The sequence below is a fragment of the Sinocyclocheilus rhinocerous genome, unplaced genomic scaffold (genome assembly GCF_001515625.1).
Source record: "Sinocyclocheilus rhinocerous isolate Xijiao unplaced genomic scaffold, SAMN03320098_v1.1 scaffold1115, whole genome shotgun sequence".
Taxonomy (NCBI): Eukaryota; Metazoa; Chordata; class Actinopteri; order Cypriniformes; family Cyprinidae; genus Sinocyclocheilus; species Sinocyclocheilus rhinocerous.
Genome location: NW_015658514.1, coordinates 72,157 through 133,899, shown reverse-complemented (window position 1 = coordinate 133,899; position 61,743 = coordinate 72,157). Strand labels below are relative to the sequence as shown.

General features: G+C 37.8%; 2 protein-coding genes and 1 long non-coding RNA gene across 5 annotated transcripts; 2 read left to right on the top strand and 1 right to left on the bottom strand.

Annotated features, from left to right (window-relative positions):
• The first annotated feature begins 17,380 nt into the window (after nucleotides 1-17,380).
• On the top strand, nucleotides 17,381-52,423 carry LOC107722393 (uncharacterized). Its single transcript, XR_001637806.1, has 3 exons — nucleotides 17,381-17,736; nucleotides 51,779-51,998; nucleotides 52,119-52,423. It is a non-coding gene; the product is annotated as an uncharacterized LOC107722393 (long non-coding RNA).
• LOC107722392 (CCAAT/enhancer-binding protein gamma-like) lies at nucleotides 18,064-24,052 on the bottom strand. 3 transcript variants are annotated; one of them, XR_001637805.1, is made up of 4 exons: nucleotides 23,796-24,052; nucleotides 22,551-22,781; nucleotides 21,178-22,284; nucleotides 18,064-18,075 (listed from the first exon to the last, which is right to left on the bottom strand). XR_001637805.1 is itself a non-coding variant. In XM_016530744.1 (3 exons), exons 2-3 carry the CDS (start codon nucleotides 22,656-22,658, stop codon nucleotides 21,907-21,909), a joined length of 486 nt encoding a protein of 161 aa, XP_016386230.1. In that variant the 5' UTR covers nucleotides 22,659-22,781; nucleotides 23,796-24,052; the 3' UTR covers nucleotides 20,437-21,906. The 3 variants fall into 3 exon arrangements, 2 of the variants coding, with proteins under 2 accessions (XP_016386230.1, XP_016386231.1); XM_016530744.1 differs by lacking the exon at nucleotides 18,064-18,075 and having other exon boundaries at nucleotides 20,437-22,284; XM_016530745.1 differs by lacking the exons at nucleotides 18,064-18,075; nucleotides 23,796-24,052 and adding an exon at nucleotides 22,889-23,548 and having other exon boundaries at nucleotides 20,437-22,284.
• Nucleotides 27,621-29,533, top strand: cebpa (CCAAT enhancer binding protein alpha). Its single transcript, XM_016530743.1, has one exon. The coding sequence runs from the start codon at nucleotides 27,840-27,842 to the stop codon at nucleotides 28,704-28,706; it is 867 nt and encodes a 288-aa protein (XP_016386229.1). The 5' UTR covers nucleotides 27,621-27,839; the 3' UTR covers nucleotides 28,707-29,533.
• Nucleotides 52,424-61,743: the final 9,320 nt, after the last annotated feature.

Sequence of the window (61,743 nt, the reverse complement as noted above, 5' to 3'; positions counted from 1 at the left end):
CACACACGCCACACACGCACAAAGAAAAACAAGTAGATAGAATAGAAAAAATAGAAAGCTAGTGTTTTTTTTTTTAAATAAAAAAATAAGCTTAAAATCAAAATGAAATTGATGATATAATGTGTTTAATTGTATGCCAGAAAACAGGGGCTGTCTGGTCACTCTACTCTCCCTTTGTCCGTTTTATTTTTTCCAATTGAACTTTAGAAGAAGTTGCCAGAAAATAAAATGAAAATAAAAATGAAATCATTATAGTTTGTCTAACTGTAATAAAAAAAACAAAAAAGGGTGGACATTTGGTCATTCTGCCCTCCCTCTAAATGATACGCTAATACTAATGACCATAAAAAGTCACTCTTGCAGTTACTCTTGAGATTATTATACTGTAAAATAAACACCTTGATCACCTGTGTTTGAGCTGAACTGTGTAACCTCTGTTCACAGTACCATTAAGTACATTTTAGTGGCTGTGTGTGCATGCATCTGCATCATGCCAGCTGAAGCACTTGGGTTGACAATCCAAAGACCAAACATGTACTTCATTCCAAACAACAGCATTGCAAAAGAGCCCAACGTTTTCCCTTCTCAGTCTCTTTCGTTCTCTCATATACAATGTCCCTCTCTCCTTTGCTCTATTGGGTAATAACGGCGTGTGCGAGTCGTGCCTGCACTGTGTGTTTTGAGGATTGGCGCTGAACTTTTTCCTCATTTAAGTACGTCGGTGGCCTAGACAATATTGTCCCTAAAGAGCTGTTGGCCACTCTACCCTCCCTGTATAAGTGAGTTTGCTGTGGAAGGCACTCACTGTCCCGTAACTGACCGTTGTTCTGGCTCTACAGTCAGACATACCAGAGCAAGACCCAACCCAAGCTGTCTAATTACAGCATTTCATTTCTCATTCTATTCTCCCGTCTCTATTTTTTTTCTGTCTATCACTGTTTGGATGTTGTTATAATTGCTTCTCCCCCTTATATCTGCTTTACCATGGTCAAAGGTCACACTGTTGGAGACCCTAACCAGAGTGTGGAATTCTTGAATTTTATCCTTCTCTGTTCTTTGGTATGTGTGAGTGTGTTTGTGTGTCAGACACTGTCTAGCCGTGCAGAGGTTTTAGCCAAACTAGGTAAAATGGGTGAACTTGGTTATAATTACATAAGTGCTCCAACAGATGCTCTTATGCTCTCTCTTTATATAACGCATTAACTTTGTACTGAAGTTATATACAAAAGTTATATATACACTAAAGTTGTATATAATCAACTAATATATACATTTTTACCATCTGTTAAAGTGATAGTTTACCCTTTATGCTATGCATTTTGTATAGAACACAAGATAATTTTTGAAGGATCTTAACTCCATGTCTGTCAAGCACTAAAAGAAGTCAATACGATTCATGCAGTATAGTCTTTGAAACCACGATGACTACATTTACATTGCTATTAAATGAAAATCTTCACGTTCACTTAACCTAGTTCTCAATCAAATATGGCATCTTTAGAAGTGTCATATTAGGTCGAAAGTTGACCTTTTGTCTCTTTCTTTCAATTTCTTTACTTTGTCTCTCTTAGTCAGGTCAATTTTTTTTAAACTGTTTTTTTATAAATTGAAAAGCAAACAATGTAGTGTATTAAATGGATTAATACAACACTTTTTGTTTCTTCTTTTGGCTGTGCAATTTGTTGGTGATGAAAGAGCAAACATAGCCAGCATCCTGTAATCAAATATTCTGATTCATTTAGTTTTTCCCCCTCTGCATATATCAGGGCCTGAATCTTTTTAATAATTTCCTCAAGTTTCATGTTCATAAAAGAAATGGTCCTCGCTGCAAATACTATTCATTTTTGTGACATTCTGGATGCTTTTAATGTAATCATATTGATTTCCAAAACAAAGGAATACACCAAAATATACAAATTACCAACAAAATCAACTACTTTTGTATTATTAGTCCAGGTGTCTTATTTTTTTCAATTTATAAAATTTAATACATAAAATCGTTTCAAAAACTCATAATCATCATATACTATAAGAACAGCTATATCATTTTATCTTCTATTAGCCATTAATGATATCTAGTATATGAGGTTTGAAAGTGAAAATGAATGTTAAAATAGAATTTAATACATTTATAAAGAATTTAGAATGTCTAAAATAGAACTTCATTTTGAAATCAAACGATAGGTGTGTTTTTCTCGCTGCTAACCTCAAGGTTTCAGGTTCAAGCCCAATTAGGGTGACAAAAGAAACTGTAATCACTGATAAAAACACACCAGATTGCTCTTGGGAGATGGCTTCTGTAATTAAGTGTCCTGCACCTCTCTTGAGATCAACAACAAGTAACAATAAGTTGCGGCTGTGCAGCTGACAGGCTTCTGAAAACAAAGTTTATGATGTAACTGAAATCTCACAGTAGTCATCTGACCATTTAAGTCATTATTTTGGTGATTCCAGGCAGGCATGGAATCAGGTCATTATAATGCATAATACACACAGTTCTCCTTTTTTCACTGCTTAACTTGGTCCAGGTCAGTGTATGTTTATAATAGTGATATGTGATATGCAACAGATCTGAATAGAGCTTTTCTGTTTAACATGGTGTGTGTTCATTTCTGTGCCAGGATTATGCTCATCTGTTGAACGTTGTGAGTGTGTATTCAGCATGTTTGCATGAATGCATGTGTATGTGCATGATTAAACTGAAATAAGCTTGTCCACTGACATGACGTGTGTGTTTGTTCCGCTTAATTATTCCCTGAGACCTCAGAAAGCACGAGGGTTTCTTATCTCGCCTGAGCAGACAGCTTGACAGGAGTGCATTTGTTTGGTGGCTCTCTAAGTGTGTGTGTGTGAACTTAAAGTCAAGAGAGGAACAGATAATGCACATGCACTCCATGGCCCGGACACTTCCAGCAGCTGGCCGCTTTACCAGGCCTGTGACACTAGGAGCGGGTTCTCTGACCCAGATCTGAAGTTCTGCTGAGATAAGAGACTCTGATGTGTGAAAAAGTCCCCATTAACTGTAGGTAAATTGTTCTACTTTAAGTCTCTGGATTATATTGTATTCATCAGCAGTGCATCCCCAAAAAATGTATGATGTTAAATACAGTCAGTTAAGTATAACAGAAATGTATAAATAGAAGATATTACAGGAATTGTCTTTATATAGAGATTCATGCAGTTACCAAGCCCAATATGACAGCACATATAAACATCTAATTATTTCATATGAAGCAAAAATACATTGAAAACTTCAACTGACCTAAGATGGTACATATCTCATACAACTCACATAAACAACTCGACAACATTTCAAAAGCATCATACTGCACTTTAATGAAAACAATGGCGAGCTTTAACAATAATGAAAACAGCACATGATTATTAAATCAGACTGACTCACCAAAGAACCACAGAAAAAAAGCATAACCTTGATAGAGACGATAATCCAAAATGATTACCGGTTCTCAAAATGTTATGGTTTATCATATCTACCAGTATATCACCCTTAATTCACACAAATATAACCTTGATAGAGACGATAATCCAAAATTATTACCGGTTCTCAAAATGTTACTGGTTTATCATACCATCTACCAGTATATCACCCTTAATTCACACAAATTAAAAAAAACCCTGAATGCATGTTACATGATACTACTACACTTAACTATCTTTCCTCAAAATAAAATGTTGAGAATGTAGAAGATCCATAGAAAACACTTCTCAGGGTGGCCATTTAAACATCATACATCTTGTTTCTTGAATAATAGTTTTTTTGTTTTGTTTTTCGTATAGTGGCTGAGGCTTCAGGCTAATGATGCAAACATCTCAGGATTGAGAAGAGGCTAAACTGGAATTACAGGGAGAACCATATCCCTGCTGCTGAACAGAGCAATACTCCAGGGTTCTATCAATACATATGCTAGTTTAAAAAAAAAAGTTTATTTATAATAAACAATATACATTCTTGGTATTTATATTGATCAAAATGATGTGTTAACCAGAGAAGTGAAAATGTTTGTGATGTTATTAGGAAAAAACTACCAAAATAAATCAATCAAAACCAAGGCTGAGACTAATACTGATTTTGTGTCCATCTGGTAAGCAGTCATTCATTATTATGACATGTCATTCATTCAAATGGCAAACAAAGTATGGATTTAGCTTAAACAAAAACAAACACATCGATAACATGACAAAAGCTCTTTTCTGTGAGTGTTTACGTGTATAAACAAAACAATATGCTGAAAAATATCAAAATCTGGTCATGAAAAAAAAGAAAACCAAGTCTATATAAGCTTTTGAAATCGTCTGTTTTTTCTCAGGTCTTGATATGAAGATGTAAACCAAAATCTTTTTGAATCTACACAAAAGACAATTCGAAAATGGGGTAAACATGCGCAATGTACATACACAACGAAATCTACAGTTATTAAGCATAATTGGTATAAGATGCATGAACCAGTACCAGCGGATAAACAAGCATAACTGAATACACCTGCATTACTTTTACACAACTTCTATACAAACAAATGATTAATTTGGCATTAAGCAAACCACAAAGGGTAAGTCATTAGCTTTAAATTAGTTGATTAAAAGTACTAAAATACAGCACTTTTTCCTGTGTGCATGAAACCTATAAATAACGACATTTCCAACAGTGCTGGAAGGCCAAACAAGAAGCAGGATCCTCGGGCCACATGCTTAGCTGCTGCTTCACACCACACACCACAGTAAGACAATCATCACACTGAGGTCTGTCACTTGGTGATAATTTTTCTGACATTTGGCGGCTGATTGTGGCCTGCTGGAATTCAAATATAAATGACATTATTTGATTTGTGGCTAGATGTGAAGTGACGTAATACCGTTGATATGCCTTGTTCTCAGTGGTTTCTGCCTGGGGAAGTATGTGATAACAAACCGAGAGAGACAACTGCCATAAAGGCATGTTTTTTATTTTCAAAGCATTCCTCTTTTACTGGAGAATAATATAAGGTAATAAAACTTTAAAAATGTAAAAAAGAGCATTGCATTTACAGTTCAAGAAACTGTTTATCCAGCAGTTCAGTGACCCAATGATGTTCTTCAAACATGCCGAGATTACTGTTCCTTCAATAGCCATCAAATCAACTTCTTTTTTATGTCTGAAAGGCACAGACAGACAATGTCCCATCTTTCCAGACATGGCTGCTTTGTCTCACAGCTGTTATCTTCCGAGATTACTGTTCCTTCAATAGCCATCAAATCAACTTCTTTTTCATGTCTGAAAGGCACAGACAGACAATGTCCCATCTTTCCAGACATGGCTGCTTTGTCTCACAGCTGTTATCTTTTTCAATTACAGACCCTTGAATCCTCAACCTCTCACTCCCATTTTCACTCTTTATGTCTGTCTGTTTGGCTGCACGTCTGCACAGATTTCAGTAAGGTCACACATTATTCTCGGCCTCTTTCTCTTGCCCTCATTTCTTCAGTTCAGTCTGGCAAAACCCACTCCTCTATTTCCTCACAGGCTGTGTCAGATCTCTTCCAGCTGCAGCTTGCGTTCATGTTTGTGTGTGTCAGCTGGGTGTCATTATGCTGCTGATCACATCACCTCTATGTGGAATCAAACTCAGGGGGATGAACTACAAACAGTATCCGTGACAACTGAAACTGCCTTCAACACAAATGGTGTCTGTCTGTTTGGCTGCACGTCTGCACAGATTTCAGTAAGGTCACACATTATTCTCGGCCTCTTTCTCTTGCCCTCATTTCTTCAGTTCAGTCTGGCAAAACCCACTCCTCTATTTCCTCACAGGCTGTGTCAGATCTCTTCCAGCTGCAGCTTGCGTTCATGTTTGTGTGTGTCAGCTGGGTGTCATTATGCTGCTGATCACATCACCTCTATGTGGAATCAAAGTCAGGGGGATGAACTACAAACAGTATCCGTGACAACTGAAACCGCCTTCAACACAAATGACCTTTTACAGGATACAAGGGGAATATCCTCTGCTGGAGACGAGTTTATTTTCTTTTAGCTACAATGACCACTATACGTATAAATAAAGGGCCACATGACCAGAATGTGGTGTTTACACATAGTGCTCATGGGGAAAACACAAAATCAAAATTTGGGATCTAATGCTTATGGCAAAAAGAAAAGCCAGAGAGAAGTCTGTGCAAAACGTATCATATAAAACCTCAAAATGATTGAAAGCACAAAATTCACAAAAATAAATAAATAAATGAATAAAATAAAAAATAAAAACAACTATGGGTGAAATGGATTTTAGATTTAAGGTGTGTAAGGTGTATAAATGTTTTGTATTTATTTCAAACTTGTACTGAAATAAATGAACTTTTCCACGACATTCTAATTTATTGAGATGCACCTGTATATTGTTTACAACCTTCCCCACTATTACTATTCTAGAACAGTAAACAAGTTGGAAAAATATTGGGGGAAAAAAGTAAAACATAAGCTAGTTATAACAAAAACACTGTGTGGGTGTACTTTTGTGTCAAATTTCAGCTTATACTCTGTTATCTTTGTGAGTTTTTGTGACGTAAATGCTAAAATTAGTTACAACTCTCCTTATTGGCTTAGACATTATATTTCTGTATTTTTAAAAATTAGATGAGCATTTTTAGTAAATGTTTTATATCAAATTAAACATGGGAACCTACTAATTCAAATAATATCAGCTCTGTCATTTAATATTCATTAACATTATTGCAAATCAAATTATAACCCACATGAGAAATGCGGACTTGTCTATCTCAAAACTACCTGTTTTTTTTTGTTCTATAAATCTCAGGAGGGTGGTAGTCATGTATGATAGATTTCATCCCTGTACATAATTTCTACTGACAGTGTTACAACTCAGCCCATGTTACAACCTTCCCCAGTCTTCCTTGTCTGCCATAATGAAGCTGGTGAAGCGAGCTTGCAAAAAATGGATGTTGAGAGATATCACTATGTGTACGAGTTTCAGGACAGACCATGATGTGAAAGCAGATCAGAAAAAGTGTTTAGAGATTCTGAGGAGACCTGCCAGAGAGAAGCCTATCAAGATGCCATGCCAAGTACAGCAGTGTGAGCAATCTGCATCACAAAATAGGAGCATAAACCAACCCAAGAGCTGATCCTTATCACAAAAAATCAAACATTTGAATGAACTGATAAGATAAACATGATACGGTCCATGCCAGTCAAGACACAGAGGACTAAAAAGCAAAATGCTTCACAAATGACCTCTGACCCTGAAGTAATCTGCTTAAGTTAATTGAAGTATGACGCGCATGAGAACGGATATTAAAGTTTAGAAGGAAACTCTGTGAAAACAGACAGAGTGTGTGTATTATTGTGGTGTAGCTCTTAAACATGGAGCTCTGAGAATGAAGTTTATTTACAGTTAAACTGACACTGCAAGCACAAAACCTTAAACAACCTCAGCACAACGCAGGCAAAGAGGACCATATCAGCAGCTGGCTAATGGAAGCGCGCCAGAGCGTAAGTGAACGTGTCCATACGTGTTTTAGAGTATATTTGCAGTGTAAATCACAGGAAAGAGACATAGAGTTGAGAGATAACACACAGCATCAGATCAGAGCTCATTATGAGCTAATACAAATCATTAAAACATGTGTGTTTTAATGATTCGAGACAGCAGCTGAACTCCGACTGAAAGTATATGGCTCTCCCTCTCTCATGTTCTTTCTCACCCCCCTACCCACCCAACTTCGTATTGTAATTCACTCTGACAATCAGCATGAATTGTTTTGCTCTGGCATGTCAATCAAGTCAGCTGTGATTGCTTACAGACACTTGGACGGTCGCCGGGGTTAGCTAGGTTCCAGATCGGCCCGTCCTGCGGACATGCACACACAAAACAGAGAACATTGAGTATTGATGCGATTTTGGCCCGTGTGGCCAAAGTCCCCCTCCCTCTACATCTCTAGATCCTCACTCTTTCTCTCTTAAGGGGGTTAAGAGCCCCGATTTGGCCAAATACACTTCAAACAGTAAATCTCGCTATCTCTGGAACGTTTAAATCTCCAGAGTACATCTCTAATTATACTTGCATGTGCACAACCACAGGGTGTGGGAGAACATCATGCATGTTGTGTGTGAGGCCGTGAGCTAGATGCACACGAATATATTTTATTTTTAATGTGTTTACTTATGTGTGTGTGTGTGTGTGTGTGTGTGTAAGACTACTGTAGCTGGATATTTGGTTGTTTTCTGCCACGGGGTTTTTTCAGATCTGGGAGTGGTTCTTTTCTGGAAAAACTGCACAAGAAATCATGATGCTAAGATTATTGATGCTAATATGTGCTTAAATGTGTGTGCATCCATTGGGGGTGTGCATACAGAGTGCAGCCAACACAAACTTTGACTGATCCCTGAAATGGGGGTTAAGGATTACAAGTCCATTACCCCAAGGTATATGATGCAAACATATTGTACACCAACACACACACACACACACACAAGATTTAGTGCTGCTATAAAGAGGAGAGCATAGACTCAAAAATAGAGAGGTAATATGTTAAAGGTGCTCTTAGTAAGTTGTTTCACTGGTCATGCAAATCCTGCCCAAGAAATAGAAATGACAGAAATAGTCAAAGTAATAAGCTAGTATATGCTAATATATGGTATAGCAGGTGTTCTCAACCCACGGCCCGTCACGAATTCAAATGCGGCCCACCATGCTGAACACAATTTAAAAAATAACTTTCAGTTTTACAATTCATTTTAGTTTTTACATTAATTTAAAAATGTACTAAACAAATATAAGCTATAATGTTTTTGTTATGTAAAATAATTTTGTTTTTCATATATTATTTTCAGACATGAGCAGACCTGTAGCCTACTCACGTAATTAACGTTACGCATTTAACGAACACTTACAAGCGCGCACTTTGGCAGAATTCAATTCAAATAGTCATCAGCATCCATTAGTTCGGTAAAATTGAGCATCAGAATCGACAAATTTGTTATTAAGGGAGAAAAACGAAATGTGGAAAATGCCAGCGAAGGAACACATACAAACAAGAATAATCGCAGTATCAGCAGTGAAGGAGAGTGCTGGACGTTCGGCATCAACTTTCGGTTTGCTCTGCCACTCACTTGAAGATGTTCAGGCAAAAGGAAACACCAAGCAAGGGGAAGAAAAAAATTCCAGTGTCTATTTACACTAAGCGTCTACCTTATTGACAGAGGCTATTTACACCAGTTTTGCCCACCAATGTCTGGTTGATATAAACAAAAGAGGTGTTTCCAACAAATAGTACCATATAATTCAAGACCTTGATTGTGTGTTTGTGGTGTGGGGTGGGGGGCTTTACAAGACATTGTGCCCAGGGGCATCTGAATTCTTAATCCGGGCCTGAATATAGGCTACATTTTGTGAACGAACATTTTCTGCTTCCGTGCGCGTCTTACAGACTGCAACTTACAATCGCAACTTCATTGTGCTGTTACTCCTTTCGAGCCGAATTTCACAAAATTGGTCAGCTCCCGACAGCATCAGGTGTTTTATTAATGGTAAGTAAAATTATTTATTTATTTCAATTAATGTAATCGATTAGATATCATAATATTTAGGCTATAATATTATAAATCTGGTTGGTTTGTATATGTAAATGATGCGTGCGGCCCGTGAGACCTGCACTTGGACCATAGTGCGGCCCAGTAAAAAAAAAAAGGTTGAGAACCACTGGTATAATGCCATATGTCTTATAAATAGTCATAGTATCATGCCATTCTGAAGTCAGTGATTTATCTGCCATAGCTTATCAGGCTAATCGATTAAAGGCATACTAAACTATCAGCCTAATTGGTCAAATTGCTTACTGAAGCTAATCAAAATCATAAAGAAAAATATGCATGAGTTTGATGGGGTGTGGGAGGATTTGTCATGACACCAGATCTTATCATTGGTCTTGGACTGTATACTGACACCTACTGGCATGGATGCATGACCTTGTATACTAACTGCTGCCACTTCATTTTTTCTCCCTTTTGTCAGCTATTCTCGATCATATACTACATACATCAATAAAATACACAATTTTGGAGGCGTGGCTGACTCTTAACTTTTATAAAGATCTCTTTGGATTTGAGACTTTAGTCTTTGCAACTTTACAGATCTTCTTTATGCACCAAGAGCTTGTAACACTCCAAAGAGAAAGGAAAAATTTAAATAGCATCATATCACCCCTTTAAAATGTTTTTACTTAACCAAAATCCTCACTTTTTGTGGCCTCTCCTCTCAGTTCTCTAATGGACCACAAAGGAGACTTCACATATGATGTTAATACTGGCACTCATTTCTCCTGTCGGTGGGACAAACCTAGAGAATAAACTTTTGTTTTAAAAGATTCTCATTTGTAGTTTACTATAAAGCACATTTAGAACAGACACTCGTGGATTAAGGCAATATACTCACAGGAGAATATATTGTGTTCTTCTAAAGGAAAAGTCTTTAATTTCAATGCACAAACACACAGTCAACTGTCTTACTGATATTCTAGACTTCACCCATTTATCTTGTCCTTCAAGTTACTGGCTAGAATGTGTTTGTGGCACTAAAGCATCAGCATCACACACAAAAAACTACAATGAACTCAACAGAAATAGGATTCTCTTTCATTTCTCTCTCTCTCTCTCTCTCTCTCTCATATGCACACTCTGGAGAGAGGTAGTTTCTTTTTTTTTCCTGGCAGGTATTGGCTGTTCTAAATAATTTGCTTCCAGCTTGAGAGACCCAGAAAAAAGCAAAGCTGAATTATTGAATGAAATTGAGGCATTTAAATTCTCCTAATTTTGTGAGAGATTACTCACTGCCATGAGAAAACTGGACCACTCGTATAATAGTGGGCTACTACTCCCGCACTTGTTTCCGCTACTTTTTTGTTTTCATAATAAACGAGAAAATACTGCTGCAATTTTCCAAAGAAATGTGTGGTCCATCAAAAACAACCAACATTTATCCTGGAGCAACAGTGCAACACAACAACAGAAGATTAGAACCAGAAGGTGTTTTTACAGTCTGATGCTACAGGAAAACTCAACAAAAAGCTTTGATTCTCTAGATTTGCATCGTAAAATTTTTTATTATTTTTTTTACAGAAAAAAAGACTAAAAATGCTATAGTAAATGGTTTAACAGTAACAGTAAATGGTTTCATTATATGCCATTTTATTGTAAAAGAATGTAAAATTTATGGTTTTGGGTCAAAGAAAATATTTAAAATTTACAGTGAAAAACAATAAAAGGACATTCCCAGAATTCATACACTGCATGACATGGCATGACACATTTTATCTAAAAAAAATGAGTTTATTCTATTTATTAGGGCATTACATGCACGTCTCTATATGAGTATTGGCCATGTTTTATGAACAATTCATCATTTTGGCTTTCTGTTTTACCACTTGTATTATTATGGTGGTTATCAGTTGGTAAGGTTTAGCCCTATAAAGCCTACTGTATCATAATTGATTCATGAATTTGTAAGACATCTAAATTATAAACACGATCCAAATCTGCTACATGCCTCTTGCCTGTTCAAACTTTTCTTTAGCAAGTAAAAGACCTTTGGTATAATTCTAAATTCTTTTAGCATAATTTCTGCCTTAAAGGTTGTGCAACGTGTCTTTTGGCTATGAAATCTTTATTTTTTAAGATGTTTTTTTTCTGTAAAGTAAAAAGCATACCTTTTATATTGTTGTTTATTAACATTTTAAGATGAAAATTTACTGGGGTGAAGCAACTTGAGATTAACTATACTTAATTTTTTTTTTTTTTTTTTTAGAAAAATCATGTTAAAAGGAATAGTTCATCCAAAAATGAAAATTTTTATCATCATTATCATGCAGTTCCAAACCTACATAAGTTTCTTTCTTATGCGGAACACAAAAGATGATATTTTGAAGAATTTTGAAGAACCACACAGTTGTTGGTCCCCACTGACTTCCTTCCATAGTAGTGAAAGAAATACTATGGAAGTCAATGGGGACCATCAACTGTTTGATTACCAGCATTCTTCAAAATATATTTTTTTATGTTCAACATAAGAAAGAAACTCATACAGGTTTGGAACGACATGAGGGTGAGTAAATGATGACAATTTTCATTTTTGGGTGAACTATCCATTTAACAATATGATACAACAAACTTTTGAGGAATGTTTATATAATGCATTGCATTATGTTTTACCCCAAACAATTAAAACTACAAAGCTCTGATCATAAAACTAAGCATATTTATATGCTTTTTATAGTATTTATTTTAAAAATGTCACTGACTTACATTGCAATCAGAATTTCATCTCACTATTTGGCCATATAAATAACATCTTCACCAAATTGCATATTTGCTCAGATCAGTCCTCTGAATTAAACTGAAATGTGAGCTCCATATTCTCACTATATCATCATCAAAACTTTTTTCTTTTATATTTTTATTTTTTGTACATAATTTTTATATTTTGTCAAAATGGTTCGATAAACTGTATTTAAAAAAAAACATTTCATATTACAGGGTTTTAAAGGAAAAGTTCAACTGGAATATTAACATTATCGCTTCATTAAAAATACAATTATAAGTCGTAAAATATTCAAGCACCAATATGTCATCTCATAATACCTGAAACATGGCACTGTATTTTTATGATGAATTTTTGACAACTACAGCTGCATTTTTTATGTAATTGTGCTAAAATCCTAACTTAAAGATCCTATAACAAAACATCATGAACTCCTTAATCCCCCTTTTAAATTCGGAATAGTTTCATTTAATTTAATCCACTTAATTAGCAGCTCAGATCCTTAACCACTAGACACAAAGTCTGCGTGGTGATCTCAAACACAGACTGTAGTGCTTCCACGCTGCCTCACATACAAACACACACAAAAACGACATTTGGGAGAAAAGCCAGTCTCGCCTGGGGGTGATGAGCAGATGTGAAATGTCGATCCCATGCTTCTTTTCATTTCAGATGTATTCCCATTTTCGGTTTCTTACTCTCTCTGTCTTTTCTCATGTGTGCACTGTTGAGACTATACTCCTTTTTTCTACTGTTGTCAAAACCTGGACAAAAAGAGAGATAAACAGGAAGAAAAGCATGAGAGAAAAAGCAAGGGAAAGAGAAAGTAGCTTGAATCAGATTTATCCATCCTTCCCCAGCTTTTCTGCTGTGCCTGCACAAATTTTACATTGTTGGCAGTGGAAAAGTAGGAGGAGAGGCCCAGTGGTGTGTGTCGTAGTGTGCATATTCTTCCTCACAATAATGAATATGTGTGTCCGTATGTACTGTGTATATGTGAAAGAAAGTTTTTTTCTTGACAGATGATTATGTATGAGCACAGGGACTGCGTGTGTCGGCAGCATGCTATAATGGATCTCTCTATTTAAGGGCTGTTTATGCTTCTTTTTTTAATGTCCGGTGTTACTGAAGAGCAGTCACTCTGTAGTTATCCAATCTGCAGAAAATGTGAACACATGCACACATAAGCTAGGAAAAGCATGGGAAGAAAACAAAGCAGCGTAGTGAGAATACTAGCCTCACACAGAGATTCACAAGGTCTCTCTCCGTCACACGCACACACACACACACACACACACACACCCTCAGGAAATATGGAAGGCTGCATGGTGTATCTGAACTCTGTATCGCGTGCGATGACATAAAATCTGGAAAAGTGAAAAAGCACAAAAGTTTTTCCCGCTCTCTCTCTCTTTCGCCTTATCTGACCTGTCGCAATGAGGCTGAATGTTCTTGGCGCATGTGCGGTGCTCAGTCACAGCTGACATCTCCGCGGCTCTGTGTTTTATGGGGAGATTGTATGAATAAGAGATTATTGAAACTAATATCCTTTACTTTATGCTAAATTATGAAAACCATTAGGGGGCTTTGGTTCTTAAAAGACAAACAATAAAATCTCTCTCTATAGGGCATGTTTTCCAGATGTGCTGCTGCAGTACGTTTCTCGCCAAGTTCTTCGAGGAGGTTTACTTTAAACAAACGTATCTTGGCGTGCTCAGCAAGGAAAAGGAGGGTGATTTTACAAAAGGTTCATCGCTCATTTTTATGTGGAGGTTTTGGATGCTTTCGACCATCCATCTGTGCAACACGAAGTGAAACATAATGTCAATATTTGCAGTTTGTGGGAAAAAAATATATTTTATCCTGCTGTGCCGAGGAAAATCTGTATTATGATCATAACTACTCTCGTGCTGTCTTCTTTCCATTACAACTAGCATGCGGAAACCACTGTCGTTCATTTATGAATACCAAAGACTGTTTAAACTGCTTCCCAGACCATTATTGTGACATATGGGTCCTTAATGGTTGTCAAAGCAAAACATGTGCTTTTGTACTAACAATGCAAGTAAATCAAAGGAATCCCAGTCTTAATATTAGGACAGAGGAATAGAATAGCTGAACCGGGTTCCCTGAGCACTGACGAGGTGCTTTAAAGTGTTAAGTTGAGTTTGAACGCAGTTGTGCGATGTGCAGAAGATCGAAGAGGAATCTGATATGCTTGTTTATCAGGGGAGGATTCTGCCAGAGACACTTGGCAACCAAAACACCATGGCCAGCCAATGACCTTCTCCCACACGGGCTAACAGCCAATAACATCGTCCGACAGGGGCCAACAGCCAATGACCTTTTGTTGACCAGCCTGAACCAGCCAATGAACTTTTGCATTCAGATACTAAATAGCCAACAAGCCATCCTACAATTTCCAATGATCTGATAAATGGGTGAAGCAGAAGAAATCAATTGGATTTTACTGCATTTAAAAATAAATAAATAAATAAAATGATCATAAAATAACGTATATATTTATATTACTATACAATGTAATGTGAATATATAATGTGATATTAATTGAATAATTTATTATTAATATAATATTTATATATGCATTTATTATTTAAGATCAGATAATAAATAGAAAAACCTTGGATCCCATCTAAAAAGTTAGATTTGTAAATAAGTAATGACATTAACCAAGAAGAAAAGGCAAAAAAAGAAAAGAAAAGAACAACCGTTGTGTGAAAAAACATACAATCAGAGATATTTAATGCTGTTTCTTTGTCATGCATTCAAATAACTCAACACAAAGATAAATAAAATTATCCTCACAATATCTCCTGATATACTGAAAAGTAAAAAAAATAAAAATAAATTATGGTTCTGCGGTTTCACTAAACATCCTCAACTAGAAAAGCTCCTGTTTGGTAACAACTGAAACATTTTTAAGCTACGGTATGTGAATTATAGCGTGAGGTAATGAGACTGATTGATGAATTTGTTGTATAATGATGGGTGAATACTGTGGAGCAGTAAACAGGGAGATAACAGTGTCAGTCCAGAGCGTCAGATAAAGTCAAGCCTGTTGGGAGGAGGATGTGGTGGCTGATATTAATGAGCATATTAAAACAGGAGATGGAGAGAGAAGCAACAGAGTAAACAGTCTCAGCATAGCTGAGATTCCTAGAGTAAACCCACTGAATTCCTCTCCTCTACATGAATCAGAACAGTGCAGCTCCAGCCCTGTTTGTTCTCTGCCTCCCTTTTACACGATCCTCTGCAGTCTTTTACTGGGATTAAGAGCTGCACTCATTCATAGTTCAAGAAATCAACACTGTTCAGAGGGGGAAAAAATACCCTAAAAAGAAATATTGGGCCATAAATTTCTGACTGCTGACTCTGACCTTAAAACACCCACTTCTTTTTTCATTAACCCTTCTAGGAACTGCCATTGTGGTGTGATAGAGTACTTCTAAGCACATGGCACGTGTTTCAATGGTTGACGGCTAACTTAAAGTTCATCTATCCCAGTCTGCATGATGGATGCAAACAGTCCATAAGGATGAATAAACATTACTTAATCTTAGTTTTGTTGAGTGCAGTGGAGTTGAGCCAAACTCATCATGGTTCTGTTCAGTTCAGTTGGGTTGAACTGAGTGCAGTTGAGCAGAATTGAAATGTTGAGTTTTACGCCTGTTTCACACATACTCCGTCTGCAGTGCGTGTGCGTTGCGGTTTTTTTACGCACCCATGTTAACGGATTAGAGCTTTCACACTGCACGCGGTTGCGGTCCGTCAGTGCGTTCCAGGTGCGGTGCGTCTGCAGCAGTGCAGCGATCGTTTACGCACCGAGTCTATTTTTGCTGTGCTGCACGCGCTGAATTAAAGTGACAGCGCTTTGTTCGCGGTAAAAATGAACATGGGTTGAGACTGAAATGTAGTAATTTCACAATAAATAGATATAATTAAAGTCTACTGTGTTTCACGGGCTTTTTGGCTAGGTTTAAAACAAATAAAAGTGCACTTTTAGATATACAAGGCAACATATGCACTTGTGTCTTGTGGAGGTAGAAAAACAAAGTTCTTTAAGACCCGCTGGACTGTTTGTAATAAAGATTTAAATGTAAAAGGCACGAGAGCCGACTGTTTCTGTCAGTGGTAAGTTTTAATTTAAAATATTTGTGATAACCTAACACAAGAAAGCTATATGCTGTATTCAAATGTGTTTCCACTTGCTTGAGCAACTTAATATACACATCTAAAAGCCAAATGCATTTAATACGCTGTTTATATTAATTGAGTTTAAACGTGAATATATCTAAGATTGTGTTAACTGTGCTGTGATAAAAGAGGATCACAATGCTGAAAAAACACTTTCAGTATAGGCTAACTACGTTTGGATTTGAAATCAAAATAATGGATAAATGTTGTGTATACAGCCGCGGATCAGGAGCGAACTGCAAGCGCGTCCTGTGTGAAAGCACAATGAGTCCGTGCTGCTTCTGCACCGCATACGTAACGTACACGGACTGCAGACGGAGTATGTGTGAAACAGGCGTAAGTTACACAGAGCCGTCTGATTTACATTGAATGATTGATTTGCACTGAATGAGGATGAACTAACAGGTTCATCTACTAAACCTACCTAAAGCTACCACCTACTAAAATGATCTAAATTAAGACGACTACTATTGTTTAGAGAAAGTACTCGGTTATAGCCTACTACAAACTATGTGGAAAATGTATATATGAATGAATGTGAAGAATTTTTTTTTTTTACAAATTAAGCATATTATCAAACACAAAGTATCTCTAATATACTTATTATTTGAAAACAGATCTAGTTTAAAGGATTGCCGTTTTCACCAGATTTTTTTTAAAACATGGTAAAAAACAACAACACAATGATGACATGCTATTTTTGGTAAGCTACTTAAAGTGCTTTCGTATACAATATGTTAACACTTTTGTGGTCAGAAAATGCCTTTACCTGCAGGTGTTGAAGCTAAAAAAGACCTTCTTCACTTCATTCAGCGACATTTCTGTTTTGTTTAGGCCTCCGTTACTTTTTGTACGTTGCCGTGAATGTGTGTGAGTGTGAGCTGTTCGAAAAGAATCGATTCTGCTTCTGCTCTAACCTTTGTGACCGATTCGTTGTAAAGAACTGACTCAAAAGAATGATTCCTTTGCGAATCGAACACTGCTAGTTCAGATTCTGAACAGTCGAGAAAAAAAGTCGGATATGCGATATATTTGTTGAAAAGTTGCCGGGAAATATAACGAATATAAGTCATCCCTACCATGTTATTTAATTAAAAACTACTAAAAAGATACGAGAGTTTAAAAACTAGTGATGTTTCCACTTTACAACTGAGAAATGAAGAGCTTCACTGCCCCACGCTGATGGCTGTTAAGGGAGGTAAGAATAGTACTTAATGTGCCATATTCATTCATTCATGACTAAGCGTTATCTCACCCTGTATGTAACATATTACATTTTATTTTTAGCTAATGGTGTTGAAAAAAACGTGGGTGTGGTATAATTCAAGTTAAGAAATGTAAATACAAGCATCTGTAGCTTGACATCTATGTTCTTTGGCCTTGAGGTTGTGTAGGGCCCCTGAGAGCTTGTCTGCTTGCCTCTCCACCGTATCAGCATATCTAAACTGGAGTGAGTCCAACTGTTAATATACTCACTTTCTACCTTGATGCCTTGCTGCCTGTTGGATGATGCTGATGTCAGTCGGTTATAGATTAACTACAGAACGAATGGGCCGTGACAGGTTATTACAGTAACCTCAGCAATGTAAATGTACCTCACTTTTGAATCAGCATTTTACTATCTCTTGTCTCTAGCCATTTGCCAGCTGGAGTGACATAGTGTCTACGACCTTGTCCGCTTAAATCAGGTCACTAAATGCATCAGCATCTTGAAAGCCACTTTATTGCACTGGCCTTAGAGTAACCTGTTGGCTTTACGGAGAGCTTTAAGATCTAGAAATGCAGTGCAATGGAAAATATGTACTTCCACTGGAGGTACTGAAAGGGCTGTAAAGATAACTTGTAAAATGCCTATCACTCTGTTCATCTCATGTAGACAGAAGAGAAATATACTCTAGAAAGAGAGAGGATATGTCAAAAAGAAAAAAGTTTATAGAAAAATGAAAAGAGGAAGGTGAACATAGAGAGGTGTGAGCTGTAGTACTTGGTGTTCTACGTCCTTCCTCTCTACTGGGAAACGGTGTCTGTGTTCCAATACACGCCATACATCTTATCTCACTGAACAGGGTACGTACTCGGTCACCGTGATTTTGCCAAGTAAGACATGTTCCTGGATCAACATCTTTTGATGATCCTGGATCAACATTAATGTCCAAAAATATAGACTTAACCCAATCCCTACCCCTAAACCTAACCTTACCCATAATTTATTCCTAAAATCAGTGGGAAATGATAGCTCATTAACAAGAGTGTAAGAGGCACTAAACCTTAATTTTAAGCTTAAAACAAAATTTCCTGCCATAATTTATTCCTAAAATCAGTGGGAAATGATAGCTCATTAACAAGAGTGTAAGAAGCACCTAATCCTGATTGTAAGCCTAAAACAGATATTTCCTGAAAAGTTATATCTCTATTCTGATTGGTTGATTGTAATGTTGTTCCAGGATCAACAAGGATGTTGATCCAGGAACATGTTGTACTTGGTGAAATCACGCTCACGTACGTACTCACATATGCGCACATACAACAGTCCAGAGTCCAAGTACAGAATGACACACCTTTCTCTGCCAGTCAGAACATCTTCCCATCATTCTTCAATCATATTTAATCTTTTTGCTTCTACCATTTTCTTTTCTCTTTTTATCAGTAGTTGTTTTGCTATGAGGTTCTGTTCCCCCTTCCCCCTGCATTAAAAAAAGACTGCTTAAAGGTAAATTCTTTCATAATTTATTTACCCACGTTATTCCAAACGTGTTGGTATACATTTTTCCTCTTGTGGAACACAAAGAGAGATATTTGTGTTTTTTGTTCTACACTATGAAAGTCAATGGGGTCAAATGTAGTTTGGTCCCATATTTTGTGTTCTGCTGAAGAAACTCATACATACAGGTTTGAAACAACTTGAAGGTGAGTAAATGATGAATTATCATTTGAGTCAGCTGTGGCTTTAATGTCAGTGTGGTTCTTCTCAGATATTTAGAAGCAGTCTCTTTACCTTTTTTTTTGGACTGGACAGGATTGTGTTTCCCAAAAAGCATGGTAAGCTTAAGCAGATCCCGATCATTTGCACCTTAGAAGCCATTGGGAAACAATCTTGGCTTGAGACAACTCTGATCCAGTTCAGCTCATTTAAATAGTAGTTTACTATGTGTGCTTGACTGAATTGACTATGCAACATTGCGTAATAGGTCTATCGTCCCAGCATGCAGTGGTATAGTAAAACAGAATGTCATACAGCAGTGGTATTGGCATCGGTTTCATAACCATAGTACACTGTCAGAAAAAAAAAAAAGTGCAAATATTTTTTCTGACAGTGTATCTTGACTTAAGTTAAGAATTAATTCAGGAGTTTGTGAATTTCTATTTTGTGAACTGGTTTTGCCATAATAAATATACACCGATTTAAGCACAGTTGTTGAGGCACTAAACGGGATATAAAAACTCTCAACATAGCTTTCATTTTAAATGGCAAGATTTTGTAATTCTATATTCATGGTTGTAAAATGGTTTATTTGTGATGGGGACTTTAGACAGAATGTGATTTTTGCCTAAACCTGTAGTGGCAGTTCTAAAATTTTACTTGAGTTTACGTTTAGAGAGGTGTTGGCCTCGGTTAGGAAAAAGCTCACCTAGATTTATGCGTAGGTTTACTTACTGCAGCAGGATTTTTTGCAGGCGCCTCAGCTGACTTGGTAAATGAATGTCTAGGTTTTGTGCCCCTCTAAACAGTTAGTACAAACACAAGGAATGTATTTTGTATTCAATTTTAATTTACAATGCACAAAAACCCAGTATACATTTATGTAAAAAAGCAAGTTGCCCAGCAACCCTCATACTTAAGCAAAATATGCCAATCAAATATTCATGAAATATTGACTTTAGTCTCATTTTTAAGAACTTTTACACAATTGCTTTATTTTAGCCCAGCCTGATACAATACAAAAAGTATGCAGTCGCCGATTCACTATTCCTCTAGAGAGCATAACCTTTAATTAGTTGTTTAAATAGTGCTAAACATGCATTGCCTTTCATGCTTATTTTAAATGTTTAAAACTTTAGATAATAGAAAATGAAAATAAACAGTAGAATTAAAGATGCTTCAGACATCTTATAAGATTGCCTTGCCTTTTCTTATCCTCCCCTTTTTAATTTCCTCCTAAACAGGAATATAGATCTTAAAGGCTGTCTGGTGAGGCTATGACATATAGCCTGAGGTACAAAAGTCTATCTACAGCGACTCCAAGAACACATAGCTCTACGAGACTCAATGAGGGCAAAGGTCATGTGGCTGCTCCCATAACTTTTAGCAACACCTTCTGCTGCAGATGTAAATTCACACATACTGCTCTGAGACTGGTCAGGGAAACAAAATGGTCAAAATTGAACATAGTTAGATAAAGAGCTTCTTCAGATAAGGAATTTTTCAATATAACTCATAATTTACATAATTTTATAACTTTAGGGCACGTCAGGTGATTGATGACTTTCAATGTTCAGCACCAGTCATTCTCAATCTTATCTCGACAGTATTTACAAAGACAGAGGAGTTACTGTTATGAAATAATTTGTGTTAATTTACCTACCAACACCCTAACATATACACTAGAGCTAATTTTGTACTCTATCTGTTCTTCTCCACCCTTGTCAAAATTGAAAGCTTAACTGTAGGGATTTAAGGACTACTGGTAATGCAGACACTGCCTGGAGTCTGATGCAATACGTTTAGTCTGTCTTGAGTCTGTTACCATAGATACAACAGTGTATTTGCTATAATAAGACATGGTCAACAAATAAGTTTGAATCAACCCAAGCTGACAGGCAAAAAAGCAGAAATACAAAATAGATCTTCCTTACTTCATCCTTGCTTAATTCCAACTCATAATGATGTTAACCGACTACGGTACTGTCTATTAGTTGCATTTCTGAATCCTTTCTATTGACATTAGAGTGGAGTGATGGAACACATTTACTATTATTATATTTACTGTTAAATCTTCGTGACCTGCTTTGGCCAGATTTCAAAATTGTCTATTGATGAACTTTCACAGTCCTCCAAGACACTGCAAAAAGCTGCTTTACAAATGGAAGGCAGATATTAAAGTTATCTCCTGCACATCAAATCAGAGCGTGGGTTGAACTTTCTGCGGTTGCTATGGCAATCGTAACATTCTGCATGAGATATAATACGAGTGGAAAAAGAAACCGAATTTGAGTGTACAAACTGAAGATGCACAAGTTAAACACTGCGGACAGTACACATTCCAGGAATGGGAGGGGAAAAAAGCATAATACGATTAAGTAAAATGATTTGCCTAGAGAGCCTCCACACAGCCCACAGCAGAGCACACTGCAAACCAACATCAGGCCCTCACTGGCTGCTGTTACTGCCGCTGTTGTTGTTGTTGCAGAGGTCTCCGGGGCCTCCACCAGAAGCAGGGGGCTGCACGTTGTCTGCGAGGTTGTGAGCATGCTCTAGAAACAGGTCTTTGAGCACACTCAGTTCTTTGCTAAGCAATTTGATTTTGGCCTCCAGTCTCTCATTCTCCTCCTTCAGCTCATCGACACGCTGTTGGGTGTCCTGTGCCTTCTGCTTGCTGCGCATGCGGCTCTTCTTTACGGCCAGGTTGTTGCGTTCTCTCCGTTGGCGGTACTCATCTGTGTTTTTATCCGTAGAGGACTTCTTCATCTTGCTGAGTGGTGTGGCCTTACCCCCACCTCCGGGACTCACTGGGACTAATTGAGGAACCTGTCAGAATTAAAATAATGTCATGCATAGTAAAGACAAGCAACCACATACCTAATAAACAACTAATTTGCGGTTTTGACAATTAGGTTGCAAATCTTCTACAAATCTTATTCCTCAAGATTGTGAGAAACTGGATGATTGAATGCACTTTACGAATACATACCATGGTTTAAGCACTGCAAAATGACAATGCAATGCTTTTACAGAGTCATGAATATTAATATTCAGAAATGCATGGTTAAGTAGGTTAGTTTGTTGATGTGTACCTGCTGTAGTCCTGCCGGGTTCAGTGCACTATTATGTGGCTGATTCTGTATAACACTATTGCCGTTCTGATCTGTGCTGGATATCTTCTGTTGCAACTGCTTGCTCATTTGGATCCACCTCCACTGTCTTTCTCTCTCCCTCTCCGACCTGCGTTGTCAGACTTCGCAGAGCTGGAGTTGGTGTTAGCTGGTATTGTGAGAAGCTGAATGCCCCAAAATGCAGCCGTGTGCCTAAAAACCAGACAGAATGGAGAGAAATAAGTTAGACAAAGTACTCTGCACACATCAGCATCATACTCCATCACACTTTGCATAATTTGATGCCACACAATTCCCACCTGAGCAGATGCACCGCGCAGAAACGCATTATTTCAGCAAAATGCTGCAACACCTTAAAGTCGGGTCAACCGCTTGTGCTCATCCGTTAGCGTTATGTTGTTGTAATCCGACCGTGCTGCCATGTCAATGTGCATATGTGGCAAATTTTCTTTCTCTCCTATGAGCGCGAGCTCAAGTGTTGCCCGCGGTTGCATCATCGCTCGCGCTCCCACCCGCTCCTTTGTACACTAGAGAAGGGAAACTCCGTAGTCATGCAGAACTATGTCGAGCTAAAGTTAACATTTTAAACAAACGCCAGAATAGTGAAGCTACTGTAAAGCAATTTAAAGTTTATTAGTGATGTAGTTTTAAAGCCGGGCAGTGTTTTGGATGTCATTTTGACTCGTATCTGGCTGGTTACATCATACACGGAACTGTGGGAATGAAGGGGAATACCGCTGACTTACTTTCAACAACAGTGTGCCTACATTCAAAATGGCAGCAGATCCGGCAACGCAGTATTGTAACCATGTAAAAACCCTCACAATTCTGACAGAAGTGTTTCTTTAGGTGTAGGCGAGTCTGTAGCCAGTGAGATCTACTGCAGGTTAGCAGGTTGGCTAATTAACGTTAGCTGCCACATTCCTAACCATGACGTCAGGCGTCCAACAATGAACCGAGAGCGCGCATACATGCTGCTTTCTGCTTAAGTTACGCGAATCAAGGATAATGCGCCACTAGTCGACCGCGATCATGTTTAATCGTGGGTCATGAAGCTCTCGCTGGCTTCAGATCCGGGAGTTGAAGGTATTTTGCAATCGAGTGAGCTGCACGGATCCTCTCAGTTAGCGAGCCATCGTTTAATTGATAAAAAAAATCAATTCGACAGTCTGTATAGCTATCTTACAATATGCCCAGACCACTTACCTTGAAAACGCTCGAGGCTTATAAGTTATCCACTTCAGTTAATAAAGAATAATGTCCTCTTTGTTCACGGAAAAATAAGCACAGGTTGAGGTGTTATTGTTTGGTAAAGCGGCTTGGGAGTATTGCGAAATCTTGTGACCATGTAGGGAAATCTGCTCTCGCAACCAATCAAATCAGAGGGTTGGGAGAGATGACGAAATGCACTGTTTGATTGACATGTCACTGAACTAATCAGGCAGCATTTGTCGGTTAGGGGCATTTTCATGCAATAAAACATGAGATCAGTCAAGAATACTAAACAAGGTAATATTATACCTCTCATTTTAGGGTTGACTTTTCTAATTTTGTTAAAAATATCTATATTCTAACTTCTAAATATAACCCCGAAAATAGTTTTACCCTGAAAATGTATTTACTCGGAATAGACCCTTCTCACTTTAAATGTATTTGTTGCTAGGCCTATTTCGTGCCAGATTTTACATTCATAAATGTACATTTTCAAAGACAACTCCTTCCTTTTTTTTTTAAAGAAAGATTTTAAACTCTTTAAGAAATTAAAGACTCTTATGGTGTGATTCTTATAGCCTATGCTAACATAGTTTGCTTTGGATTAATTTAGCCTATGTAACCCTAATTGTCTTTTGTATTCTACCTTTGTACTTGTAATTGTTATTATTTTACTGCATAATAATAATAATAATACAAAATACCTCTCATTTTATGTTATGGAACACACATGTGGTTACAAAAATGCAAACAGTAAATTAGTTATTAAGATTCACAGAAGCGAGAGCTAAATAAACTGTTCACTAATATTGCTAATACTCTGTTTACATTAACATTTTGCACTTTTAGCCATAGGACATCAGGGCTCGCAAAATCGCTAGCCCGAAGTCCCGGGGCTATTGTGTTTTCCAGTCGGGCTACCAAAATGTTTCACCACCCTGCCCCGACGGGCTATCTTGCACAGTGATATAAAATTCCTTCCTTGATTAGCGTAAAATCTTGCTTGTATTGGGTAAAACGGATCGTAGTTGATCGTTTGCACGTGTTTCTAAGTCTTGCCGATTTAAACATTCAAGTGTTTTAAGCCATTTACAGGCTTTCGGAGCTGCGCGCCCTTATTCAACGCGCGCACAGAGAGCCGCGTTTCAGACAATGCGCTTACACAGAATTGATTACTCTTTCGCATATCCTTGCATCTGAATGAACACATACACACAAAATTATCTCAAAATAACGGTCTCGGCAAGTATTCTCATAAACACAGTCGGTTATGTCTTAAGTGAACGTAAACAGTGGAGAAAGAAATCTCAAGTGCATCATTATATTGGATCTGTCCATTCGGTCTTAAAGGGGCAGCAGCCTATAAATATACCTGCTGTTCCATAAGCGCCACCTGCTGTCAGAGAGTGACATTTGTGTCTCATTCACAAAGCTAAAATCAAACCATTCTGTTTTTGCTTCAAATTTCGAAATTATACAATCTAATTGCATTCTAAATAACATGTATTTAGCATCTTTGTTTGGATCGTGATTAAAATGCAGTGGTTGCCTCTGATTTTAAATGGAAAAAGCACTGCCAAAGCATTCGTTTGTTTATACGAAGAGATTTATTTTATTTGTATTATTTAATTATTTGATTTGGGATTTGTTTTAAAATTTCAAGTTAGTTTTATTATTTGACATATTTCAATTTCACAAAGAAATGTGCAGCATTTTGTTGGAGAAATAATAAAAGGACACCTTTTCATTTATAATTTGTCTTAAATCTAATTTTGTTAAAAAGAAAAATTGTGAGAAAATTGTATTGTGAAATCAGTATCGAGAATCGCATCACATCATGAGTTGAGTGAATCGTTACGTCCCTATATGCTAGTAGTTTTTGCTGTGGTATCAAAGATGTATTCTGTTATTTAAATAATTTTTTTTGCTCATCTGCAAAATGACCCGATCTGTTACTCAAAATCTGATATGATAATGCAGTATGATCCGAGCCGTGGGTTTTGTGATCCGTTGCACCCCTTCTCTCTTGACTTGTTATTTGAATAAAAAAAGCGATCACTGAAGTTTTTAATCATCCTGATTTGTCCGCTGTGAAGTTCAGCCGATGTCTTTTTTTTTTCTTTTTTTTTCTTTTTTTTTTAATTTGGGCTACTTAAATTCATTTTGGGCTACCAAAATCTGAAGAATGTCTGCCCGAAAGGCTAGCAGCGATTTTGAAATTTTGCGAGCCCTGGACATCTAGTCTGAGACAATTCTAGTACTTTAGACTTCTGGAATGTATTGTTATTGTCAGCCTACCACCAGCAAATGAAATATATCAAGCCAAATAAAATGTGGTTATGTTAACGACTTGCTTATAGTAGAGCACCAAATGTGCACAAATGAGTTTGAGTTTGGATTACTTAAAATCACAAATTACCCTAAATTATACTGCCCTCCAGAATCCTTTGGTTCCGTTTTATTTAAATTCTTTTTCACCTCTTAATCTTTAATGTCGTAATATTTAGAAATGACTGGACATTTGGACCTAATGACAGGATTAATTTATTTTGATATGAAAGACATAACATGTAACAACGTGTTAGGCTGCTACATGGCTCCATATGGTAATTTCTAATTTTGATATGGTAAAATAGGGTAGACCAAAACAGAAAAAACGCAATGTGTATAACTTATCTGTTGCTGGCTACATGTATTATGGCCTCTCGTCTTATTCTTTCGGTTGTGGTACGTGCAAGGCTCTCGCTGTGACAATAGAGGGAGCTCCCAGACTGCGCACGCACTGATTAGCGCCGATACGCGCGCTCCAACTACAGCGCATTCAATTCTCAAGATTGCTGTGTGCTCTCCAGCTTCTCTCGCACTAGGTGAGACGTGTGCTGCACTGTTTGTTTTGGCAGAGTAGTCGTATTCATTGTTGTGCGCAAAGATTCTCCCAACCGCTTAGAAAATAATGGATGGTATCATGGTACAATTCTGCAGCAGCGGTCAGAGGAAAATAAAAGAACAGACACACCAAATAAAATACACAAAGATAAAATAAATCTTCATTAGATGCACACAAAAAAAAAAAACATTTGTGGCGGGTGTTTTCTTTCTTTTTTGTGAGATTTAATGTGGAGCCGAACTTAACTGGCTTAACTTATTCATCAAAACAATTCCATATGCCATAATTATAGGTTTCATGGTGCGTTTTAATGCAGGCGACTGAGTGTTAAGGCAATAGCAATAATGTTTTCTTTTTTGTTCAGTCTTTCGTTCTTTCTCTCGTTTATGCCACAAACCAACATTTTTTTTTACCAATTATATAATGACTTTTCTAGTTTAGCATTTGTATTTCATTCATATAATATCCGTTAGATATAATGTCCGTACCCGTTTTGCCATTGTGATAGGTCTCATGCCAGTTTAGTCTGCGCTCAATTTTTCCCTCATGCATTGAGAATTTAAAACATGCATTTTAGTTCCCACCTCCAAAGGCTGCTACAATAGTAGACCCATTAAATCTCAAAATCGAATGAGCAATTCATATGCAGTGCCAAAAACATAAAACATTATAAGAACATTATTGTTATTATTTTATGAAAAAAAACATTATATTATGATAACTTTTTATCAGTTATATGAAACGATCGCGTACTAGCCTATTTCACCTATAATTCAATAATAATTGACATTTGTAAAGACCAGGTCGATATCAGTGCGTGCGCTGAGCCCTCGCGCAAAGATCACGCTGAGAAGCGTTAGGACCCAGAGCACACCCGCCCTCCAAACTCCAAACCATATATAAGTGCACTCAGAAAAGTACTTGACAGATGTGAAGCTCTCACGCTGAGGGTGTAAGTGTCATTTTACAGGAGATCTCGTGTGGTGTTTCAGCCTTTACACTCAAATCCATTTTACGGCCGAGTACACAGCCACGACAGGCTGCGCGCTCGCCTGTCCTGAGAACTTGGAGCCAGCGCGGCTTTCTCCGGTACTGCGAACAAGCTGGATTCCCGGAGCTCTTCACCATGTCTGGCGGGCTTTAGATACTCCATGGAGAAAGCAAACCTCTACGAGGTCGCCCCACGGCCACTGATGACCAGCCTTGTACAGAGTCAGCAAAACGCCTATACCTACAAAGACGCCGCTGGAGACCTGAGCGAGATCTGCGAGAACGAGAACTCCATCGACATCAGCGCCTACATAGACCCTTCTGCCTTCAACGACGAGTTCCTGGCTGACTTATTCCACAACAGCTCCAAGCAAGAAAAGCTCAAGCTGGCGAGCGGAGACTACGAGTACCCCCACGGCGCCAATGGCACACCGGGGCCCCCGCAGATTTACGGCTGTCTGAACGGCTACATGGATTCCTCCAAACTAGAGCCCATCTACGACAGCCAGGCGCGAATGAGACCCGTGGCCATCAAACAAGAGCCCCGGGAGGAAGATGAGCTCGGCCACTCGATGCCCCCCACATACCACCACTCTCAACACCACGCGCCGCATCTGTCGTACCTGCAGCACCAGATCGCGCACTGCGCGCAAACCACCATGCACCTCCAGCCGGGTCATCCCACACCTCCCCCGACGCCCGTACCCAGTCCCCATCACCAACACAGCCACCTGCCTGGGGGCTCCATGAAGATGGGCGATCGAGGGAAATCCAAGAAACACATCGACAAGAACAGCACCGAGTATCGGCTGAGGAGGGAGCGCAACAACGTAGCCGTGCGCAAGAGCCGGGACAAGGCGAAAATGCGCAATGTGGAGACGCAACACAAAGTGATCGAGTTGTCGGCGGATAACGAGAGACTGCGGAAGAGGGTAGAGCACCTCACGCGTGAACTGGAGACCTTACGGGGCATCTTCAGGCAGCTTCCCGACGGCTCGTTTGTCAAAGCCATGGGCAGCTGCGCCTAACAAAGCGAGCTGGACTTTTGAAGTAACTTTTGCGTGATATTTACGTCTGCTGGATAAACGCTGACACATTCTCAAAGTGTTTCTATAGGAGCCAGGCAGCTGCGGTAGCCTATACATGTGCCTTTTGTACAAAAACAAACGATAAGCTCATCTCTTCACACATTTGGACTTGGCTTGTTGTAGGTGTAGTCCTGTTAAGAATGTGTGTGTGTGTTAGCTACGCGAAACATTATCTGTGCAGCTAATGGGCATGACTTCACCCTGTCAATCTACTTTTCATGTTAAGTTACCAGCTTTCGTAACCCCCACCCCCCACCCCCCAAACTACACTTTGTAGCGACAAAAAACCTTTCCTGCCATAGCAGACTGTATTCCCAACACACCTGTTGCTGCATAACATCCACTGTATGATATTGTTGATTTAAACTTTTTGCAGGGGGTGGGGTGGAGTTGTTTCATGGACGGCAATAGACAAATGCCAAAGCATAGGACTGGAATTGGTTTTTACGGTGGTAGGCTAATTGTCATTCATAACGCAGACTGTATGCACTATGTCGTCCACGCTCAACCTGATGAAGCGCATTGCATTGTGAACATTTTGCCATGATTTGGGTACTGATCTGTAAAACGCCTGTCAGTATACGCTTTTAGAGTAAACGCTTTGTATTTATGCAGTATGATTGATAAAAATGTGAAAGGGTGCATATCTCTATGCAATGTCTGTTGCTGTCATGAGAATAATTCCGGTGGACGATCACCGTGTGCTTTCTCACTGGTTTTGCAGTGAAGTCCTGTCTTGCTCTGTAAGCGTGTGCATTTCATGTGAACTTGTTGGAAGGACATATGATATGAATCAATGTTCCTCCCAGGATTTGCGTATTTGAGTGGTTCCACAGTGTTACTCGTACATGAATTATAGATCTTTTCACAGCCTTCACAGTTGCACTAAATTGACATGTGGTTTGGATTCCCCTCTCTTTTCTCTCTCTCGCCCTCGGTCTATGTGTTATCTGCATGTGTTTTTGTGTGAGTGTACCTGGGGGGTCTATAAGATTGAGGATGATGGCTGAGGAGTTCCACATGTCTTTTCTGAGTGAAATGATCTGATGAGATTTTTGTGGTCATTGTGGATTCTGCTGTTTTGGACTGAAAACAGAGCTGTCCCTCAGGGCAGCCCGTTATAATCAGATACAAATTAGAATTTCATCTGAATGAGGTCAATCGAGTGATTTCAGTTCACTTGCAAAAGAGATTTAGTAGCTTGAAGTGACTTTCAGAGATTTACTAGCTTAAAGTGGCAGCTATCTTTATTTTTCCCCACATTTTGGTTCAGAAGATGGCTCTGCCTTCGGCCTTCTCTGCCAGTGTTCACAGATATGTGCCCTGACGGGGTTAATTTTTGGGTCAATGATGTGTCCAAAATGGAAAGAAAAGGAAAATCTTTTAAAAATCTAGTTTAAAACACATGTTGGTTTAATATGGTGTTGCACCACTTTCGAGAAACATTTCAGTTTAATGAAGAACAAAATTCTTATGAAATTAATTAAGAAAATGTCATGTATAGTGTATAGTGTAGGTTTGGGGTTGGTAAAGGTAAAAAAGGGGAAAACATACACTGCAATTTAAAAGTTTGGGGTTGGTAATATTTTTGAAAGATGTTTTTCAAAAGAAATGCTCACCAAGGCTGCATTTATTTGATGGAAAATACAGTAAATGTTGTGATAGTATTGCAATTTCCAATAACTCTTTTCTATTTGAAGATTTTAAAATGTGAATTAATTCATGTGATGGCAATGCTGAATTTTCAGCAGTTTTCAGTGTCATTCTAATGATGATCTATATAATAAGAACATTTCTTATTACTATCAGTGTTGAAAACAGTGTTGCTGCTTAATATTTTTGTGGAAACTGTGATTTTCATAATTATATAATGAATCGAAAGTTCAAAAGAACAGTATTTATTTGAAATAGAAATTGTCTGTACATTTTTATCGTCCATTTTAATTGTTGCATCCTTGCTGAATAAAAAACGTCACCACATTTTACAACCTGAACTAACTTTGTCTTGTCATAAAAAGGTCAAACAATCAATTTTTTAGATTAATTGTGGAAACGGGATTTTTTTTTTAAATTTGCATTTTTTATTTTTTTGTTAATTCATAGATAGGACAAAAATGAGCATCACATTTTTTTCTTCTTCGTTGTAACTTTTATGATCATCAGTGGACACAAAGTACTTTAGGTAATTTCCAGTGCTGTTTCTCTCACTCTCCCACAGAACAGTTTCATATTAACATGCTTTCTTGAGCTATCAGTTCACTATAAAATTATACAACCAGATCAGACATGAAAGCCCCTTTACAGTGAAGCTTTTATTGCATCTATAGGGATTTCTGAGAAGCACTTGCTGTATTACAGAGTGGTCCGTTGGTATGAAGCCATACCTCAAATGTGGCTGTTTATGTACATGGTCAAGCATAGACTTGAGTTTAGGAGAATTTGGACGATGGCTTGTGAACTTGTCACTAAAACACACGTTGTCGATTTTGACGTGAAAGCACGCAGTTCCACATATGGCGCCAACGTAGCCGTTTCCAACTGTTGCCTTCAGATCAAGAAGCTATGTCGGGAGAGCTCGGATTTCGCGTGTGTGAGTTTTGAGACTTGTTTCAAGTGAATATTTCAAAGCCATGTAGCTCTTTAAGCCTCAGCTTTTTTGTGCCTGGCAGGCACAGAGCATTTCTTTCTCTGTGGGTAAGCCTCCTCACTTTCAGAAATCAAACTGTACCGTAACCCACCAGCCGTCCCATACATCCAGAGGGTCCCCCTCTTCAGCACGCCGAGGTGTCAGAGCCCCCTCACACATAACCGTTTTTAACGAACCTGCCAGCCCCGCTTCTGACCACATTCTGCCCCTGGTTGCACGTAGCTTTGTGCACTTAGCCCCTGGGATTTCAGGGGTTTTGGATTATGGACTAATAATCTGAGCAGGATCCTGACTGAAGCACGTGGGTTGTGGATGTTTAGAGTACTCCGCTCCCTGTGCTCTGTACACAGCAGGGGGGCAGCGGGATGCCTGCTCATGCTTCGCTCAGCATGGATGGAGAGGAGAGGGGGAGAGAGAGTGAACGAGGCACAGCCATGCTCAATTTGAACTGGGGAATGCTGAATTCTGTTAAGGACTGCATCCCAGAGCTCTTACATGGTTCACTCTCATTTATGAGGAAAGGCAGAGCGAGGTGGTCAGGGATTTTCTGCTCTTGCTCTGATATCTGGAGTTTGGAGTCGTGGGCACTTTATAATACGTAACCATGGAGGTTTCCAGTTCACCTTTGTAACCTCTGGGTCTTCACAGTGGCAGTTCTGTGTTTAATGTTTTCTTTTTTTTTTTGTTAATTGAAAACACACACACACACACACCAGCACCCACACACACACACACACACACAGTTGTTTGGCATAAAAAATAAAGGACTAACAAGAAGAGATCGTCAAGATAAATCACTTCAGCAGTTTTGCTTCGAAAAGACTGTAAATGAATGTGAGTAGAACATACCAGATGTTAAAATACTTTAGCTTTTTGATACAATCAAATTTCTAGAACCACCCAGATGGGCTGTATGATTAATACCTTGAGTATGCAGTCTTGTTGAGCATTTACCTAGCAGGGTGGGTTGCTATTGAAAGACCAATTAAAATTGAATGAAAAAAGAACGATAAATAAATATATCAATGTTTAATAAATACATAAATAAATTTAGATATTGAATATGATCTTAAAATATATATATATATAATTTTAAATGATGATCATTATTATTAATAACAAGCATTATTTAAAATGATTAATATAATAATCATAATAATAATAAATATTGTTTAAATAATAGTAATAAATTATTTTATTACTATTTATTAAATTAAATTAATAATAATTTTGTCAATATTAATACATGTATTATTATGATAATACATTTAATTAATATCAATTTAATATTTGATTTATAAATAAATTATTTTATTTGTTGTATAAATTATGATTTACACTATTACATTATTTTACTTTATTTTGTTACAGTGTAATTATATAATTACTGAGTAATATTAATTAACAACGTGTACTTACTATATGGTTAGGGTTAGTATTAGGGTTACTTGCATGTAATTATTCATAATTTATTGTTATTATAATAGCAAGTACATGTAACAAGGACACCTTAAAATAAAGTGTTACCTAAATGATCATTAATGTCAATTAATATTATTATCAATATCATCATATATAAATATATTTTTACATCTCTATTCTTTTCTTTATTTAAAATGACTCTGGCAAAACTGATAGTTACTTGATTGTAAAGGTGATGAACTGTTGACTAAAGTTGATTCTGGCCCTTGCTTTGTCCTTGTTATCAGTATGCACCATGGTAAACTGCCAACAACAGACAAAGGATCTGAGGATTTCTCTTACTGGTTTATTGGTTGTTGTTGGGTTCCTGTCCAGTTTATAGTGTTTCTGGAAACCACACTGGAACAGATGTTTACAAAACTTACAACGGTCGACTTGACCAAATTTTAATGACCAAAACAACAACAATTACTTCTAAATAACTGTCAGTTTTTTCTTTCAAATGCCCCCAATTTTATAGGTTTTGTCACAACAGGATAGCTTTATAGTTAACAAAGCTGCATGTTTGTAGGCAGGTAGAAATTTGCAATAGATGTCAATAAAAGACTAGAAGATATGATGTTATCTGAGCATGTGATAACAACTGTAGCCTATAATATTATTATTCTTATTTTGTGAAATTAAATGCACATGAAATTGCCACATGGAGCACAGAGCCAGACGACCTGGGACTAAACTCACTGCAGGCCCATTTAGGTTAATATATGCATGAAGTCTTTCTTTTCTCTAGGCTGGAGACTCTCATTGCCTTGAGCTGAGATGAAGACGAGCCCTTGGCTAAGATCTGATATGAACAGAGCCTTGGGTGAACACTAAACACAGTTCTTCATGTTAATCTCCTCGGCTGTGGAAAGTCATGTGTCTGCTCTCTCCCTCTGCTGTGCAGATAAAGTAATTAGGTACTTCCTGTGTGTGTGTCTGAACGTAAAGTGTTAAAGCACACAAGCGTCGTAGAGCTCCTCTTAATAAATTTGTGTGTTTGTTTTCTCTGCTTACATTGATTGATGGTATTGTTTTAAGCCAGGAAGGTTTTGGACTGCTCCACCATTGTTTCAGCTCTTTTTTCCCCCCTCTCTGTCTCTAAAGGAAAGAGCGAGAGGGAATATTACGGATGGGGGAAGGGGGTGTAAGAGAGGAATTAAAAAAGACAAAATGTAGCATTCTTCTTGTTTATTCACTCAGTGTTAAAGCTGTTGAAATCTGGTATGTGGATTTTTCCCTCTCTGAGAGGTTTTGTGGGTGCTGGTTTTTCACAGTTTGCCTTTGGCATGAGGCTGGTGTGTGTATGTTCTCTGAAGCGTGCCAGTGTGTTTTGTGAGTGTGTGTGAAAGCAAGAAACAGATAAAGATAGAAGGAGAAAGAGAGGTGAAGGAATTATGAATTATCCTGCCCAAGCATATACTGACCACAACCACACAGCCGTGTACTGGATTCTGCTTTTCCCTGCAGTCTCGCATATGTGTAAGTGCATGTCGGACCCCCAGGACGACAGAGAGGGGAATAGCATCTCTGCTCTCTCACCACCGTGGCTCAGAACCGGGTATGGAATTTACAGTTCTAACAAAAGCCATTCCAACACTTTTTCGTCCCCTTTTTTTAGTTTACGACTATTATTCTTACAAGATGTTTTAGGTTCTGGTCATCCTTGCTGACACAAACCACAGTACTTATGATTATTCTTTTCTTTCCTCTTCTCTTTTCTTTTTCGATGCTTGGAATGTTTTGGGAAAACAGAATGCAACAGTGCTCTGATGGTGGTCTGCTTCAGTTAGGCTTGTCTAGGGTGTTAGCCACCAAGAACATACTGAAAATAACCCTCTGTGAGGCTAGGTATGTTATTTTAGGGAATGTCCATTTTATATGATGGATATATGGAATTATGACTGTTTTTTCTCTTTCTCTTGCTCTCTCTTTCTAATGACCTCATGCAATCACACATTTATTGCTTCAGGGATTCAGCTCTGCAATTCTCAGTCCTCTCAACACGCTGCATTTACATTTATTCATTGAGCAGACACTTTATCCAAAGCTGTTTACAAATGAGAATTATTAAAAAAGAACAATTCATTTAAATTGTGGTGCTTAGCAAAATCCAGTACCAGAGTAGTACAATGCTACGGGCCTCTAAATATATGTGACCCTGGACCACAAAACCAGTCTTAAGTTGCTGGGGTATATTTGTAGCAATAGCCAACAATACATTGTATGGGTCAAAATTACAGATTTTTCTTTCATGCCAAAAATTATCAGGATATTAATTAAAGATCATGTTTTATGAAGATGTTTTGTAAATTTCCTACAGTAAATCTATCAAAACTTAATTTTTGATTAGTAATATGCATTGCTAAGAACTTAATTTGGACAACTTTAAAGGTGATTTTAACTAAAGGTGGTAACTAGGATTTACACAAGCTTCAGTCTGGATCCAGAACACCTGAGAGAGATGATGCCACCCCCTCAGAGGACCTCAGATGATGCCAACCCTGAAAACACTTACAGAACTACCACATTTTGCTATAAGTTTGTACAGTCAACTGTAATTGGTATTACTGGAAAGTGGAAGCATTTAGGAACAGCAGCAACTGTCAGCCATGAAGTGGAAGACCTTGTAAAGTCACAGAGGGGCTGGTCACCGACTGCTGAGGCGCATGCCGTGTAAAAGTCACCACTGCTCATTACATAAGCTGAAGTGTTCCAAACTTTCACTGGCATTAATATCAGCACAAAAAATTGTGCGATGGGAGCTTCATGGAATGGGTTTCCATGGGCAAGCAACTGCATGCAAGCCTCACATCACCAAGTGCAATGCCAAGCGTCAGATGGAGTGGTGTAAAGCATGCCGCCACTGGACTCTGGAGCAGAGGAAACATGTTCTGTGTGTTCTTGGCAGTCTAAAGGGCGATGAGTTTGGTGGATGCCAGGACAGCATTTCCTGCCTGACTGTACTGTGCCAACTGTAAAGTTCAGTGAAGGAGGGATTATGGTGTGGGTTCTACAAGGTCTGGGCTAGGCCTCTTACTGCTTCAGTATATCAAGACATGTTGAACAATAATTGTTTTGGGGATGGCCTTTTTCTATTCCAGCATGACTGTGCCCCAGTGCACACTGCAAGGTCCATAAAGGCAGAACTTGACTGACCCACACAGAGCCCTGACCTCAACCCTGTCGAACACCTATGGGATGAAATGGAATGGAGATTGCAAGCCAGGCCTTCTCATTCAACATCAGTGCCTGACCTCACAAAAGCACTGCTGGAAGAATGGTCAAAAATTCCCAAAGAAACATTCCAAAATCTTGTGGAAAGTGTTTCTAGAAGAGTGAAAGCTCTGATAGCTGCAAAGGGTGAACAACTCTGTGTTAATGGTCCATGTATATAGAATGCGATGTCATTAAAGTCCCTATTGGTGTAATGGTCAGGTCCCTACTTTTGTCCACGCGTGAAGTTCTTTAAAAATCTAAAATAGCAGAAAGATAGAGGAAAAAAAAAAATATATATATATATATATACAGACACACAAGTGGTTAGAAGTGTACAAACTGTACAAAAGAGTACAAACTGAATTTTCTATCCCCTTACCCTAAACCTACGCCTCACACAAAACTTTCTGCTATTTTAGATTTTCAAAAAGATTTTTTGCGGACCAAACAATGTCCCAGGATTTTGGATATTGCCATTGTTGTGGGGACATTTTGTATTTGGAATTCAATTCTAATTTTTAAATGTTTTTCAAAGAAGTCTCTTATGCTCATGATGTCTGCTGTTATTTCATCAGGAATGCATTCAGAACTGAAATATTGTTTAAAATGTAATTTTTTCCTGTGATGGCAAAGCTGAAAGGTCAGCGGTCATTACTCCTGTCTTCAGTGTCACGATGCTCCAGAAATCAATCTAATATGCTGCTTTGCTGCTCAATTATTACTCAATTAAAACTGCTAAACAACACTCCTTCGCAAGTGTAAGTAACTGCTTCCCAAATCTGAATTGGCAAGCTGATATTGCTGTGTTTAAACTGTTTTTGGTGTTTAATGATGTACTATTACAGTTACAGTGAGTTTTTACATTCTTCTAAAAAAGGTCAGACTCAAGGTGTTTTGAAGAGTTTCATTGCCTTCACATGTGGTTCAGAGGGGCTTTCACACTTAGTGAGTCACAAGTTCTGCAGAGTGTGAGAAACCTCATGAGCCTCGCTCAGAAAGTGGTTTCACACAGGTCACCACAGTCCATACAGACCATCTGCAGCCTGTAGGTGTCATTTCTTTATAGCGATGTCTGAGACAATGTGTGTGTTCTTGCTCTCTTCATCCCTACAGAAACGAGTTGATCAGCATCATTTCCCACCTCTCGAGTCTTGTAAACTCATCCTCTGGTTGAGCGTAGCGCATGTTTACATACTCCACTGTTTTTATGTTTGTCTAATCAAACAAAAGGAAGTGGAGAGAGAGAAACAGCAACATTCCCTGTCCACGCTGTTTACTTGATCTCTGAAGAACTGTTCATAAAATGACACATGAAATATTTCAAAGCTTGACTAGAGACAAATAACTCCAGCCTGACCACAGAATGTCTAGCTGTTTTGTGTATTTTTGTGGGTTATTTTTTTTGTATTATTTGTAAAGTGTGTGTGTGTGCCTTTGGTGGGCTGTTTAGCTGTTTTGGGTTCTGTCCCTTTGTCCCCTTTTGAAGGGCATAAATATTCAAGAGAGCAACAAAACAAAAAGGGACAAAACAGTGTTGACATACCACAGACATGGACATGCATTCAACACACAGGCTTTGGGCTCGGATAAACTCTGGGTTGTGGGGTTGTTAGGTCATAGTGTGTTGAACGAGGTCACAAATACTGACTGTTTTTTTTTTTTTAAGAAATTAATTATATTAAGTAAGGATGCATTAAATTGATCATAAGTGACAGTAAATGCATTTCTATTTTTTATATATATATTTCTATTTTAATTTGTATTCATCAAAGAATCTTGAAAAAATGCTCTACAAAATATATAGCAGCACAACTGTTTTCAACACTGATAATAATAAGAAATATTTAAGTACCAAATCAGCATATTAGAATGATTTTCTGAAGGATCATGTGACACTGAAGACTAAATGTCACATTCAGCTTTGCCATCACAGGAATAAATTACATTTTAAAATATATTAAAATAGAAAACAGTTTTAAATTGTAATAATACACAATCACAATCATACTCTTTTTACTGTATTTTTTTATCAAATAAATGCAGCCTTGGTGGGCATAAGAGACTTTCTTCAAAAACATTAAAACATCTTACTGACCACAAACTTTTTCAAATGTATTAAATATGATGAAGATATTCAGTGTATACAATTTTATATAAAATATATTTTAATTGTTTGAAACCATTTTATTTTTTTTCTATTTTCAAACAAATCTTGTCAAACCAACATGTCAGCTGCAGGACACAGAATTCAGAATTTGTCTTTGAAAAACATAGAACTGTTGTGACACTTCATAATACTCTTCTAAGGTTTCTTTATCTCTCTTATTATGTCTTGTCTTTTGTTTTTGTCTCTGTCTTGATCAAAGTGTTTGTGTAAGTCTCCACCCTCATCCACTTGCTCTGACAAACAAATCAGTCCCATCTCTCCTGCATTAAAGCTGTTGCTATGTTTAGCCTGAAACTGGGCTTTAGCAAATAAACCCCATGGGTGACTAGCATCTCCAAACAAAAAAAGATGACAGGAAGAGGTGTATGGAGTAACTAAGGATCATATGACTTGTTTGGATCATATTGGATTTATCCAGCAATTGTTTGCTCTTCTTAAACACCACCCCTTACCAACAGCTTGATCTCATTTTAGCTCTCTACATATCTAGTTTGAGAGTATATTTAGTTAGTTAAAACCTTTATCCATCTTTTTTTCCTACACCAGGCTTGCTTGATACCTGTGTCCTGCAGCTGACATGTTAAGACTATCTACAACATTAATAATGCTTGACCTGTACTGTAGCCAAGACCTTCCCTGTGACCCCCCCTTCTATGACTCTTCGTATTTGGCTTCATATTTGTACATCTTATTACAAGTTTGGAAACAACGGACAAACATAAGTCAAACTCATGGACAAGTTGGTTGTGGTAATTTTGGTTTGGCTATGATGTGCAATAGTAAGTGATTCAGAGGATCTTGAGCTGTGCCGATGTCTTATTTCTGAATACTTTTCTTTCTAATTACATAATTAGTCACCTAATGGGAGTTGAGGAACTGATTCTAGACTAAATCCTGCCAGAGATTTAATACCCAGCTAAGTCTTAATACCCAGTTAAGAGTCAACATATGCAGTAAAATCCATCCTGGCCCAGTTTTGTCTTAAAACACTTAAATGCCAGGTCATGCTGACTGTGGGAGTGAGAAAGAGGTAGTATAGAAGTTGTGGAAGAGTGATAAATGCGGCATGGGACAGGTAAGCGAAAACACATATTTCAGGTACAGTTGAGTTGAACAGTTTTGTTAATTCTGAACAGTTCTCTGATGATTCAGTGGTTTCAGGTACGGAGGTAGTGAGTGTTTTTGTGTATGAATGTGTACTTTAGTACTGTACATTTAGTTCTGGAACTAAAGCGGTGCGAAAGGCCCTTATGTTTGTATGTGTGGCGGGATGAGGGTAGAGGAATAGGGGGACACACCTTAACCTCCAGTGTCGACTCATTCAGGCTGGATATTACACTTTGGGACGCACACAAACATGCGCTTAAGCTTACATGATTATTGAGATGTATGCATAAAAACCCACCCACACACACCCTGTTGTGTTAATCTGTATTCATTGCGTGTGTGTTTTTGTGTCTCACCTCAAACAGCCCTATAGTGCTAATGGTTTTGTTGATTTTAAACTATTTAGTCTCAATCTGATGTAAGGAGAGCACTCTTTGTAACATAATAGTCTTTGATTAATCAAAGGTACACAAGTGCACACACTCACAATCATGCACGGTGCTCTCTGGATCACACACACACCTTCATTAATGAACATTAGTGTTGGGCTGTGTTTCGCTGTAGTTATCTAAGTGAGATGCTATCAGCCATCTCCGAATGCCATAAACTCACACACTTGGAGTTCACACTGCTCTCTGCAGACCCTGTTTTCTCAAACAACACCCCCACAACACACCGCTGATCACTCACACATACACACACACACACACACTTGGTCCTCTAGCTTTGATAGCTGCCAGATGTTGAGAGTCGAATCAGTCGCTGTGCTTCGGTACACTGCTGTGGATATCTGTCCTAGCCTCGGTTTTCTCCAGATTTAGTGCATACATGTAAACACATTCAGTCAGCCGTTAGTATGCTTTATGACACTCACACATTTGTAGATACAATTTAGTACACGTGCCCATAAAGCTTGGACATTAATGTTGTTTTTTTAGTGTGTGTAAAATGTTGATGCACATGTATGTCCTATCACTCATCAAGGATATAGATAGATAGATAGATAGATGGATATACAGATAGATAAACAGTCTGATACACAGACTGATGGACAGATACATAGAAAGATATATAGACAGATGAACAGTAAGACTGATAGATAGATAGATAGATAGATAGTATTAATGTTTATTTAGATATAGGCCTTATAATTATTATTATAATACTATAATATTTTAATTCAGCTAGATAGATAGACAGACAGACAGACAGACAGACAGATATTTCTTTCTAGTTGACAGGTTCTTTCAAAAGAGCGTAGAGGCAGTTTGTAAGAGACTCATGTATTGTGAACAGATTTTTGTCATTAACACAAAGATCCAGCTGGGAAGTTTCAGTTCAGAACATGATTATTTTTCCATATAACCACAGAACTCTGGAGACTGAGATTATATCTGTTGATAAATAGTCCTAAATTTAATCTTGGCAATGTCACATACTCATAAAGATACACCTCTCTACACAATCCCTGCTTGTCATCCATAACTCTTCAGCTGTACAGATCTGTAATAATTTTACAGGTATATTAGCTCTATATGCTTTTAAAAAGATTTAAACATTATTTTTTTAACCGTTGACTGTTTAACACAGTATAGAGGAGACAAGCAATAATATAGAAGTAAATGGGTAAAAAGACATTTGAATTGGACTGGTACATCATCTTTTGATCTTTTTCCACTGCCTTCACATTCATACATAATTTGCAAATTACTGAGATGTTTGAGGACTGATGTCTCTTCCTATTTTGTTCTGTTAAAGGGTGAGAGCAACAGAGTTGAGAGCATGTGTTTAATACACCTGTACTCCTGTCAGTCCTTCACCACACCTCGCTTCAGCATCTCACACACTCACTCATCACCAAAGAAAGAGGAGGGCGGAAATGATGTCATAAAGATGTAATGGAGTCAGTGTACAGAATTTTTCTCGGTCTCAGCATTCCTGTTAGTCATGAGCTTCCAGAGCTGCTGTGTCAGTGACGTGTTACTCCACCCTGAGCTGGTTTTGATCTACTGATAGTTCAGCACTTAATAAATGTTGTTACTGCATTTTTATTGGCCCTCCACATTTAGTTTTAGAACCTTGTTTCTATTTTTAGGTCTCAGCATGTAAAACAAATAAATAAAGTAAATGTGAATGACACAACTTAAACTCTGACCTTCTTTCTTCTCAGGTATCTTTCAACATTCATCATCATATTTTCCAGCCACATTACAAAGGGAACATTTTCTACGAATGACAAAGAAAATGATTTATGTGTTGTTTCATTCAAGTGTCTGATCTGATAATATGATTGTTATTCTACATCAGTTTTTTTTTCTAAGATAGGATCCCTTATATTTTGATCTATAAAACTCATTTAAACGATGAAATTAAATTAAACTATGCACAACATGTTTTGAAAAGTTAATAATTGGCTTTTATATTACCTTTGTTCTAAGTTGTTTTTTGGTATTTCATTTCTTGGTTGTGTGTTTCATGTGTGGAACCCTAAAAAATAATTCCTTCATGAACTTGCCATATTTTTTTTATAAATAAAGGACACCACAAAAAAGTGTTTCATTACAATAGTGGGATTGATATAATATGTCATATCGTCACTAGTTGCATAAGTTCAGTGCTTTAACTTTTTTGATGCCACATTTAGAGCCAGTCCTCAAATTGTGCTTGCGTGATAATACAGTGAACAATTGTCTTGCCTCTCTCTTTTTTCTTTACCACTTCCTTACGGTCTTTCTTTATGTCTTCTTTGGTAGCCTAAATGTTGATGCAGTCTCCATTCAACAGATTACACCAATGTTTAATGGAGGGTCTTTTGTCTGGCAATGTGGCAGCAGTCCTCGTCCTGTCATTTAGTGACATGCATGCAAGCACACAAACACATGTATTCATGTATGGACATGAACATACTTACATACAGTACACGTGCATTTAGACAATCTACTGTCCCTGAGGCAAAAAAACAAACAAACCATGAATTCCTGTAATGCTTAAGCCACAACCTGTCATCATCAGTCCACAAACTGCCTCAGTTACAACACTGTTCTGTTTCTCTCTCTTTAGCTTGCTCTTTCTTTGCGTTTTACTTTTGCTTGTTGAAAGGCTCTATAGCACTGGATTTAGCTGCAGATATAACTGGACTCAGGCTTATATATAGTGCAGATCTGCATACTCTAATTATTGTTTCATTTCTGAAAGAAACTTTGAGTTCTTTTGGAAATTAGTATTTTGCTTGGCTGTGACTACTGTGTCCAGGTCTGTCAGTTTGTATAATGCATGTGTGTGTATTTTCAGGAAGTTGCAGGCCTCTGAGAATCAGATTCTCGCTTGATTTCGCTGCATGCGTGCATGTGTGCGAGGTGATGCTGGTTACTTGAGGATGTTGACTCAGTGTTAGCGATGAAGGACTATAGGCAGTGACAGTGTGAGAGAGACGTGCCATAACTGGAAAAAGCATCAGAGAGAGAGAGTGAGAGAGAGGAAAAAAGAGTTTGAGGTTTTTTGGTTTTAAGGTTTGTGAATATAATCACCCCCGTAGACACAAAGAAGAGCTTTTGGGGTTCTGTGATTTTATGGACCGCTAGAAGAGAAACATTCGGCAGGAAGAAAAACCGCAATGGCTAAATAATAACACAGCACGGGGGACCACTTTCCCCTGAGAGCATCCGCAACACTCTCTCTCCCGCTTTCTTTCTCACTCTCACTCTCTCTCTCTTTTGCCCATGTGTAATTTACAGTATAAACATTGTGTGTCTGTGCTCATTCTCTGTGGCCCTCTGGTGCCGGTCTGACTAACACAATCTCCCATTCTCCCTCCCTTCCTCTCCATTCAGCCCTATTTACAGTGCTCACAGCCTCCACATCCAGCGCTGACCAATCAGCGGTCACTTTGGTGCCATTTAGATATTATTCTGTCCAATTAGACGTGTGGTAAAGCTAAAGATAGATCCTGTTGAATAGACCTGGTGCCTGTCTTGATGGCCATTTATGCCAAGCCTGCCACGTTAAAAAAACCCAGTGACCTCCCGACAAGACGGAGCCTCTGTGTGCTAGTGATTTAACTCGCAGATCGTTAAAACCTCTCAATCAAATAATTATACCATGTATGCCACAGAACAGTGTCGTCGTGTTGTAAAACTATGACTCGATTACTATTTGAACTTTGCTTACAGTTTATCTATAGAACGGAGGAGAGAGTCGGCATCCGGATCTTAAATGAGTTATATGATACTTTAGCTGCCAAAATTTCAAGTAGTTCTAAGATGTACACTAAGTAATTTCTAAACATGTTATTAAGAAGCTGCCGAGTTACTAATAACTCTAGCATTGTAAGTGGATGCAACAGAAAGGTTTTCATTCATGTGCGATATGCCTGTGATAAGAGTAAAGATATAGGGGAGACCAGGCTTGTTGTCAGAATGTTTACTCCGTTTGGCACCGATAGCCTTGTCGGTGGCGCGCCGACATATAGTGTCATTGCACTCCGGGTGTCCCGAATTTGAGTCCCGGCTCTTGGACCTTTCCCTCTCTCTCTCCCACTTCGCTTCCTATCACTGCTATACTGTCCTATCAAAATAAAAGGTGAAAATACCAAAAATAAACATTTTTTAAAAATTAATGTTTAATGCTTACTGGACTGGCCTTCCATCAAGGGTGTTTCCCTGCCTTCGGCACGAGCATCCCCACGACTCTACGTAAGAAAAACAAATTCATTGTTATTTCTCTGAAAAAAGAAAGATATGACGGCAATCTAATAGTGGAGCATTTTGTCACGCCATATGGGGTAAGTTGTCACAAAAGCATCCTGCTGGTTATTCATACTGTTTTTAAAAGAATACATTAAAAAGCCATCTACCACAACATTTTAAACATTTCTGTGCTGTGTTATTTTCAGCCTAATCAAAAATATTTTATAAGTAATTCATGAAACAGCAATGGAAAAGGTAAGATTAAAAAATAACCAGTCATTGTTTTGGCCATCAGAAATTGTAATGAATAAATTCGAGAGAGAAAGTCTGCATGTCATGAAATCAAAATTGACCAAATGTACTTTGTTAGCACACATTATTAGCATGGGCGACAGTTAATCAGGGCAATCTGTGTTTCTTTTGTAATCTTTAGGTAAAATTTAAAAAATGGTTTTCCTTCTGAAATGGTGTTTCTTCTCTTATGACTTCTTTCTTCTCAGTGTGACTGTTTTGGGCAGAACATTCTTAACCATTCCCTTTTAACCGTCAGTCTGCTGCGAGCTAGGCGATGACTAAAATCAACACCCTACCTCTATTTTTCATATTCTATGTTCTGTTTCACTCTGAAATGTCGGTCACAACTTTGGTTTTATTTTGATCAAATTTTCAAGCAGACATTATGATAAATTCATTATTTTGGAAGATTCTTTTCACAGAATTTTCATTTTAGACTTTTGAACTTGATGAAACCAGTTCACTGCTCTTTGTACTGCTGACTAACAACTTGGACTTTTGATTTAAAACCTGTAAATACTGACAACTTCCTTAATAGTTTCTTAACATATTCAGTACACATGGGGCCAGACTTACTAAACAGGGCTAATTAGCACGAGAGCGCAATTCCAATACAGCGCTGATGGGCATGGAAATTTCTGCGGGTGATTTACTGACAACACTCAGGTTAAAAAAAGTACACTTCCATGTAGCCTACTTAAAGTGCTATATTTTCGCGAACTAATTTTGTAGGCTACTTTATATACTAAAAATTATTCTTTAATACTTATTAAGATAAACTAAGTGTACTCAACTGTGCTATTTTGGGAAACCATGAATATGAATTAAATTCGCTTTTAACATACTATCTCTGTATTTGAAAAATGTGTTTAGTTACCACTTGTAGTTTACTTGAACCCATCTTTCATAGTACACTCAAGTGTACTACAAGTGGTGACTAAATACATTTTTTAAATACAGAGATAATAGCCTATGTTAAAAGAGCATTTTAGTTACGCAATTACGCTACGCAAATTACCGTAGTCGCAAAAAAGTGTCTACTTACGACACAGGTGCAAAATAGTTTAAGACATGCTTTTTTTAGGCGCAAATAGCAGTAATTTTACTGAGCGCAAACGTTTGTAAATCGCGTTGCGTGATTCATTTTAATACTCTCCTCCCATAAATTTTGCGTCTGAAAGGGAAACTCCTACAAATGCATATTCAATGAGGTCAGACACAAAAATAGCTGTCCACGCCTTTTCAGCGCTAATTCTTCACTGGGCGTCTTTAGTAAATCCTGACAGTACTATTTTAACACTAAAAGACGGTTTGCGCTGGCACAAGCTGTTAGTAAATCTGGCCCATGGTCTTTTGAAAACTGACACACACTTAGATACTCAGACCTCAGAGAACAGATTAATGCATTTAAATCCTGTGTTGCGGGAATCTGTAACAATTTTGTGGTGCACACGAGTACTTGATCACCGTGGCCTGGATATGGGGGTGTGTGTTTTTCATGCAGTTTTCTCACTGTTAGGATTAGATTGTAAGGTTCTAATACAGATTAGATGCTATTGTTGTGTTAATGCCAGTGATTTAGCCTCTGATAGCTCATATAAAACGAATGACGTTTCCATGTGTGAATTCAGTTCGCCAGTGTGTGGCGGAATGCTTGAATAATAGCTAATCTAAATAGAGAAAAGGTGGGATGTGAGAAGTGCATGCTGGGAGTTTTATCCTCTCACATAAACTCTGCTTGAACTTTAATCACTTGCGTGCGTACAACCTCCTGCCAAAAAAACATCCCGGAGGATGATGGGACGCTCAGGTTGAACCAGAGCTGACATCACTAGCACGTTTTGTGTCGTAGCGCCACATGCTACATTTCTGTAACCCAATAACCTTTAATCAAGGGAGTCTGTTATTCAAGACCTTTGCATATCCGATATACGAGAGGGCCTGTTTAGCGTGGAGAGAAAGGAAATTGCTTTCAAACGTTTGGAAAAAATGTGGATTATATCACTGTAATTGTTGCTAATTGGAACTGTTGAGCCAAATCTTTTGAGAACATTAACAAATAAAGAAACAAAGAACCACATGCTTTCTGACCAAAGTCACAGGGTTCAAGTCCTTAAAACAACTGCCATTTATTGATTTATATTTACGTAATATGAAAAGGTGGAGAGAGATGACGAGAGGGCAAGACAGCATGAACATGCTAACACATATTACAGTAGTTTGTGTAATCACAGGTCTGAAAGCACGCACGTGTTAAAGCACATCTGTGTTTGTGATGTGCGTGTGTGCATATTTGCTCTCAAGGATCTGTATACGAGATGTTTTTGCCTCAATCCTCAGAGCTTTTCTGTATAGGGATGATTTACAGTTGCTCTCTATAGACCAGAAGATATGAGAGATGATCTCATATGATAACGCCCACAGGTTTATGATTTAGGATCTCACTTCTCTACATGGATAAGGTCGAGGCCTGGATGCAGGACACTCGGGTCATTTTATGCTTCCTGACCTTTTGCACAGTGCATCCTTGTGTGTGTTTTAGACATAACATATACATTTCAAAGCCAGAGCTAAAGAATATGTTCATTTGGATAGTGCTTCAGGCACATGTGGCAGAATGCCAGGTATATACGACACTGTTGATGCCACAGACAGACATAGTTGTATGAATACATCTCAGGTTTAATTAAAGAAATTAGCTCATTCCTGTCCCCTCCCTCCAAATTTAAAGAGCTATACAGCATTTCGGTGGTGGGAGCATGTTCGATCAAGCTTTGCATTTTCTTTTATGTTATAATTCCAGTATGTATCCTGCGCCTGTAACAATAGCAAACGCACAGTTTGCTTTAACATGGACATTTCTGCTGCATAACAGAACTACAGCTCTATACAGAAAATAAAGTGTTATTCAAAGTTTATTTTAATAATCTGTAAATTATAAGATGGTTATCTGGTGGTGACCATAGAGAATTATTGCAAATTGGATTATTGCGAAATCTAATTTACATGAGGAAGATCACATTTAAATCTGATTGGTAATTAATTTACCCACAAACAAAATCACTATTCCCAGAGTGTACAGTATCTTAACTGCTAAAAGTTTCTTTTTCTCAACAAGGCTGCATTTACTTGAGCAAAAAAGAAAACCAACATTCAACTGTTTTCTATTTGTATACTGTGTTTTAAAATGTAATTTATTCCTATGCTGAATTTTAGCTACTATTATCACACAGATGATCAGCATTTATTTGAAATAGAAATGTGTTGTAACATTATAATGTATTTACTATGACTTTTGATTTACTATGACCATAATTTTGAACGGTAGTGTAAGCATATATTTGCAGAAAAATGGGTTAATTGTTAAAATTATTTCACTGTTAATGTTACCGTTATTTTGCTTCGTAGCCTATGTTGAAAATATTGTTTTGGTGAGTAGACTTATACTGCTTTTTCAGCATATATTCTGTTGAGTTCAGCAGCCTCCTTGTCTCTGTTGGAAGTATGTCTGGTAATTTGGATATATTTATTTGAGCTACAAGATGGATGTGTATGTGTATCTTGTGTAACTCTGTTCCTGTTTCAGATCTCCTATTTTCCGCTGTCTGGGACACTCCGTTGAGAGGCAGACTGTATTTACAAGCAACATGGCAAGGAAGGATCTTATTATGCAGTCAGATATCTTGTGCTTCAGTAAGGCCACTAAAGGGAATGACTATAGTAGCCAAGCAACTGTCACTAAGATAGAGAACTAGAGCATAGAAATCTACACTGCAGGATGGGTGATAGCTAAAAGTGTGATAATTTGATTTGACAACTTCTACTTTGTGGCGTACCGCAAATCCTGTAAAGCATGAGACACAAATAGTAGCCCCTATCATTGATGGAGACCACACCAGATCAACTAGACAGTGATGTTATTTGGAGGAATTTAGCCCTCTCTTAAATACTACTTTCTTTATTTATTCTTTTCTCTGAAATATGTTCTGCTCATTTTTCAAGATTTCTGTCATTTAACAGTTCCAGCATTTTAAACATTAACATTAGCGTTTGAATCTGTTTTAATAGTTTAAACACTAGATCATAGCATAAATGAGAGAGAAGCAATTCCACGTTTCTCTGTGCAGCATTTAAAAGTCAAGAAAAACACTATTTGCTGGTTTTATGCAGCATCTACGTAGATTACATTCACTTTAGGCAAATCATAATACTGTATATTTGAAATAGTGACTATTGCATGAAGAACCTTTTACATCCATGGAACCATTGCAAAAAAGGTTCTTTATAATGGAAAAAGGGTTCTTCATATCATTAAAATGTTCTTAACATAAGGAAAATGGTTCTTTTAAGAACTGTTCACTTGCTTCTTTGAGGAATCCAATGTGTTTCTTCTATAGCATCACTGAAAACTCCCTTTTGGAACCTTTATTTTTAAGAGCCTAGAGACACTTCCTCTGAAATACATCTGCTAGAAAATCTTCACAGATCTCAATGTATATCTTGTGTAATCTTACACACTTTTACATGATACATTTTCAAAAAATCTCAGGAAGTGCATCTGTGAGTGTGCGACTAACAGATCATTAGTCACAGATGACCACACACACAGATACCCTCAGAAGACTTCTGCAAGATGTATGGTTGGGATTTTATTATAAGGATGTGCAAACCTACATTCAAATCTGATGGTTAACTAATTAGTCTTTACAAAGCCCTGTGTAAATGAGCTGTTTCATGTTCACCTTGCCTTCACCAGACATTTTTAAGGGGGCGTTTACATAAGACACATTGTTGCTTTCAGAAACAACTGAAAAGAATGCATGAGATCTTGTGGCACATTTATAAAACTGCTTTTAACTTGTTTGGGGTTGAATTTTTTCCCCCAAAAAAGTAGGGCTGTGTTTATTTGATCCAAAATACAAATTAAACTAAAATATTATTACAATTTAAACAAACTGTTTCCTATTACACCACCACTCCAGTCTTTAGGGTCACATGACTCATCATAAATCATTCTAATATGCTGATTTGTTGCTGAAGTTTTTTTTGTATATATATATTATCAATGTTGAAAATGGCTGTGGTGCATAATAATAATTTTTGTGGAAAGCATGATTTTTTTCAGTATGAAAAAACATCTCTTTGAAGATTTCTCTCATTTATTTGAAATAGAAATCTTTTTTAACATTTACAAGTGTCTTTACGGTCACTTTTGATCAATTTAATGCTTCCTTACGAAATAAAACTAACAAAAAAAATCATATTTTTTAATGGTGGTGTAGCTGAGATGTTTTAAAAGGAATGCATTTAAAGACTCCAATTACACCTCCACTACTAAAATATCAAATCTTAAAAGAATAAATTAATCTAAAACTAGACGACCTCACTAACTAGCCAATTGCTAAAGCATTGCGACTGTTTTCCATTTGGTATTTTTCTCAGTCTTTTAAAAAATATTAACGATTGATTTGCTTTTTTTCTAAGCACTTTTTCCTTTTTATTATTCTTTTTTCGGATTACCATTTTTCATACCCTGGAGCCATGTAAAGCTGTCAAACCCACTGCTAGCAATGTAGGCCATGTTCAGTGTTTACCTGTCTTCTGTCTCTAGGATGTGGTGGCATGTTTTCACACAGGTGTTTGGGTGAAGGTGAGTCCTCAGTCACTATGTCCATTGTGTGAGATCAACCCAGCATATAGACACTTTCCTCGTGCTCCAGGATGTTTCAAACAACCTTTTAATACCCATTACTGGACCGCCTTCAGAGCAAACATCACTAATGATGAACAAACTCAACATAAGTTCATATAACCACCCAAACCACTGGCTTCCACTTTGAAGATCACTCTCCTTCAGACAATACTTTCACATACAAGTGTTATTCACATCACATTCCTCTCGTTCATTCTCTCTGTTTCTTTTTCTTTTCTTCTGCTCCTTCTCTTTTCCATAACCTCCACAGTGCTGTGCAAAGTTCACAGATAAGTTAGTGTGTGCTTTAAGGGTCATATAGACCTCACCTGCACACAAGGTCATCTTTAGCTGAACTCGTATCAGCCTGTGACCCCTCGACCTCCACCCCGCTCAACCTCAACCCATGATTCCTTTTTTTCCTCTAGTCTGTGCTGTTCAAGCTGTCCAGTCATTACATAAGTGCATAAAGACGCTATTCAGTCCAAGAACAGACTGCTAATTTCTGTGTACTTCAAACGTAGTTTATATAACAATAGACACAGCCCAAAAAGGGGGCTTGGAACAACGGGGTCCAAAGTCCAAACATTAAGTCCCGAGTTGCAAATATCAAAACAGACTTTAAAACCTTTGTTTGTGAGGACAATTCCTCTTTGGCCAAGTTGCTTGATCAACACTGGCTAAGGCTTAGTCCTCTGTTCACACACCGATTATGCTCCGAGTAGACTCGCGCACAGCTCAGGTTGGAGACGCGAGCCAGGCAAGGCCCTCAGCAGTGCCGGAATGAGCACAGCAAAATAAAAGGCCAGAATACGAGACTCTCTAGTGAGTCAGTCAATTTTTCAATGTGATGACATACCACTCCAAACCTGTGATTTCACATGGAGCCTGTTTAGTTTTCAGAATAACTCTCTACTCTGTCATTGCCATTATAACCAACGTAGTATTGTGCCGTGTTTTTTTCCCCCCTCAGGAACAAGTTATATAAAATCATATTTCTGAATATATATGTATTTGTGTGTGTGTGGGTGGGTGAGTGACAAAGCAAGTTTTTTCTTTTAGCTTTATACTATTTCTGCATGCACATACGTTTTTATCTAATGAAGGCAATCTTGTTCCGTCTGTGTTGTTGGACTGTGTGTGTGTGTGTGTGTGTGTGTGTGTGTGTGTGTGAATGACAATATAAGTACATGCCTAGAAGTGTGATTTCTGTGTGTACTTTTCAGTACTGGTCAACCTCAGAGAGGACCAAGAGAGCTCATGGTTTCAATCATTAACACAAGAGGCATAATATGCAGTGTTTAAATCTAACCAAGAAAAATAGAGTGTGTTTGTCCTTCTGCTGTCGAGTGGGAGTTTATCCTTAGCAGCCGTGGTCAATGTCCACCAAGCCGGCCAGGACAGCATGCTGAGGAATTCTGCTGCATGCCAGTACAACCGGACACACACTAAAAAAAAAGCACATCACTAAATTAGTTGCAAAATGTTTAAATATTTTTTATTAATTCAGAGGATGTTTATTTCCCTTTTAATGGGCAGTGTGATAAAAAATGAATTTGTTTTGTTACTTTAGATAAGAAAGATGCAATGCTGTCATGTTTGTTTAAATTGTGATATGTTTGAATATTTAATTTTGCACTTTTCATTACTACAGAGTAAAGTTAAGTAAAATAATGAATATTGTTGTATGCTATCTGTTCCTGAATGCTATAGCAGATACTGTACTCTTTTACTCCACAGAGGAAACTGAACTCAACTTGAAATCAAATTGAAACTTGACGAATCAGAGCCTGATGTACCACTGAAGCCAGAGTACAGTCTTGCTTCTGTAAAAGCCAACAGAGCTCAAACTGAAACTTACGGACAGACAGACAGACAGACAAAATGACGGAGAGATTAAAGTGGAGGAGAGGAGTAAATGTCTAAAGCAGCTGACCTTGTGCCATCACCCTTGACAAGAGTTAATAAGACATATTTCCTCTGGCACACACTCAAAGACATTTAGTCAATAACACATAGTGAATTATTGCTTATTAACACCATCCCCCCTCCCTCCAATCCTCTTTTCCTTCTTCATCAGTGCATGTCTGGAGTGCTGAGATGAGTCTCTGGTCACCAGCCGCTAACCGTCCAGACAGAGACTCTCTAAGTGCGCTGGCTTTAGAGGAGGAAGTCCAGAGCCTGGGAGATGCTATCACCACCAACCAGCTGAGACCAGAGCGGAAACCAGAACAGAAACAAAGAGAGACAGAAAGAGAAAGAAACGGCGGTGGTTTGGGTGGTGGTTAATGGAAATAAAAGACAGATCATAATTCTCCAAAAGGGCAATAGGCTCACAGCCAGTCTGTCATAGAAGTAACATGACATGTGAAGAATTCTCTGTGGTGAGCATACATGCACAGAAAAAACTATTTCCAGTAGAGTTGTCCCTGAAGCCAAATAACATTTGGAATAATGGCTTTAAAATTAATAATAAATCTGGATAATAGTTGTTGCATATTTTCTAGTTTTTGTTCATTAGGTTTTTACTGAACATACTACAAAATCAGTGGTGAGTCTGTCAAGCCAATGTGAATAAAGTGTGAACTTTGTGAATGTAAAAGCACATGTTGTAATATCAAGTAAAATTTTTTTTTTTGTGCATGCCTCAAAAATTCAGACTTGTTAACCGTGTTGGGGGTAATGCATTACAAGTAATGCGAGTTACGCAATCAGATTACTTTTTTTAAAGTAACTAGTAAAGTAACGCATTATTTTTTAATTTAGAAGGAAATATCTGAGTTACTTTTCCAAATAAGTTACGGCAGTTACTTTGTTTTCCATGTATTGACTGACAGCTCTCGTGTTGCCATGTTGAGAGAAATCAGAAGTAAGTGCAGAGGCATTGTGCATGCTGTGTGAACATGATGCTTACTGTAGTTCTAGACTAAATGTGACCCTGGACCACAAAACAGTCATAAAGGTCAAGTTTTCGAAATTGAGATTTATATTATATATTTGGCCGAGATACAACTATTTGAAAATCTGGACTCTGAGGGTGCAAAAAAAATCAAAATATTGAGAAAATCGCCTTTGAAGTTGTCCAAATGAAGTTCTTAGCAATGCATATTACTAATCAAAAATTAAGTTCTAATATATTTACAGTAGGAAATTTACTAAATATCTTCATGGAACATGATCTTTACTTAATATCCTAATGATTTTTGGCATTAAAAAAAATCAATAATTTTGACCCATACAATGTATTTTTGGCTATTGCTACAAATATACCCCAGCGACTTAAGACTGGTTTTGTGCTCCAGGGTCACAAATATGAACATGCATTTACTCATCTCACCTGCACAAACACAGATTCAGTATTCAAATGCAAACTCAGAATATTATACAAACCTGCAATAAAATTAAATATATTAAATAAGACAAATATCATTTACAGTATGTATTTAATCCCATTTTATTAACCAATGTCTTTGCTACTGACATTCGATGATCCAATTTAACCATACTAAGCAAAAATGACACATTGCACATTTGTGTTTCATTTTTGTTATTTCTGAATAGTGTTGAACTTTCTTCTCCTGTGTAATATTCTTCATGCAATTTGTTTGAGCTGCTCTACTGTACAGACATGAATTTACATTTCCTTCAGCCTGAGGTGTATTCATTTAACTTTTGGTGTGAAAGGCTTTTACATTTGTAAAAGAATAACTTTTTATATTAAAAACAAACAAGCAAGCCGTGCCCAGATTTAAAAAGTCACTCAAAATTAACGTAACACATTACTTTCCATAAAAAGTAACTAAGTAACGTAATTAGTTACTTTTTTAGAGAGTAACGCAATATTGTAATGCATTACTTTTAAAAGTAACTTTCCCCAACACTGCTTGTTAAAAGTAACATTGAGATATTACATTATACATATACGTCCACTTTTTTAAAACCTTTAAAAAACATTCTGAATAAGATATACTTCTGCTTCTGTCTCAAAAGCAGGCTGATTATATTTTCACACTAATTAGGTTTCTTGTCGACCGGCCCTCTGTCCAATCAGTGCTGTGTAGATGACTACCCATTGAGGTAATATTGTCATGTAATTTGCTGATTCATATGGAGTTTCCAGTTAATGTCTGAAACTGGAATCAGTCCAGACACAAAGATCAGGTCTGACTGGCGGCTGCGCGGCAGATTTAGGGGATTATGAAGACAATAGGCTCAGACTTTCTGAAGCTAGTCTTGTTACTGCTGTGAGATCACGTCTTGGATGTTTGTGTATTTAGGGACAAATAGGATACGAGTAGGAGTGTTTGTGGCTGTTTGAATGTTCACGTGTGAGAGAGCGCAATAGTGAGACTGATCGCTCCATCACTTAGCACTCATTCGTCCTGTGGTGTGTGTGTTTATGTGCGTGCATGTGTGAGATTACGGTTTAGGGCTTTGGTTGGCAGTGTGGTGCCATGTCTTATTCTCCTTGATTTATGAAGGTTGAGAAGGAAAACTCCCATAATCCCCCATCTCTCATTGTCAACATTATAATACCACAAACACACAGCAAACACAAACACATGTTAAAGAACATCTCTCTGACACTCGTGCTCTCTCATCTTCGCTCGTTTCCATGTGTATTTTCTCCCTGACAGTGATTGTAGTGTGTTGTTCATGTTCTTGTGATTGATGGAGTTGGTTGGTTCTCCTCAGCTAACCCTGTTGGTTGGCTCATCTCAGGGTGTGTGGGTCTCATGCCACTCCTCTACAACCTCCTAAACACTCCACCCCCTCAAATCCCTCACATTCCTGCCTGCACACACACACACACACTGTGATAGTGTGTGATGTTCAGTTCTCTCTCCATGGCACCCGACCACCAAAACACGGCACTTGTGCAATCCAGACAGTTTTTAGGTTATTAAGAACAGTGACGAAGGGAATTGCTATTTTTTTATTTACTTATTAATTTACGTAGGCTACTTATTTTTTAATGCAAAATGACAAATGTTTAAACCAATTTTCTCCTGGTCCTCTATTAGCATACAGTAGTACAGTTTGTTTGCAGGAAACTGACCAGCAGCATTCCTGTGTTAAATGCTAATTAATAATTTGTTGAAATTGGCTACAAAAAAGATATTGAAATTTCCAAGATGTAATGTTCAGTATGTTTGATGATAATTAGTTTACTAGTATGATATGTATGATATTAAATAGCCCATTATAGACTTTTCAACAAAATGTAAACTTTGAAACAATTCAGGAAACAGCTAAAACACAACTGTATAAAAGTTTGATAAAATATATATTTTTTAAGGTTAAGTCTCATGCTCACCAAGGCTACATTTATTTGATCAAAATACAGCAAAAACAGTAATATTGTGACATATGATTACAATTTAAAATAACAAGGAATTACAGCTTTTTAATATGTACCTCCCCCCTTTTTCAAGGAACCATAAGTAATTGGACTCAAAAGCTGTTTCATGGACAGGCGTGGGCTATTCCTTCGTTATCTCTACATCAATTAAGCTGGAGTTGATTCTAAGTGTGCCATTTGCATTTGGAAGCTGTTGCTGTGAACCCACATCATGAGGTCAAAGGAGCTCTCCATACAAGTGAAACAGACAATTGTTAGGCTTCAAAAACAAAACAAATCCATTAGAGAGATAGCAGGAACATTCGGAGTGGCCAAATCAACAGTTTGGTACATTCTGAGAAAAAAAGAATGCACTGGTGAGTTCTGCAACATAAAAAGGCCTGGATGTCCACGGAGGACAACAGTGGCGGATGATCGGAGAATCCTCTCCATGGTAAAGAAAAACCCTTTCACAACATCCAACCAAGTGAAGACCACTCTCCAGGAGGTAGGTGTGTCACTGTCAAAGTCTACAACCAAGAGAAGACTTCACCAGAGCAAATACAGAGGGTTTACCACAAGATGCAAACAAGGCCAGACTAGACTTTGCCAAAAAAACATCTAAAAAAGCCAGGCCACTTCTGGAAAAGCATTCTTTGGACGGCTGAAATTAAGATCAACCTGTACCAGAATAACAGGAAGAAAAAAGTATGAAGAAGGCTTAGAAAAGCTCATGATCCAAAGCATACAACATCATCTGTGAAACATGGTGGAGCAGTCTGAAGGCATGAGCATGCATGGCTTCAGTGGCACTGGCTTACTGGTGTTTATTGATGATGAGACAGAGGACAGAAGCAGCCGGAAGAATTCTGAAGTGTACAGCGATATACTGTCTGCCCAGATTCAGTCAAATGCGGCAAAGTTTATTGGGCGGCGCTTCATAGTACAAATGGACGATGACCCAAAACATACAGCAAAAGCAACCCAAGAGTTTTTGAAGGTAAAAAAGTGGAATATTCTGCAATGGCCAAGTCAATCTCCTGATCCCAATCCGATTGAGTATGCATTTCACTTGCTGAAGACAAAACTAAAGGCAGAAAGACCCACAAACAAACAACAACTGAAGTCAGCTGCAGTAAAGGCCTGGCAAAGCATCACAAAGGAGGATGTCTTTGGTGATGTCCATGAGTTCCAGACTTAAGGCAGTCATATATATGCATATGCAGCCAATGAGCTTACTGCCTTCCAATTCAGCAGCAGCGTAGCAGATCTATTCCGCCGAGACCAAATACATTAACATTGTCATATCCATCACCATGCTAAAATGTTCAGAGAGTTGTCTTGATTGAAATATATATATATATAGTTCTGTGTGTGATCTACTGGCAATGCATGAAATAAAGAACACAGACACAGCCAGATCATTTCTATAGTTACCAAAAAAAAAAAAAAGTACCAAAAGCAGTGCAAATTAGCAACTATTGCAGCCATGTCAAGCACAATATGGGTTAAGACATGATTTTTTTGGGGCGTTTTTGGCACTAATACCAGTTAATTCACTGCCACAAATCTTACTAAATCACATTGCATGAGATTGCATATATTGCATATGTATTACTGTTAATCGATTTGCGGTATTAAAGTGTTGACTAACTTTGGACTATCATCTTATGCAATTATTTATTTAGTTAACCCATTTAGAGGTGTGTGTGTGTGTGTGTGTGTGTGTGTGGTTTAAGTGAACTGAGCTCTTGTGGCCTGTTGTTAGGAGTATGAGTTAGTGAAGGCCCATGGAGCCAAGACAGGACCAGGCCGCCTGTATGATGAATGACTGCTGTGCTGAATTAATACTCCACTAGACCTTCATATTACTCTTCCATTTAGAACATTTGTCTTCCAGCCCCCAGGAAATATCATATGTAAAGCAGTAACACATGGAGTGTGTCTGTGTGTGTGTGTGTGTGTGTGTGTCGTAGTAAGTAAATATATGAATCTGACGTGCTATCAGGCTAAATAATTATCATTATTTATGTGGAATATGGTTCTGTCATCATTCAGTCTGTTTTTAGTCCATTTACTACACCCGAGGGATTGTGTGTATATGTGGATGCTGTTAACCTTTAAATCCAGAGTAGTTTGTGTTTTATATATTTCTATAATGGCTGATGGAACCTCTATAGTTGGCATCTAGCAAAGCTACTATTGTGGGGAATCACATGTTAACCTCCAAAAATGCTGCTATTCAGCCAAAACAAAGCAACCATAATCGGCCAGAGTCAACCAAATCCCATAACACTGCTCCCCCGCATACGCACACGCACATGCACATGATCCAGAGCTGCGCAAGAACCCTGCTCCCACCTCTGTCCTCCCTATCCCTAAACATCACACCCCCCCACACACAGATACACACTGGACCTTGTGTCCACTCACCTATGAGAGCAATTACTGCAGATAAGAGCTAAAAGAAGAGAAGGGAGGGAGAGAGTGCAGTTTGGATGAGAGCTGTGCATTAAACGTCCAAAGAAAAGAAACTCTATAGCCTCTCTCACACTAGTCTCTTTTAGCAGGAGATGGCAATTACTGAATGTCGTGATGCTGCTCTTCTCCTCTCCCTGTTCACTCCCTCTCGTAAATAAGGGGCTCTAGGACAAGAAGCCTCTAGAAATTGCATCCATGTCCAGAAATGTAACAGTGATTTTCAGGCTGGAACCATGAAAGAAACTGAAACGGACTTTTGCTTTTTGTGTTTGTGGAGTTAGTGTTGAGGTTTTGTGATGGGCTTTCCCACGACTGAATTTGATCCCTCCTTTTTTGCTCTTCCTCTTTCCTGAAAGTATGTGATTTCTCTGGCTCCTCTCCTCTCTTCTCCATTCTATCCTTTCTGTCAGGTCACTCGGTGCCTGCCAAAAAACACTTTCTTGTCATATAACACTTCTCCAATTTAGTTATCTGTCAAGCGCGCAAGTTTGGTTTGGTTAGTTTGGTTTAGACAGACAAATAGAAAAGATTATGTAGAGGCCGCGTTAATCCATGTGTTTTCAAGGACATAGAAATACATGTCTCCCCAGATATAATGCCTGCTACGGCTTTTTCTACCTAATCTGACCCTTAAAAGTAACTTTTATTGGTGTTACAATGCAGCTAGGTTAAGTTACAGTAAAGGTGCATTCAGTAGTTTTGTGCTATTTTAAAAAGTTACACATTCAGACATAAATTGTTTTTGTGAAATGTCATCAAACTCGCATGAAATTTCGCCATGCTTAAATGACATCACCTGCATTGTTTAATTAAACAATGCAAATCCTCACTCTCATTGGCTCCCTCTATAGATATACTATAGTGTAGTGTAGTTTGGCGATGTGTAGAGTGAAATTAGACAACAGAACACACTTATTACTGTACTTTAAGACAATGAGAGAATCAGTACCTGTATGGCTGAAGGAAAAAAATGGACTGAAGCCATTAAACTGAAAGACAGACAAAAATGAGCATAAGATAGGAAAGATTTGATGACAGAGCAAATCCAGAGTAGTGATGCTCAAGTTGATTTTTTTTTTTGGACAGGTAAGGAATTAATTATTGCGTAGACCACTCTCTAAAACTCATTAGTATGAGTGAAAACTCAGAGTTGACAGCATCTAACATTGTGATATTGGTTCTTAAACTACACAAAGAACAGTAATGCTAATGCTTGCTAAAGAACCACTGAATGTATTTTTTATTTTATTTAATTAATTAAAAAATTTTTTTTTTTCATTTTTACAGAGTAGGTATAAACTAAGGATGTAGCTAACTAAAATTAATTCATGGAAATATTGTCTTATACCTAAAGGATATCACTGGAATTGGTGTCCTGAGATACAGTATATCACATGTCTGTGACAGCCCTAAACTCAAAAAGACATCAAAAAGTGCAGCAGAATGCTATTTAGCAACTTTAGAGGACTTTAATGTGTTGTCTGCCTGTCAGTCATTTTGTCTGTGTTTGTTGACATATCTTGAAGGGCAGCATTTTGGAGAGAGGTGGCGGTCTAAATCGGCAGGCTAAGTCTGGGAGAAGTTAGCAAAACAGCTAACACTGCACCTTTAATTTGTGGCTCAGTAGATGAAATTGTGACTGTTCACGCAGACAAACAAAAACCATTAGACAGAAAAATTCAACAGTAAATGTTCACTTATTTTTTATAAGACATTATCACATAAATTAAGAGTTAGCTTGCACTACTGAACAGAAGCACACAAAATTAGCAAAAGCACTGAAGGCGCAGTTAACAAAACTTTAAATTTTTATCTTTAAAAAAATATTGTTTTAGACCCCACTGACTTTCATTATATGAATCACAACAGTTCAAAATATCCTTTTGTTTTCTTGCAGGTTTGAAAAAACTTGTCACTGACAGATAAAGAATCTTTGTACTACTGTATCTCTTTTACACAGCCATTACTTTAGTCATTATGGGAGAGGTGGACATTATCACCAGAAGGTGATGATTTAGCATGTTACTGCTTCCTCCTACTCGTCTGTGTCCACTAGTCTGGTGAGGAGTCAACCATGACGAGGGGTCATGACTTTTCGGTTACATCCCATTGACATCTGTATTTCTGCTGAAGGGTCGTGTTAGAACTGAGATAAGCACACATTGTACTTTGTGTCTCTGCAAAGGTGTATGTTCATAGCTGCAACCAGTAAACACATTCAGTCCCCTCCACTCCACAACACTGAAGCATGACTCCACGGCCTTCTTATCTGGAGTATGTGGCTGTTGTACTCGTCATTGTGAGTTTATCTCCTCATCAGTGTGTGAGTGAGCTTCTGCCTGCTGTCACTCTGCTGAGACAGACAGCAGTACTTGAGAAAAACCTGCTGTGACACACACACAGGCACCTGCAGCCGCCTGAGTCCTGCTGAGAGCTCTGTAGAGTTAAAAAGCACATATATGCAGATACAGCAGCAGACGTACACATTCACAAGAACCAGGTGTGGTGAGACCATAGATATGTGCTCTATCTCTAGCACTTACACATCAAAACATTACCTTTGAACACACACATGCATTGGGTGCCAGAATGTTGCACTGTCCTGTATCTTATAAGAATGTGTGTGTTTTGAATACTTTTATGTGATTTACGGACCCAAATTGGCCACGTAACGCATTTCCTTGAGAGAGAGAGAGACAGAAAGGTGCACTTCTAATTACAAGACAGCTGAGTATAATGTTCCTTTGTCCTCTGTGTCAGGAACAATGCCAGGTATGTGTGAGGTGTGTGTAGTGCTATTATTGTCCTTAACAGAGACATTATAGACACGTGTCCCCACCCTTCTCTCTCTTTCTCTCTGTCTGTCTATCTGAGTCAACATTAGGCTTTTTTATTCCATTTTTTTGTTTATATAACTTTTTGTTTGTTCTTTTCATTTTCATTTCATTTTAAAATCGTTTTTTTCTTTTTCCTCTGTGACTGCTTGTTTGACCTTATCTTGTGTTTTATCAGGGTTAATTTCAACTAAAATTAAACACACACACACACACACACACACACACACGTTAGGTTTCTGTGAATTGTGGGGACTTTCCATAGACTTCTATTACTTTTATACTGACCAAACAATATTTTTTATCCCCTAACCCAACCCTAACCCTAAACCTACCCCTTACAGAAAACCTGTTTGCATTGTTACACTTTCAGATAAACATAATTTACTATTTTTAATAATTTTCTTCCCTCGTGGGGACCACAGGCCCAGGTATTTCAGGTTTTACTATCCTTGTGGGGACATTTGGTCCCCTCAATGTAGCATAAACAAGTACACACAGACACACACACACAAAAATATTTTTTATTTTTATTGATCAGTTAATAAAAAAATGTAAGTTTATTTTCTTTAATGTTAGCACTGGTCAACAAAGCTTTATTGGCATGATTGTCAGTCTTTACAATATGACTAAATTAACCAATATTTCGAGTTCAGAAAATAATGTGATGAATTTACACATGCAACATACAAATGTTGTATATGCAAAATATGGCACTGTCCCCCTCTCTGTCTCTTTCTCTCTCTCTCTCCAATAACACTGAGTTAGATGATAGTAATATGAATCGACTGCATGTTCCAAACCCTCCAGACCTCATGGGCTGCAGTGCAGAAAATACACAACATTTATTGTAGTAACGTGATAGCCGTGCGGAGAGAAAGAAAGGGAGATGTGTTTTTACACCTTATTAGATTTATGGAAAAACACTGGTAGTTTTGTTACAGAAATATGATAGAAAAATATGAAATATTTTTCAAAATCTGGTCCCTGCCACCTTTTAAAGATGCTGTTCCAAACTCTGGTTGGGACGAAGGCCCAGTTGCAATAAA

Excerpts from the sequence above, each read along its gene's own strand:
- LOC107722392 (XM_016530744.1), bottom strand. The coding sequence starts at position 22,658 with ATGAGCAAGCAGTTGCAACAGAAGATATCCAGCACAGATCAGAACGGC. Across the intron at positions 22,285-22,550 it reads ACCCGGCAGGACTACAGCAG|GTTCCTCAATTAGTCCCAGT; the intron begins GTACACATCAAC and ends TAATTCTGACAG.
- cebpa (XM_016530743.1), top strand. The coding sequence starts at position 27,840 with ATGGAGAAAGCAAACCTCTACGAGGTCGCCCCACGGCCACTGATGACC.